Below are 72,089 nucleotides of genomic sequence, written 5' to 3'. Positions count from 1 at the left end.
GTTAGGAATATTCATATTTCATGAAGTGAACCTAAAGAAGAAGTACAGTTTAGTGGCTTTTCTTTGAAAACAGATGGATATGTGGACTTTGATGAACTCATCCAGATCAACAAGCAAATATTGCAAATCATCCCCTAGTATTTTAGGTTTAAATCATTGTTTGAAGCAATTGGTACAACCTATTGCGATATATTCAAGTCGTAATTCCACACCTGGTGACATATTGTCAAAAATAACAACCCAAGTTATCATTCAACTAGAAAATGCTGGGATTCACATTGTGACAGGAGTAAGAAAACAAAGTTTGGCAAAATCTTTATATTAGTGGAATACTAAATACAGCGTGACCTCCTACAGAAAGTTTTAGGCCTCTTCAGATGAACTTCATATCCTGAAATGCATTAGAAACTATTTTTTTCCTAAAGAAAATGATCTTTTCCCTCAAGTTTTTATAAGGATTTAAACAGACATAAGCATAAGTGTTTATACATTTCCGAATATGTTTGGGTGTGATTTGATAGAATCTGATGATGTTCTTTTAAGAACGAAATATGTAATTCAATTTGAATTCAGTGTTTCTTGTAAGTTCAGTCTTCAGCCCTAAGGCTGGTTGGATCCTCAACAGCTCCACCATAAGCTGTCATAGATGGCCTAGGCATCACTGAAGAGGCGTCCTGGGGAAATGAGGAGTGAGGTAGCTTCCTGTTGCTTTCCTCACCGAGCTAGAAGTTGCGATTACATATCAGTCTGCCAAACCCACTGAAATGCATGCACCAACCAGTGTTGCCAACTTATATTTTCAAGATCCGCTAAATACTACTAAAAATCCGCCAAGAAATCCGATCTCAAATAATGGGCAATAATAATAATAATAATAATAATAATAATAATAATAATAATAATAATAATAATAATAATAATAATAATAATAATGTCCGCCTCTGTGGTGTAGTGGTTAGCGTGATTAGCTGCCACCCCCGGAGGCCCGGGTTCGATTCCCGGCTCTGCCACGAAATTTGAAAAGTGGTACGAGGGCTGGAACGGGGTCCACTCAGCCTCGGGAGGTCAACTGAGTAGAGGTGGGTTCGATTCCCACCTCAGCCATCCTGGAAGTGGTTTTCCGTGGTTTTCCACTTCTCCTCCAGGCGAATGCCGGGATGGTACCTAACTTAAGGCCACGGCCGCTTCCTTCCCTCTTCCTTGCCTATCCCTTCCAATCTTCCCATCCCTCCACAAGGCCCCTGTTCAGCATAGCAGGTGAGGCCGCCTGGGCGAGGTACTGGTCATACTCCCCAGTTGTATCCCCGACCAAGAGTCTGAAGCTCCAGGACACTGCCCTTGAGGCGGTAGAGGTGGGATCCCTCGCTCAGTCCGAGGGAAAAACCGAACCTGGAGGGTAAACAGATGATGATGATGATAATAATAATAATAATAATAATAATAATAATAATAATAATCTGAGTAAAATTCTCGGCCTCCGAAAAACAGAAGATGGATATAGACTGAGGTCACGCAAAGTGACAGAAGATCTTTCAAACATTGCAGCAGACATCCGAAAAAGGCGTCTGAAATTTTATGAACACGTCCGCAGACTGCCGGAAAGTAGACTGACACACAACATTTTCACCTACATAGAACATCTGAAAAATATTCCATGGGTACTAGACGTGAAGAAGGGTCTGGAAAAAGCCGAGATGTACTCAAATGACACCGCGGACAGAAACCTCTATAGGAAAAGAATTAATGGATGGAAAGTGCAACCAGAGAACGAAGTGAAAAAGAAGACTGGAGCAAAGTGGACAGAAGAACGAAAAAGGATCCACGAAGAAAGAATGAGAGCTGTTTGGAATTCAGAAAACAGAATCGTTAGATCTTTGCGTGATCCATTGGGTCCATACACACATAATAATAATAATAATAATAATAATAATAATAATAATAAATGTCTGTACTCACCTGATCTGTGAGTTTCACTGTGATTAACCCCCTGCATGCGAGCCGGCGAGCTAAAACTTGTAGGCGTTTTAGTGCCGTGTGCAAACTAGGTGAATCTCCTACCTCAAGGGACACACACAGAAAAGGCCAGTTCATTAAACTGTCTCCCTTCATAGCATAAATATAAATGCTACTCTCTCACAGTTTCATTAGCCGTCATTCGTCAACTAAGAGATAAGTACCTTTCCCCACGCATTACAAATTTATGATACCATGAACTCGTAACATCAAATCCAAATAACATGTTTTCCTCATGTGACTGCTAGCTCCGGACAAGAAATACGGAATAGTTCAGAGACAGACTGGAGTACACACTTTTTTAAAAAAAGTAATATAGATAAAACGCTAAATTCCGCTATAATAAATCTAGAATTCCGCCAAAAAAATCCGCTGTCCGCTAAATGATATATTTCTCCGCCGACAGTCTTCTAATTCCGCTAAATCTAGCGGAAAATCTGCTAAGTTGGCAACACTGGCACCAACTGTCCCTATGAGCAACATTTTCACACCATTCGTAGCAGGGACTGTCTGCAGAAGGAATGGCATTACTAGCATCGCTCATACTTTAGTCACTTTCATATTGTCAAAGCCAAGGATGAGACTGAGATAGATCAATGAAAGTAAGAAAATTGCTCTAACCCACACCAGGAGACACAGCGCACTGAAAGCACTAGGTCCTGTCAGCAAAGTCAGAAGTGTTTCTTTTCTAGGTATAATTCTGCTACCATATGTTTTCTTTTTTCAATTAGTTTATGAATTTATTCATTTAAAATTAGTTTCAGCAGATCCAAGAGCCTAATAGTTATAAAAGAAAATTCAACCTGTCAAGGCCACAGTGTCAGCTTCAACTATTACAGGCAATTTTATCAAATTGATACCCTTGAGGGAGCATACAGGTACGGTATGTCCGAACTGTCTCACTTGTCTGCGAGCATGGCTGTCGGTTTGTTTAGGGTGCCCTATTAACCTTCAAAGTTTTCGACCAGGTTACGTTCCTCTGCAGGGTTGTCCACATTCTGTTGTCCATATGCTCGTATCGTCGGCAGTACTGACCTGTCATAAACCAAGGTTTATTTAGAGGAATAAGGGGTTGCAGTTGATAGTACGATCTTCCTGGATTCAGTGATCAAAATCGCCTTGATTTAACTCCTCCTGTTGTTCCAGAAACATATCCAAGTACACATTATGGCCCATATACATATATTGGTCATTTGCACCCGATGGCTTTGGGGCGCATATTGCATGAAAATAATTTAAGTGCGAAATCCATTACCCGAAAAGGACGTAACCGACTTCAGGCTGAATTCCCATATGCTGTGCAAGCCAATGACTTCTTAAATAATCCTATTCTAACTACTATTAAAGCCAAAGCATTTATACCAAGTTCAAATATCAAGCGTTGTGTGGATTTGACCGGGTATCATGCGTGATGTTGAAAAAACTCTCACAGACTCCGAAATTCTAAAAAAACTTAAAATCACTTTATAAATATATAAACTAGTGATCTTTCAATTATTCGTGTTTGTACGCTTTTTACTCCCTTTTGTGTATACAACATAATTGTTTATTGTTTTTTATATTTCTGGTGACTATCCACCAATTATGATATGTTTCACACTAGCTTTTGGAGCTACCAACTACGCTTCTCTTACCCATCGTATCACATACAGTTGCAATCTTTTATCAAGTCAATAGTTCGTATCCGTATACACAGACACCATTATTTTGTGCATAAAGCAGTGATACCCTTGGATATACCGGGTGGTACAGCTGCCCCTATTTTTTCCCGAATATATGCAACCAGCTAGGACGTAAATGCCTCTTAGTCCCATCTTGCGCAACACGTTACAGCAATGTTATGTGCAGTTAACCCGATGTAGACTTCTCCGCACAATGGAAAAACGATACAAGAGGCAGTAAGTGAGGTCCATCTCAAAAACACTGTACCATTTTATGTAGAGCGGTGTCCAATACTCTACTAATTTTTACGAAATGTTACTATACTGTACAAACCATAAACACGCCTATAGCTGTCGGTAGAGAATTGCGCACCTGATTGGTCCAAGAGGCCATTTTCTTTTGATAGAAAGGGCGGTCGTGGTATCATAGAAAACGTGATAGGGTAAGACCAATTACAGACATGTCAATGCACCACCATTTTGTACAGTCTCATCACATCGAAATTGATAGAAACGTGTTTTGCACTGTAGTTTATAATCTGTGGCACGCAAATGCTGTACAGCAGATGTGATAGCTTACGCCATGTAATTACTACCGTTAGAGCGATCAAAAAAGGCATAAAACGGGACCATAAGGCTGTAACTCATCAGTAACTTGTCGAAGCTGGAACTACAGCTCTCCTCGTGAATACAGAGTTACAAGGACGGCGCTTGTACGTTGCAAATAGCTGCGCGGAATTACGTATGGAAGACGTACCTCGATAGGTTACCTGAAGCAGGAAGGGTTCCAACCGTTCTTGAGTCATGCATTTTTTAATGTCATTTCGTATTCGCCTAGGCATCGTTTACGAAGACCTTTCTGAAGTCTCCGATATTCTTCTACGGAAGTTATAAAAAACAGGTATCATAAATATCGCCACATACGCACCGATTGTGAATACCACCTGAAACATAACGCTGGACTCATTCAACCAAGTAACGCGTAGAAAATGGTTGCAACTATCTGGGCGTAAGAGAGACGCGATTCTTTAGTTCACTGTGGTGTTTGCACATTCGAGTTCAGAACTTTTAACATCAACGATCAGTATCGAAGCGATAGCCTAGGTAATTCCATTAGTATAGAGCTACGAGACCAATTCTTTGTCGCCTGCAGTGGCTGCATGGCACCAATCGCAGCGAGCATACGATATGTTAGCAGGCATTTAGAGTTCGAATCTAGTTACGAGCTTTTCAATTTTATTTTTATATTATACTTGTAAGGCCATTCGTAATAAATATTTAACGTTCTTAAGTCTCAAAAGTAATTTGCCACCTTTACAAAGAAAGCATACATACGAAAGGAATAATAACATGCGACTTCCATATGGCAAACGACTACAGGGAATGAAGCGCAGTGCACGTGTTGTCAACATTCTGACCCACCCATTCAACCAAGCAACTGCGCACGTTCGACTCGAAGACCAACTACCAGCGGTCTACACTTCATGCGTAGGGCACATGAAACAGCATATCGTAATCCTAGCAGCAACGTGTGAGCACGTACTGTACGGTTAGCACGAAAGCAAACATTATGTATTCACGGGATGATTATGTGAATATGGTACTACTTTATGGAGAAGCAAGGCAAAATGCACGGGAAGCCAGACGCTTGTATCAAGAACGATTTCCTGGACGAAGGCTGCCAACTGCAGATGCACTTCGACGTGTTGAAAGACGGTTGCGTGCAACGGGGTCATTTCATACATTACCCCCCGTTCGGGATGCTCCAGTGACGTCTGGAAATAACGACGAAGCTGTTCAAAATGCAATTGCATACAACCCGCACACAAGCTCACGGGCCATAGGAAATGAACTGAACATCAGTCATGTATCTGTACTGCGAATATTGCACCGCCATAAATTCCACCCTTTCCATCAACAGCTGCACCAGGAACTTCACGGAGATGACTTTCCAAAACGGATAGAATTTTCGCAATGGATATTACAAAGAGTTGAAGCTGATGCGAATTTCTTAATGGACATTCTCCTTAGTGATGAATCCAGATTTCACAACAACGGAACTGTTAATCGTCACAACTTCCATTACTGGAGCGTTGAAAATCATCACTGGATCAGGTTAGCTAGATTTCAGGTACAATGGGGCGTCAACGTGTGGTGCGGGATACTAGGTGACAAGATAATTGGACCATATTTCTTCGAAGGAAACCTCACGGGACGACGCTATCTAGAGTTTCTTCGTGAGTACCTCCCACTCTTATTGGAGGATGTGCCCCTTATGGCACGGTTACGGATGTGGTTCCAGCAGGATGGAGCTCCCCCACACTGGTCGTTGGCAGTACGGAACCACTTGCATAGGACATATCCTTGACGATGGATTGGACGAGGGGGTCCGGTCACATGGCCGGCTAGATCACCTGACCTTACTCCACTCGATTTTTTCCTCTGGGGTTATTTAAAGGAAAGAGTCTATGAGCAGAAGCCTGAGAGCCCGAATCATTTACGGCGGCTCATCACGGAAGCCTGCAGGCAGATTCCACCACATATGTTGCAGCAAGCAAGAATGTCCCTCCTCCACCGTGCTCAGATGTGCATTAACGAAGCAGGTGGTCATTTTGAACATTTGCTTCATTAATAGAATGGCCATGCATAAGCCCATCGCACCGCTGTCGGTACAATCTCGCTTTATTGCACATAGCTCTTTTAAGAGCTCCTATAACAAACAAACATAGCTGAGTACCTGCAATATGAGAACTGATCATGATTTCGATTTGTCGTCAAGAACACGACTCTCACGAACATCAACAACGCAATAAAAATATTCGTCGTACACAGGACTCGAACCGCCTACTAACGAACACCGGTACTCTCCTCTAACTTTTAGCAAGCTCGGCTATCACGGGTTGCTGTTAAGCGCTGTTGTGTTGCTGCTACTTCTAGTCATTCACCAATAATATTCTCTGTACAGGACGTTTCTGCGACACATAATTTTCACGATTTTTTACCATCAATCGGTATTTTATCATTATTGCTGATTTGCTTGACACGAATAAACGAATTATGGAAAGCGTTGTAAGAGCAGACATTGTAGTGAGTAGTAAAGGTCAATATTTTTAGGTTCGACTATAATCTGTGGGTTGCATAAAACTGCGTGAATAGGGGCAGCTGTACCACCCGGTATATATAAAGTGATCTACATTATCACAAGGTATCTGACTGGACAAAAATTGAAGGGAGCCCAGAAAACCTTTCACGAAGAAGAAATAGTGGACTCTATACTCTTTGGCATGAACCTCTTGACTGGCACTAATTATGATGTAAACATAAACTAATAAAGCGAATAATATGTTCGGATATAATTAATTTCCCCTTGCAGACTCTGACTTAAAATTATTTATATAAGGATAAATGACATTTTATTATTTTGCGCGTTACCAGTAGATAATCACGTTATAGTTTTTTTTAAATACTTTCCATGTACTTAGCATGAACCTCTGATTGAACATTAACCTTAACTGAATGGAATGATTTTTAAATTAATATACGCACTATTACTTGCCAACGGCCGTAGCCGTGTTGAAACACCGGATCCCGTGAGATCTCCGAAGTTAAGCAACATTGGGCGTGGTCAGGAGTTGGATGGGTTGGCACGCGCTGTTGGTGGGGGGTAAGGGAATGGAGGAGCGGAAAGGAACTGGCCACCCTACCGCACGTAAACTCCGGCTCAGGAACACCTCTGCGTAGGTTCGGACCTGCTTTCGGGCAGAATAACCCTTATTACTTGGTCCTAGAAAATGTTGTTTTTACATTTAGTTTAGTTTGTTGCATTCACATTACTTTAATGTGTGGTGTCATTACAATAAGGTGTAAACCTAACCTTCGTCTGAAATAACCTAGTATTTGTTATTTTATGAACAGACGATCATACATTCATTAACTTTTGGTTAGGGGCACAAAAATACAATGTATTTAAAATTTAAATTTAATAGAGAAATGTACACTCAAGTTTGAGCATTAAATCAATTTCACATTACAGTCCTTGCTATAGTCTGTAATTGTCCTGGTCCTTTTCGTGCATGTTATGATGTGGTATCTACTACACTTCTGCCCACACAAAGTGCACTTACAATCTTCGTCTGGCTCATGGAACTTCTGGTTTACGCATATCTTGTGGTGAAACCCATGTATGGAGAGTCGTGTTATCACGTGGCGCTGTGTGTTGCACTCTCTAGTCCATCTATCGTCCGTCATCGCTGGTGAGGTGTAGAAGTCTAGGTCAATTTCACTTTTCTTCCTTTCCCTGATGTTTACTAGTGCCCTGCTTGCTTCCGTTGATTGTAGGTAGAATTGTGATCGTATGTCTTCTATGAAATACGTCTTCCGCATCATTTCGTATACCATCCGGGATGGCGCTGTCTTTCCGACTCGGGTAATCCTCTTCATGAACATTGCTTTTATTCTTTCTAATCTCATCAGGTCTCCGATCTTCAGCTTTTCCCACACGATCTTAATTCCATATGTTATCATTGGCGCTACTGTCGTCTTGAAAAGTCTCACCGCCGTGCTGATTGATAGGTTTGAAATGTTTTGGATGCTGTATGAGGCTCTGATTGCTGCTGCCGTTCTTTCTTGAATATGTATACCAAATGAAACATAATGACCACAATTACTTGAATCGAGATTCTTTCTTATTATATAGACCAACGTATTTCAGTTTCCAGTCACTTCACTCGAACACTGTGTAATATTTGTTACTAGTCTCTATAATTCCGCTTATATCACTACCAATAAAACAAACATGCTATACAAATCGGTAGTACAATCCACATTTCAACATTCGATCTTTGTAGTTACTAGCAAATGGCTTATTAGCAGTTACTAGCAGTCGAGCAAAACAGTACAAAACGCATTTTACTACTTTCTAACCAATTTCAAACCAAGATCGATTCCAATACTCAGACCGTAATATTAAAAAATATGGCGTCCGAAGTAGCCGGACTGCTGGTATTGGCTAACACGAAAATATCACGTGCATATTATACAAACGGCTGTAATTTAACATGATAAATGTAACATCATAGGGCAAATCACTTTTTCACGTATGAAAACGCTTCGCCAAAAATTATGCACCACATATAATCAACTAGAATCACGAACATTCTACTAGAAAAGGGAACAACCAGCGGATTATTTAGAAATTTCAATTAGACGAATAACGTTTTCTCTTATATTATCATCGCTGGATAGATGAAAATACATGATGAAACTGTTAACATGATATTTATAATATCATTTTGAATGTTTCAAAATAAATTAAGGGGCGAAATTCCTCAATAATTTATCCACTTTCATAAGAATTATGAAACACAATTTGTTGCCACAGTTTTGAAGTGGTGGACAATTTCTTACATGCAACACCCAATGAAAGGGAAGTGCAGCCGAATTAATAATATTATTGGATTTACGTCCCACTAACTACTGATTTACGGTTTTCGGAGACGCCGAAGTGCCGGAATGTAGTTCTGCAGTAGTTCTTTTACATGCCTGTAAATATAGCGGCACGAGGCTGACGTATATGAACACCTTCAAATACTACCGCACTGAGCCAGAATCAAACATGCCAACTTGGGGCCAGAAGACCAGCGCCTTAACCGTTTGAGCCACTCAGCCCAAACACACCTGAAATGATTATGTTAACCCATTGAACTGCCTTGGCAATGCTAACATAATGTTGACAGATGGCATAGCAACACTTCACACAATGATGGTAACATTAATAATGAAACGTTCAGGCACTATAGATATAATAGGGTTTTTACCCGTTAAAGAACATGAGTGCAAAAACTCTGTGGAATCTAAATATAGATTTTTAACCACATGGACGAGCTTCAGTTCGGAGTATTCTGTTTGATAACAGATAACCACAGCATGAATCGGAAGGTGTTGGTAGTGTAAAACCCTGCGTTACAAACCCAACTAATCCCTCCAAATCACTATTTGTTCTGTGTAACAGTGTACAGATTGCTCCATCTGTCACACTTATAAGTTTTGTTATACTCCAAGACCCAGCCAAACATTTCCGCTGACAAGCACAGATTATTGTAAAATACACTTGCATCTAAATCATTCGACACTTTGAAGCACATAGACACTGACGGAATAACATAATATCAATTATATTCTATCTAAATTAATATTTTTCGATAAACACGAATAGGTTCACCGTTTGGAATTAGAGAAAAGTCTTCCCTAACCTCAGACTTATTCTCAAAATAACAGTTTTGTTATCGACTTCAAAATAATCACGATGCATATTCCTAATCTATTTCACTCTTAATGTTTTATTTCGAAGGAAACCTAAGAATAGTTGTATGAGAGGCATTGCCATAGTTAGACTTAAACCTGGTTCAAAACACGATCAAAACAAACAGATTCCCATATTACTGCGTATAATTACAGCCCATAAATAGACTCGCACACTTATATTCTACAAAGAAACTGACATTTATCGTCAACTTTCATGAAATTACGCCGATTACATACTATAACGACAAACCAAAATAAACCCACATTTCCAACATTTCCGACTACTCGATTGGCCATCTTTGAGCCATCGAGAGTAGCATTAAGGTCTGAGGATTGGAGTCGGTCTTGTTCAAACCGAATGAGAACTATCGAATGTTTTCTTTCGATAGTCACGCTTCACAATCGGTAGTCTACCGATAGTTTAAAACATTCGATGTTCCCATCACTACTGTACAGCGTATATAACTATCTTCAAACCGTACATTTATACAGTCCATTACAGTGACACCTCAGTCACGTGTATAGTATCAAAGCCATATCAGGCTGGTTGATGAAATGGAAAAAATTGCACTTCTGGACTTTCAAATATCACGATTTAAATTTTCCATGGCAGAGTGTACAATCGAACCTGTTCCAACCAGACAGGACTACCCCAAAAATTCGCCCGTGACATGTGCAGAAGTCCGCGTCTGTGGTGTAGTGGTTAGTGTGATTAGCTGCCACCCCCGGGGGCCCGGGTTCGATTCCCGGCTGTGTCACGAAATTTCAAAAGTGGTTCGAAGGCTGGAACGGGATCCACTCATCCACTCAGCCTTGGCAGGTCAACTGAATAGAGGTAGGTTCGATTCCCACCTCAACCATCCTCGAAGTGGTTTTCCATGTTTTCCCACTTCTCCACCAGGCAAATGCCGGGATGGTACCTAACTTAAAACCACGGCCGCTTCCTTCCCTTTTACTTATCTGTCCCTTCCAGTCTTCCATTCCCCCTACAAGACCCCTGTTCAGCATAGCAGGTGAGGACGCCTGGGCGAGGAACTGGCTCTCCTCGCCAGTTGTATCCCCGACCTAATGTCTCACGCTCCTTGAGACGATAGAGGTGGGATCCCTCGCTGAGTCCGAGGGAAAACCAACCCTGAAAGGTAAACGGATTACGAAAGAAAGAAAGAAAGAAAGAAAGAAAAAAAGAAAAAAGACATGTAGTTAACCCCGGGTACGTTATACAGCATTATGACACATAATATGGCGGTAAGAGTTAGTGTGAGTTGATTATTCGATGAGCGGATAATTTCTCTGAAGAAAAAGCTCGACAAAACTCTTCAGCATTTTTAATGATGTAAAAAAGAGGTATACGTTTTATTTCTCCCGTTACCTCAGCGGCCTGTTTTGTTCTGTCATTAAAACCAGCGTGTGAGTGACATTGATGAGGGTCTACCAGCCCAGCTGGTACCACGCTGTCTGGCTAAGGGATGTGTTGTGAATGAAATGTAACCTCATATGCGTACGTTTCCTTCAACACTGGAGGAGAAAGGTCACATTGTATTTGGAGCGATCCCTAGGCTTCCGTTTTCTCCGTTAACTCACAGCAACGAATTATCAGGTGTATTCGTCTAGATACAGCACTCCTTGAGGTGTCAAGTCTCTGATTGTGGTGGTGATTATTATTATTATTATTATTATTATTATTATTATTATTATTATTATTATTATTATTATTATTATTATTATTATTTTAGAATTTGTTTTGCGTCGCACCGACACAGATAGGTCATATGGTGACGATGGAATAGGAACGGCCTAGGAGTGGGAAGAAAGTAGCCGTGGCCTTATTTAACGTACAGCCCCAGCATTTGCCTGCTATGAAAATGGGAAACCACGGAAAACCATATTCTGGGCTGCTGACAGTGGGGTTCGAACCCACTATCTCCGGATGCAAGCTCAGAGCTGCGCACCCCTAACCGCACGGCCAACTCGCTCGGTGATTATTGTTTTAAGAGGAAGTACAACTAGGCAAGCAAGCATCCTCTGTATAACACTGATAAGAAAAAATGGAAGGGCTCGGGGACTTTGCAAAATGAAGGTATCGGCCAAAGAAAGACAAGGGCCACGATAGGCGTGAAAATGAAAGACTCCCTAGGTCTCAGAAACCTACTACCGTCGTGGTCGGAAAAGAATAAGTGTTGACCAAGGGAGGTCGGATAGGACAGGTGAAAGTGAGGAGCCTGGCGCAAGTAAGTGGAAGCAATGTCAGGACTCAGCTCAGGCCCCGTGGTCGCCAACCCACGCTCCCAAGTTGAAAGCCCCTGGGGGCCCTTTTAGTCGTCTCTTACTACAGGCGGGGGATACCGTGGGTGTTATGCAACCACCCCCACTCACCGTCGTTAGTTGGTTCGAGTCCCGTTGATGGAAAAGGCGTTCACTATCAGAATATTGCCCGGTAGAGAAGGTAGTATACAATTTCTAATCACTAGATTGAGTGCCAAAAACCTGGAACTCTCCACAGTGTTCATGTGGCGCTGTTAATGGTGAAACATCAGTCGGATGGAGACATTAAGCATTGAGCACACCCCTCGGTGTTATTCGACAGTAGTAGGTTATGTATTGCTCCCGTTTTACCGGGCAGCTCAGCCAGAGAGCGAGAGTCCCAGAGGCGGAACGTTCGCTTTCAGGCAACGCAAAGATTTTAAGGGCAGGGTAACCTAAGGACTGACGACAAATGAAAAACAATAAAAATGGGATTTAACATTTATTAAAAAAATATTAGCACTTTCCACAATCATCTAGTATTCTCAGAATCTTGAAATAAAAGAATTGTTTCTTCCCAGCCGGAGTTCATTGGAAATTCTTCACCAAAATTATATTCTGCAAAGATATGAAACTAAATTTTACTTAATCGCATTAATAAATTAATCCTCTTATTATTCGAGAAAATCCTATCTTAAATTTCCAAAATCTGAATTTTAATCAATTAATTAAATTGACAATATTTCTGTTATTTACTCTTAATTCAATGAAATTTTCATCTTATCGTGTTCGTCCAATTAATTATTTATACTTCAAATTATTTAATTAAAATAGTTTGAATGATTTCATTTAACACACTATATTTTTAATCTTGCGTAACCTAACGCAATGTTGTGCACAACTCACAATTAAATGCTTTAAAATCTCGATATGCAAGGTTACTCTTTCACATTCGGTGAACTTAATCCATTGACGTGATCCTAGCTTAGATATTTTCCTCCGAAGCAATAGATCCTAATCTATCTTATTTCACCATAAAATCGCTTAAAGATTCATAACTGAGTCAAATATGATCGCCACAAAACAGCAAGAAATCGAAGAAATTTTACGCGGATAACGTACACATTTCGTGACGAAATGTCAATATAACAAATCATATTTACAAAATATTATCCACTTCGAGAATGGGTGAAGTGGGAATAGAACCACCGTCTATTCAGCTGACCTCCCGAGGCTGAGTGAACCCCGTTCGAACCCTCGTACCACTTTTCAAATTTTTTGGCATAGCTTGGAATCGAACCCGAGCCTCCGGAGGTTGCAGCTTATCACGTTAACCACTACATCACAGAGGCGGACACGAAATCACTTATATGCTACATAATAATGTGTTATTGTCCTAAATCTCTTCTACTATTTTCCAATCTTTTTTTTTTTTTTTTCAGCAATTGTACCACTGTAGTTTGCCTTTGTTATTTTTTGTCCTTCTGGCAGCCTTGAATTATCAGGAAGCTAATACTTCTTTTTAAAAAAATGTATGACAGAATAGTTTAGATATTTAGTGGAATGGACCACGAAACTGAGAAGGAAAGCGCTTTATTCTTATACGCTTAAGGATGTTGCTGGCGCTGGACATGTGTGTCCCAGCTGACCGATGAAGATCCTACAGATGCTTCGACAAGAATTCTGCTAATGAAGAGGGGAATGGGTGCCAAGCAGTCTGCTGAAACTCGGAAATGAAACTGTAGCGCATCCGTCGAGACATCTTGTTTTACGACACCTTTTAACTCCTGTTCCGTGCCATTAACTGGCTAAAGGATGGCTGCCACACATTTAGAAATACAACCATATGTTTAACTGCTTCCCTAACAAGCCGCTTTTCAGCTACACATTGGCCTGTGATGGATTGTGATCGCAAGTCACTCCTTTTCATTGTAACACTGATTGTGAGAAGAGAGAACGTCAAAGTTCGGCAAAAATGAGTTACGATTGAATTTACACTATTCCTCTACATTTTACATGAAAAAGAAGCAGATCCTTTGTCTGATCAGTCCAGCCTTCAATACCTTATACTATATAACATAATAATACTTCGATATAATCACTAGCGAGTTGGCCGTGCGGTTAGGGACGCGCAGCTGTGAACTTGCATTACGTATCGAAATTTTATAGTAGACTAGACCTACGTCTAGAGCGACAGTCGAAATTTGATGGGAACAAGTATAATGGAACTACTAGCTGAGTCTGGCATGGCTTCCACTTGTGCCAGACTGCTCGCTTTCATGTTTCTTATCTGACCTTCCTTGACCAACTCTTGTTCTCTTCTGACCTCGACTGTCATTAGGTTTACGAGTGTTTCAACTCCACGTCTTTCGTGACCCTTGTCTTTCTTTTGCCGATATGATACCTTCATTTTTCGAAGTGCCGGACCTCTTCCATTCTTGCTCTCTGATTAGTGTTACGAGAGTACGTCGCCAATGTGTATCTTCTCTTAAGATAATAATAATTACTACTAGTAATCTCTCGCAGCTTATGCTGCATGTGGCTCAACGGGCTCTCAAATTGGGGGCGTTGGTTGGCGAGCTCTGGCATTGCTTCCACTTACTTGTGCCGGGCTCCTTACTTTCATCTATCCTGTCCGACCTCCCTTGGTCAACTCTTGTTATTTTCCGACCCTGACACTATTAGAGCCTTCGAGGGCTAGAACATGTTTCATTTTCACGCCCTTCGTGGCCCTTGTCTTTCTTTGCCCGATTACTTCATTTATAGAAGTGTAGGATATCTTCCACATTTTCACTGTGTTTAGTGTTACGGGAGTATGGTTACCCACTTTTATTCTCCTCTTAAAGTAGTAATAATTACAACAACAATAACTACTACTATTACCACTAAAAAGCAGAGTCATCTCCGTACAGGCCATGAAGGCCCTTGGAGGGGTGGAAGGTAAAGGCTTCCACTATCCGTAACCTTGGTACTTGGTGTGGTAGAGTGGTTAGTTCTACGCCCGGCCGCCTTTTCCCCCCGGAATTAACCTGGTACTCATTTTTGGTGTAGGCTGAGCGAACCTCAGGGCCATGTGCACCTCCGGAAGTGGAAATCTCGTTTCTTAAAGTTTACGACTTCCTGACGGGGATTCGAACCCGCGTCCTGACGGGTGAACCGAGCACGCCCTTACAACTTCGGCCAGGCAGCCCCTACTACTACTACTACTACTACTACTACTACTACTACTCATCATCATCATCATCATTTTTGTAGCAGCTTATCCCGCTTGCTCAGGATCTCTGCACGCACTGAAGCGCGAGAGAGTTGTGGCCGGGGATTTAAGGTCTCATGCCTTTCGTGACACCATGGGATTATCAACTGAAAATACGACCATCCCAGCAACACCAGGAATCAAACGACGGTCGCCGGGTTGACAGGCAAGCAGCTAAGCCGCTACACCATTCCGTTCCCCAATAACAACAATAATGTATCCTCGCTGGGCAAAGGAAATTTCGTAACTCTTTCAGAACAAAGTTTACAGAAGAAGTCCAAAACGGAGCGGTCAGCAATGGCCGGAGAACTGTTCCTGGGCTTTTCATTCCTTAACGATAGTCCAATTATTCGACCATTGGAGTCTTGTGTTCTCTTCCCAGGCAACGCGGGAAGCCTTCACAAGGGAGATGGAGAAACGTGGTTTTCTCGTGAGTGGAATTACGAGGTGTTCATTGCCTAGCAAAGATTTATACCGAATAGTATTAATGCAACAATTATTATTGTACTCTAAACACCGCTACTGAAAAAACTGAAGTGAATGAGTAGATTTCGAAACAAAAAATTTTTAAGTCCGCCTCTGTGGTGTAGTGGTTAGTGTGATTGGCTGCCACCGCCGGAGACCCGGATTCGATTCCCGGCTCGGCCACGAAATTTGAAAAGTTGTACGAGGGCTGGAACGGGGTCCACTCAGCCTCGGGAGGTCAACTGAGTCAACCTCAACCATCCTGGAAGTGGTTTTCCGTGGTTTCCCACTTATCCTCCAGGAAAATGCCAGGATGGTGTCTAAGTTAAGGCCACGGCCGCTTCCTTCCCTCTTCCTTGTCTATCCCTTTTAATCTTCCTATCCCCCGCCAAGGCCCCTGTTCAGCATAGCGGGTGACGTCACCTGGGCGAGGTACTGGTCATTCTCCCCAGTTGTAACCCCCGACCCAATGTCTCACGCTCCAGGCGGCCCCTCGATATTAGATGTATGAACACTTAATACCGGCAATAGTGTATAATACTTCTTTGCATACAATGATTTACGATTTTCGTGGTTCTTTCCGTTTCTTATTCAATACCGTAGTTCAACCAGAAATCACATTCCTCCTCTTCAAACAAGGTATTAATGAGCTTCATTTTAATGCTCCTTGAACCAATCATTATCATTATATGGAAATCAGTTAATAATAAGATGTACCTCGATACCTTTACACTACCGGGCGAGTTGGCCGTGCGGTTAGGGTTGCGCAGCTGTGAGCTTGCATCCGGGAGACAGTGGGCACGAACCCCACTCTCTGAAGCCCTGAAGATGGTTTTCCATGGTTTCCCATTTTCACACCAGACAAATGCTGGGACTGTATCTTAATTAAGGCCACGGCCGCTTCCTTCCCACTCTTAGGCCTTTCCAGTCCCATCGTCGCCATAAGATCTATCTGTGTCGCTGCGACGTAAAGCAAATAGCAAAAAAGAAAAATAAACATACCTCTACATCAGACCCTAAAGAGAATTCAAATAAGAATGGGAATATGCAGAGAATAAGTAAGTTCTCTCCAATGGAGTAATGAGACTGGGAATTCTAAATAATTAAAAATGGTCACTTTTCAGTCGGGTGCCATGAACATCGTTCTTGTACACCCATCTTTTTTCGATGCTGCATCATGGAAGATACACTGACTGACAGAGCAAATGCAACACCAAGGAGGAGTGGTTCGAAGGGGATGAAAGTTGGGGAAAAAACAGAGACGGCACAGAAGAATAATAGATGTTTATTTCAAACCGATATGCAGGTTACACAATGCGCACGGCATCGACTCAGAAGGATGTAGGACCACCGCGAGCGGCGATGCACGCAGAAACACGTCGAGGTACAGAGTCAATAAGAGTGCGGATGGTGTCCTGAGGGATGGTTCTCCATTCTCTGTCAACCATTTGCCACAGTTGGTCGTCCGTACGAGGCTGGGGCAGAGTTTGCAAACGGCGTCCAATGAGATCCCACACGTGTTCGATTGGTGAGAGATCCGGAGAGTACGCTGGCCACGGAAGCATCTGTACACCTCGTAGAGTCTGTTGGGAGATGCGAGCAGTGTGTGGGCGGGCATTATCCTGCTGAAACAGAGCATTGGGCAGCCCCTGAAGGTACGGGAGTGCCACCGGCCGCAACACATGCTGCACGTAGCGGTGGGCATTTAACGTGCCTTGAATACGCACTAGAGGTGACGTGGAATCATACGCAATAGCGCCCCAAACCATGATGTCGCGTTGTCTAGCGGTAGGGCGCTCCACAGTTACTGCCGGATTTGACCTTTCTCCACGTCGACGCCACACTCGTCTGCGGTGACTATCACTGACAGAACAGAAGCGTGACTCATCGGAGAACACGACGTTCCGCCATTCCCTCATCCAAGTCGCTCTAGCCCGGCACCATGCCAGGCGTGCACGTCTATGCTGTGGAGTCAATGGTAGTCTTCTGAGCGGACGCCGGGAGTGCAGGCCTTCTTCAACCAATCGACGGGAAATTGTTCTGGTCGATATTGGAACAGCCAGGGTGTCTTGCACATGCTGAAGAATGGCGGTTGACGTGGCGTGCGGGGCTGCCACCGCTTGGCGGCGGATGCGCCGATCCTCGCGTGTTGACGTCACTCGGGCTGCGCCTGGACCCCTCGCACGTGCCACATGTCCCTGCGCCAACCATCTTCGCCACAGGCGCTGCACCGTGGACACATCCCTATGGGTATCGGCTGCGATTTGACGAAGCGACCAACCTGCCCTTCTCAGCCCGATCACCATACCCCTCGTAAAGTCGTCTGTCTGCTGGAAATGCCTCCGTTGACGGCGGCCTGGCATTCTTAGCTATACACGTGTCCTGTGGCACACGACAACACGTTCTACAATGACTGTCGGCTGAGAAATCACGGTAAGAAGTGGGCCATTCGCCAACGCCGTGTTCCATTTATCGTTCGCTACGTGCGCAGCACAGCGGCGCATTTCACATCATGAGCATACCTCAGTGACGTCAGTCTACCCTGCAATTGGCATAAAGTTCTGACCACTCCTTCTTGGTGTTGCATTTGCTCTGTCAGTCAGTGTACATTTGTCCAGCGGTATTCTCACGCCTGAACAGGATCGTTGACCTGAGATAAGGATGCAATGGAATTAAATATACAGTATGCCCATTATCTTATATTTACAACAGTCTCCGTATTATTGTAACTAACATTTCTCACGTTGTATCGTCTTATTCATTGTGTACTTCTTAGGGCCGTATTCACCAAAGCGAGTGAAAGCTAATAATGGCGTATGGCCTCCGGAGAGGCCTGGTGCGGGTCTTTCCTCGTAGACGGCCTTTTAGGCGACCTGCATGTCTGAAGATGAGGGCCCTACCTAGGATGATTTCTAATGCTGAATACGCCACACACACCCAGTCCTCGAACCATTGGAAGTAACCAATTAAGGTTAAAATCTCCGACTCGACCGGGAATCGAACCCGGGACCCTCTAAACCGAAGGCCAGTACGCTGACTGTACCGGGAGGTACACCTCAACGCCGCGCATTCAAAATCAGAGCCTTAGAACTCCCCTATCGATCATAAAGTGAAACTAATAACACAATAAGTTGAAACTTTAATCAGAAGATGTCACCACTGAAATGTTAAGTAATTTTGTTATTGTGAAGTTGCCCAAACTGACTGAATTTCTCCTTGATTTGTTTTGCTATACATCAAGAAGTTTGGACATTTTCCTACAGATGACACCACTAAAAATTATGATCATGCGCTCTGGTGCAAAGTGAAAATACTTATAGTTTAAAGAAGTTTTGTATTCCTAGGTTTTCCATAACTGATCTATGTTCATTTATTTTTGGTTTGGCAATACTTCCTTTTCTTTCCGCCAGTTTTGAACCTAGCTAATCACTAATTTTTGTAATAAATTTTCAACCAATCCCGCATTTCTTGTTCACTTTGTGTTAATCAATAAAAATTAAGAGGGTGTGTCCTGATTAGTCTTGAATGATCTCGAACCTTCCCTGAGGGTTTATAAACTGCGGCTTTTCACGTTTCCTTGTCAATTGATCGTCGTCTTTCTAAGTGTGTGTGTTTAAGCAGGAGGCGGGCGGCCTCTTTCGTTGGCAGCAGTACATCTATAAGGTAATGGCCACATAACTTCATTCTTTCTCGCTACCTCCGAAAATTATTCCGAGGGGAAGGTCCGAATCTTTACTATGTAATCTACTTTTCTAAAATGTAACTTTTCTTTTGGCTAATGTAAAATTTTTATAAAATCTTTAATTGTAAATTGGGGATAGAGAGTGAGTTACCCTCTCGAGCTCCCCTTCATCTTAGCTTGAGGTGTCTGCGATTTAGCAACCTATTTTTCTGTAATGTATTACCGTTATTTCCATGCAAGCCACCTCGAGTAGCTTGGGATTAGCCCCTGTTTCATTGGCCTAGAGCCCTGTAGGTTTTAATTTTCAATATCTGGGAGTGCAGTGTACGCCTCCATTCAGTTTGTATTTCGGGCCGTTTACTTAACCCGTTCTTTTTCGCAATGGCCCTGTAGGTTGGGTACTGGATACCCCTGTATAAAATTATTTTCTATTTGTAAGTGGTGCCGGGCCCAGAGATTGAAAGTTTTGATGTTGCCTTGAGTAGGCTGGAATAAACTGAGAGTCTGTAAGCTCTTTTCAAAGTTTTGTAACAGTAAAGTGTGCCTTTGGGAGGCTATATGTATTGTAATTTAGGGAGCAAGTGCTCTTGAATTAGGGGATTTCTGCCCTTAACTAAATAATACCACTTCCATTTGTAAAATTGTAAAACTAGGGACTTGAAGCCCAGAATCTGTAAAAATCACTAATCTTGGACTTTCCCAGTCTTGTTTCAAGATTGCTCTTGTACCTGACATATTGTTATTTGTTGAGTTTTTGTTTTTTGAAGAAATATAACCTTCCGTTCAAGTTTTAAATTAATTTTGATATCGTAGATAGACCCATTCACCCCGGCACCTTCCTTCACCTCTTTCTTCTCCACGGGTAACCCCGTAACACTGACCATTCAGCCAACGAGTTTAAAACTACGTTCACCGAGATGACATTTATGTTTGTATTACAATATTACCTGGGACAACGGGTATCGTCTCGGTTTAAAATTTTACCGGAGATTGGTTGACCGGTAAAATCGGAAATCTGAGATAATAGCCTTCCAACATGGCAGCTCGTAGACGGCTGGAATATCTAATTGAAAGAGAAAATCACAGCGACGAGTAATATGATCACGATTATGCAAGTAACACACGTCCTAGGTAGCTGAAAGAACGTGCGGCATATTTCGAAGACTACGACGACACTGATTTTCAGACCCATTTTAGGTTATCTAAAGCTTCGACACTTACCACGTTTCCATGGGGAATTCAAATCGATTTTATACGCTTTCCGTATAGAATACCTCATGGAAACGGAGACTCAGTTCGTATTGAGTCTCAAAGACGATCCTACTAGAAAGTGGGATCGAATCGTACTCAATATGGATATAGTATCATGGAAACGTGGAACGTATTGAAATCGATTTGAAAATGCTACGGATGCTCGTTTGTGGTTTGTTTCAATGCGCTTCCTGTGATTTCGTTCGTGTTCAGTTGATTTCAGCTTACTGCTCCTTATATATTTTACCGTTTGTATTATTAGTAGGCTGTGCATAATAAAAGTTTGTATCACTGATTTTAAATTCCTGTGGTGATAATGCACGAGGGATTATTTATTTACTCTACTTTGGTTAGGGTTGGCCGTCGCTATCAAGCGCTACATGTCGGATTATTCTCGTACGGCCTCGCGCGATCTCGTACTTTACGAGTGTCGAGACTATCGTATTCAAATTGATTTGCTTACGGATTGAATCTTAGATGGAAACAGGTAACGTATTGAATACGGATAGCGTATTCAAATCGATTTCAATCCCCATGGAAACGTGGTAACTGTCAGTGTTATCCATGATCGAACATAACCTGGAATTCCCAACACATAGGTGGGCCTAAGATGAGTTCTCGATTATAGCTTGTACGATACACGAACTGAGTGACTTTTTGACGAAGAATTAAGGAATACCGGTACTCAGAGGGGTCTCTTCCCGCATCGCGCTCACTTGTTTTTCTCCCTGTCCGCCTTCTGCGTGACGTCATGTGGTATGAAACAGCGGTCGCCCGTCCTGCTGACACGTATTACCACTACAGTCTAAAATGGTCATAACTTCTGAACCATTCATGCAAATAATGTCTTGACAAGGTTATTGTAATCCTTATAAAATACTGGAGGAGGTCAAACAATTTATTTTGATGAGGAACTCGAGGATAATATCTAAATATTTATTTAATTTTAAGGAGTTATATTTTTTACCGCGGTCTGTAGTATAAAATCGCTTCTAGAGGGCAGCCGGTTGGAAGTAGGTATGTGCCATCGCGGACTTTTTTGTAGAGGATTCTATGCTCTACATTTCGTACGCTTACACTTGGGGTCTATCGTTGATGGTTCACGCAGCGTAAGCCAAGAAAGCAAGTGACCGACCGACCGACATTTTTGTCTCTTTCTATGTATTTACTGTATATCGGATCACGGATACATAATAATTTTATAGTGGTTCACTACGTGAACAGTGTTCGTGTTGTCAGTATCTGAAGTAGAACCACTGTACTGATTAAAATGCTGTCAACATATTATGGAAACGTGTGTGGTGCTATAAATTGTCGGCACGTAAAAGAACTCCCGTGGGACAAAATTACGGCACCTCGAGTCTCAGAAAACCCTAAATGTTGTTAGTGAGACGTAACACAAATATCATTATTATTATTTCGCATATTATAAAGACAATAATGACAACAACCATCATAGATAGTTAGTTTGCTACTGTGATGCCATAACAATACTTCCTCGTCAGCAATGCTTGGGTATTGAAACACTTTGTAATAAACTCTTGAATATCTCCACTATTACAGCTCGTACGGTAAAAAGGTGTCAGATATAAATGACTGAATGAAAATCATATTTTCTATAATTATTGTAATGTGCTAATAGCCAGGCTGAGTAACAACTCAAATGGTAGATCGCTGGCCTTCTTACCCCAACTTGGCAGGTTCGATCCTGTCTCAGTCCGGTGGTGAAGGTGCTCAAATACATAGTTAGTGGGACGTAAAATCCAATAACATTAACATTATTATGTGCTAATAACTAATATTTCTGAATATATTTCGAAGCTCGTGAAATACAGTATCCGTGATCCGATATACAGTAAATACGAAGAAAGAGACAAAAATGTCGTGCGAGAAGAGACCTGTTACTGGATCTCGGTTATTTCAAAAGGGGGCCTCACACATCCCAGTCATGAGTGGTTAAAAATACAGCCCAGTTCGAAATTTCATTTGGTGTGTTTCACGGTAAGACCGTATCCAGATGCAAAAAAGTGAAAACTCTCATTTCTATTTTTAAGTCAAAATTTAGAGTATTCCATGACAAAATAATTTGTCTCTACGTAAGGACCAGGACATTTATTAGGATATGGCATTTTAATGCAAAGAGTAAGGAGCTAGCACTGAGAAAATATGCCAATAAGAAGGCTAAGCTTTGGGCTGGTTCATCAAGTAATTAAGTCTCCTGACACGTACGTTTTAATAATTTAATATAATTCCATAAAGATGTCGATATGATGCATATTTTCCTATGCCATTTGATCTAAATATTTACTTCATCAGGAAATAAATTAATTATTTTGAGTTGCATGGCAATATTTTATTTCTTATCATAATATATGTCATGGTTTTGATAGTTGATGTTCTACCTGCTCAGCATGTGACGAAATTTAACGCATTTTCACGTTTTTAAATCTATTGGAAGTGCCGTTACTTAACGAATCGGACTAAACCAGACTATTATTTGATGAAAGATTGAGAAGATGTTTCACAGGCACGAGAACTCACAGGCTTGCTGTACTGCGACTGTGTACCTTACTCGCTATCGTTCATACCGCGTGACGTCAGAGCGCTCCAGCCAATGGAAGCTTCAACCGCCGGAGTAGCCTACCTTATATTCTAGTTACCTTGACCGGTACTGCCTAATTTTTGAATGAAATATAGCCTACAATGTGTAGGTTATAATTTGTTAATGCTTTCTGACACCAAATTCAATAACAATTCACTCTCTTCGAAAATCATATTAGGCTCCTTTCTTCGTTTCTCATATCTGTGCAAATTATTTGCAAACTCCGAATGGAATCAGAAACTAGTTTACATTTCGATAGTGGCGACAGCACGTAGTCATTTGTTTTTCACGCGTCAGTATGACAAATTTAAGATTCATATTCAGACTGAAGCGAAAACTTAGTTTTGGTAAACCGAGATAATAAATTCTGTGGTGAATACGGAAGTGAGCGTTATCCGAGATAATGACATTATCCGAGTTTTAGAAATCTAAGATAATAAATGTAAGTGAATAGGGGTCTTAGTCAATATTGCGATATTCATCAGACAAATATAATGGAATCAAGACTGTACAGAAATGTATTGGTTAACTAAATGCTCGTATTGGTGTTATTCATGATAATGTCAGTCAGAACATTTCACTGCGATTTTCCAAATGGACACAAAATACTTTCTTGAATGTCTAACAGATGTCTTCTGCAGTACATGGAGTAGACGATACATTTCATATTTACACACTTCACTTCACTTGACGCCGATAATAGACTCCACCGAGAAGGAGATCTTTGGTTTGGTGAGAGTTGGTTCTTTGGTCTTAGGAGTCACAGCTGTGAATGCAGACCGAGATGACGGTGGTGGCCAGAATAGAGGGGGAGGCGGGGGCGGGATAGCACCGCTTGGAGGCAGTAGGGCCATCAGTCCCATTCGAGCAGGTAGAAGTGGAGGAGTAAGTGCTGCTTCCAGCTCTCGGTCCGCGAATGCTCGACGCTTCCTAAGACGATCGCTGAGTAGCGAAGGCAGCAAGGTACCGGCAGGAAAGCGGGACAGCCGCTGTCTATATCCTGGAATATGAAGAAAATATTGTAATAAATAATTTACGTAGAACAGGCGACAAAGGAAATGGAAGAAGAACTTGGAAAGGGAATCAAAATCCAAGGAGAAGCAATCAAAACCCTGATGATACTGTTATTTTATCTGACTCTGCAAAAAATTTGGAGAAATTGCTTAATGGCATGGACACAGTCTTGGGGAAGGAGTCCAAGATGAAAACAATTAAGTCCAAAATGCATTGCGGTCGAACAAAGGCAGGTGATGCAGGAAATATTAGATTAGGAAACGAAGTCTTAAAGGAAATGAATGTTGTTACTAGGGTAGTGAAATAACCAACGAAGGCAGAAGTAAGGAGGACATAAAATGAACACGAGCACAAGCAAAGGAAGGCCTTTCTTAAGAAAATAAATCTACTCACCTCGAACATGTATGTCGACCAAAGGGCCACGTAGAATCCACGTGACTCTTCGTGGACAGATATTACCGGTACTACTACCATCACACTGTAGCTCAATTGGTAGAGCAACCGACGCGAAATCGGGAGGTTGTGGGTTCGGATCCCACTGGTGTCTGGTTGGCCATTTTTGTTCTGTACTTAACATCTCTTCACAGTCCGCCTCTGTGGTGTAGTGGTTAGCGTGATTAGCTGCCACCCCCGGAGGCCCGGGCTCGATTCCCGGCTCTGCCACGAAATTTGAAAAGTGGTATGAGGGCTGGAACGGGGTCCACTCAGCCTCGGGAGGTCAACTGAGTAGAGGTAGGTTCGATTCCCACCTCAGCCATCCTCGAAGTGGTTTTCCGTGGTTTCCCACTTCTCCTCCAGGCGAATGCCGGGATGGTACCTAACATAAGGCCACGGCCGCTTCCTTCCCTCTTCCTTGCCTATCCCTTCCAATCTTCCCATCCCTCCACAAGGCCCCTGTCCAGCATAGTAGGTGAGGCCGCCTGGGCGAGGTACTGGTCATTCTCCCCAGTTGTATCCCCGACCAAGAGTCTGAAGCTCCAGGACACTGCCCTTGAGGCGGTAGAGGTGGGATCCCTCGCTGTGTCCGAGGGAAAAGCCGACCCTGGAGGGTAAACAGATGATGATGATGATGATGACTTAACATCTCTTCAACGCGTAGGCCTATTGAATGTACGTAACACGACCTAATAGGTTGAATGTCGGTTTCGATTAATGATCCTTGTTATTTAGAAACGCAGTTACCTTCGAATATTTATAATTGTAATAGAGCAACAGGTCCGCCTCTGTGGTGTAGTGGTTAGTGTGATTAGCTGCCACCTTCGGAGGCCCTGGTTCGATTCCCGGCTCCGCCACAAAATTTGAAAAGTGGTACGAGCCCTGGAACGGGGTCCACTCAGCCTCGGGAGGTCAACTGAGTAAAGGTGGGTTCGATTCCCACCTCAGCGATCCTGGAAGTGGTTTTCCGTGGTTTCCCACTTCTCCTCCAGGCAAATGCCGGGATGGTTTCTAACTTAAAGCGACGGCCACTTACTTCCCTCTTCCTGGTCTATCCCTTCCAATCTTCCCATACTCCCGCAAGGCCCCTGTTCAGCATAGCAGGTGAGGCCGCCTGGGTGAAGCACTGGTCATACTCCCCAGTTGTATCCTGACCCAGAATCTGAAGTTTCAGGAGACTGCCCTTTAGGTGGTAGAGGTGGGATCCGTCGCTGAGTCCGAGGGAAAAACCAACCCTGGAGGGTAAACAGATGAAGAAGAAGAAGAAGAAGTAATAGAGCAGCAGAATATGTTTCCATAAAAATACCTCTCGTGTTATAGCTCGCCATATAACCACATAACCGAGCTCGATAGCTGCAGTCGCTTAAGTGCGGCCAGTATCCAGTATTCGGGGGATAGTGGGTTCGAATCCCACTGTCGGCAGCCCTGAAAATGGTTTTCCGTGGTTTCCCGTTTTCACACCAGGCAAATGCTGGGGCTGTACCCTAATTAAGGCCACGGCCGCTTCCTTCCCACTCCTGGCCCTTTCCTGTCCCATCGTCGCCATAAGACCTATCTGTGTCGGTGCGACGTAAAGCAACTAGCAAAAAAAAAAAAAAAAAAAGAAAGAAAGAAAGAACCACATAACGTGGTAAAAAAAGAGAAATTCCTTGCCCTCGGCTGGACAGGAGACCCCTGAAGCTGCCGAGATCATTTGTGTGTTAAGTTTGATACAGGAATCATGTTCATGAAATATGCAGGTGTCCTTAAACTTTTGGTACGGCCTGTATATCTCCTGTTTGTCGTAAGAGGCAATTAAAAGGGAACTGCAGGCGCTGCCAATTTTCGAACGTGGATTGGCAACCACAGGACCCTAGCTGAGTATGGTATTATTCCCACTTGTGCCTTAACTTCATCTTTCGTTTCTGACCTCCCTTGGTCAATACTTGTTCTCTTCTGAGCCCGACGGTATTACCTTTGCGAGGCCTAGGGAGTCTTTCATTTTCATGCCATTCGCTCTCCTCCTCCGTAACGTAACGGTTAATGTTAATACCTACCGTCCTCGCGGGCCCGGGCTCGATTCTCGGTACTACCAGAAATGAAGATTGTCAGGAGGGCTGATATGTGGTTGAAATTGTACATGCAGCTCACCTCCATTGGGGGTGTGCCTGAAAAGAGCATTACCACCTCGGGGCAAAGACACGAGTTTACTTACTTGTCGTTCCTAACCCTACCCTTTCTGTTGCCGATACACTCATCCTTCGAAGTATTGACCTCTTCCATTTCCTTTATTCTTATTCGTATTCTTATTCTTCTTTTTCTACCGCTTTTCCCACACCTGTGGGATTGCGAGTGCGCACTGTGTCGCACATGTGGATCTGGCCCTGTTTTACGGCCTAATGCCCTTCCTGACGCCAACCCTATATGCTGGTATGCTATTGCGTGTTTCTGTGGTGGTTGGTAGTGTAGTGTGTTGTGTGAATGTGAAGAGGAAAGTGTTAGGACAAACACAAACACCCAATCCTCGAGCCAGAAGAATTAATCAGAGGCGATTAAAATCCCCGACCCGGCCGGGAATCGAACCCGGGACCCTCTGATTAGTCTTAATAGAGAACAGCTGCCCTGTTCTTCCTCTTGAAAAAAAAAATACTCACCATGAACTCTGCTAGCAGTCGTGGCCTTAATTAAGATACAGTCCGAGCATTCTCCTGGCGTGAAAGTCGAAAACCATGGGAAATTATTTTCAAGCCTGCCGAGTGGGGTTTGAACCCTCCCGAATACAATTTACAGTTACAAAGCTGTAGCACGTAGTCAGCTCTCTTGATGATTTAAATTATCTATCTATCTATCTATCTATCTATCTATCTATCTATCTATCGCCGAGCTGAGTGGCTTAGACGGTTCAGGCGCTGGCCTTCTGACCTCAATTTGGCAGGTTCGATCCTGTTTCATCCCGGTGGTATTTGAAGGTGCTCAAATACGTCAGCCTTGTGTCGGTAAATTTACTGGCACGTAAAAGAACTCCTGCGGGGCTAAATTGCGGCACCTCGGCGTCTCCGAAAACCTTAAAAGTAGTTAGTGGAACGTAAAGCAAATATTATTATTATTATTATTATTATTATTATTATTATTATTATTATTATTATTATTATTATTATTATTATTATACATTCGTTCTAACTTTCTATGGACCACGCTTAGATTATGCTCCTGCTCCTCGGCTTCCTGTCTCTTCTGCTCCCAAAACTCCTTCATATTTTGACTTCTATCCTCCCTCTGTTGATCTGTTAAAGTTCGTTGTTGCCTCTCTGGTTTCACAATTTTCCTGTCTGTCAACTATTTTCAGGAATTTGTTTCTATCCAATATGCTTTCGGTGTTTATACCTAGTTCAGGTAGACCTTTGATAACTTCTTTCGTCCAGGTTGTGGTGCTCTTGCATTTCCTGGTGTACTCCCATATCCTCTTAGCCAGTCTGTCGTTACTCATCCGATGAATGTGTCCGAGTCATCTCTTTCTCATTCCATCAGTCAGTTCATTAATCTGTTTTTACAGTTCTTCATTCCTTCTTTTCTCCCAAATCTTACTTGTCTTCGTAGGACCTAACATCTTACGTAAAATTTTCGTTTCGATCTTCCTCATCTCCTTACGTTCTGTTTTTCTATTATGGGTTAGACATTCCGATGTATACAGTGATTCTGGCCTTATTGCTGTAGTGTCTTAATTTTGTTGTTATCGACAGTGATTTTTGTTTTATACGTTTTATGTGAGTTTGTAAGCTAATTCCATTTTCCTGATCCTACTCTTATTCGCTTCATTATCAAGACCATTGAACTGTATCTACTCACCGAGATACTTTCTTTATCTTCCCGTATTCCAGTTCCCTGTCTGCCAGTGTGTCCATTACTCGAGTCTTAAAATATTACATTTCAGTCCTGCCTTTCTTGGAATTTCTTCGAGCTTGTGTAACATCTTCTTACCTTGATCTTCTGTTTCTCTTAAGATCACTATATCAACGGCAAAGGCCAAACAATCCACGTTCAGGTTGTCTTTCTTGTAACTTAGCTGTACACCACTCATGCCTTCCTTTTGACATTCTGTTTGCCATACTCTAATTATTTTCTCTAAGACCAGTATTAAACAGTATCGTTGAAAGGCCATCAAATGGTTCTGACACTTCTCCTTGGAACCTTACTTTAGCTGTAGTGTGGGTGAGTGTTTCTTTGATCAGAGATCTGATCTTGTGATCAATACCGAATTATTATTATTATTATTATTATTATTATTATTATTATTATTATTATTATTATTATTATTATTATTATTATCTATCAAACAAATTAACTGTTAAGTATCAACAACTACTACACTTGACTATGGAGTGTGGTTTCGCAAGAAGAGAAAACTTGTATATCTTCAAAGACAGTCACAGGATATTTGCGGGAACTTGTTTGAGTAAATCATTTCTAAGTAGGTGAAGAGACGTGTTAAAGAGCTATTTGTAATGTATAACCCGATACCCGAGATAAACACTTATGTAGCAATGGTTGCCTATTGGCAGGCGGGGAGTTAAGAATGGAGTGGGTGGGCCCATTAAAGTGCAGTGTGTTTGTCTTGAAAGAAAGACCGAGTAGTTTATGAATGGCTTGGAATAGGACGAGCACCAGCTGGGAACAGCCGGCGAGCCGAAACAAGAGAGGAAGTGCCCTGGAAAATAAACTGTCGGTCTTCAACGAGGAGGAAATGGCTCGTTTACCATTAGCTAGTAAACCAACACTCCATGCAACAAATATATTGAGAGTTAAAGGGAAGTTCAGTTCGGGCACGAGGAATATTTGTTTAACACGAAAGAGATCAAGCGAGGGTGGCAAGTCACATGAGTTATGACGTGGAAGTCATCAAATCAGACACACGTGGGGTTACCAAGCGTATGGCTTTATCCTGACAACCATACTTTTTTATTTGTTTAAGTAGGCTCAATAATTCCAGGTGTTAAGGTATAGATAGGATAGACCTAAAAGAACAATCATACAATATTTTGTATTGTGAGGAAAAATATTACTTTAAAAATTATTATTATTATTATTATTATTATTATTATTATTATTATTATTATTATTATTATTATCATGATGATAATCGAAATCCGGGCTGAGCGGCTCAGACGGCTGAGGCGCTGGTATTCTGACCCCAACTTAGCAGGTTCGATCCTGGCTCAGTCCGGTGGTATTTGAAGGTGCTCAAATACGTCAGCCCCATGTCGGTAAATTTACTGGCACGTAAAAGAGCTCATGCGGGACTAACTTTCGGCACCTCGGCGTCCCCGAAAACCGTAAAAGTAGTTAGTGGGATGTAAAGCAAATATTATTATTATTATTATTATTATTATTATTATTATTATTATTATTATTATTATTATTATTATTTATAATCGTAAGATTTGACAAACATAATATCTGAAGCTATAACAGGGAAGTTCTCTACAATGTATGTCTTGGTTTGTATTCTTTGGAGCTCCACTTTTCCATCATAAAACTACATCTTCCATGACCTGTTCTAATTCGGTAATCCAGCTCGTGGCGAGTATTATTATTATTATTATTATTATTATTATTATTATTATTATTATTATTATTATTATTATTATTATTGCAGGTGTGACCGTTGGCATTATGAGGGTCAGTGGCATAGGTAAGCGGGGAGGGGGGAGGATAAGGGTGTATATCCCCCATGAGGCGCTTGTACTCCTTATTAAAAATATATACTAAAATACAATAAAATAACAAAAACATCCATTAGCAAAAAAGTTTAAAATGTGTATTATTATTATTATTATTATTATTATTATTATTATTATTATTTCGTTTCATCCTCTTTGGTGTATGTTGAATCAATCATTTCTCTGTGAGTTGTTCTTTTCTTTGTGTCCAGTATTTCTTCATTCTTTCAGATGTTCGTTTCTTCTCGTCTTCCGCGATAATAGGTTTGGCTTTTAATGTAGAATTGTTTTAGAACCTTATATTTTCGTCTTTATTTATTACTTCAGCTATTCGATCGAATAGTGAATTTTCTGTAATGTTTAACTCTACTAGGTCTTTTTCATTTTCTTGAAACCGGTGGATCCGTGGTAGAGTGTCGGCCTCCGGATCCCAAGATAGCGGGTTCAAACCCGGCAGAGGTAGTCGGATTTTTGAAGGGCGGAAAAAAGTCCAATCGACACTCCATGTCGTACGATGTCGGCATGTAAAAGATCTCTGGTGATACATTTGGTATTTACCAGACAAAATTAATTAAAATCTCAGCCATAGACGCCCAAGAGAGATCCGGTTTACTCTAGGTCCGCTAGATGGCAGACAGAGTAAACCGGAACGTCGAAATTGACGAGCAGACAGCCAGATGGCGTCAAATCGAAATGTCTGCAAACGGTAGCTGAGGCCATACGATATTATTATTATTATTATTATTATTATTTATTATTATTATTATTATTATTATTATTATTATCCCCTCACCTCGGGTCACTCCAAGTCAAATTTGTGCTGGACAAAGCGGAGGCGAGGCAGGTTTTTCTCCGGGTACTCCGGTTTTCCTTTTCATCTTTCATTCCAGCAACACTGTCCAATATCATTTAATTTCATCTGTCAATCATTAATCATTGCCCCAGAAGAGTGTGACAGGTATCGGCAGCCGGCGCAATTCCTATCCTCGCCGCTAGATGGGGGCTTCATTCATTACATTCCTGACCTGGCTGCAACTGGAAGCAGGCTGTTGATTTTCATTTTCATTTTTCATCTCCCCTCCAACGTAAATTGTGTTTAAATTTACCCCCCGCGCATTTAAAGTGTGTTTTAATTATTATTATTATTATTATTATTATTATTATTATTATTATTCACATCCCATCAAGGAAAATTCGTATCTACGCTACTACTACTGGAAAATTCTCTCCACTTGGTATCTCCATTGATAGTTGAAGATTAGACCATGGTGATTTTCGTGATTTCAATTGCATCTCTGGGTCATCTTGTGAAGCTCTGTACAAGAGTGAATTTTTGTGAGACTATCAGTATTCTTGAAGAGAAGTGCCTTGGATGGAATCTGCCACCTGGGCAGATGCAGATAAATGGTGATTGAAGGTGGAGTTACATATCCTCCTCAGATATATGGGATCTCAACCTCAATCGAACTCGATATATTTAAGAGAAGACGAGCAATGGCTAACGGACTCTGCTGTTAAGATCAGCTGGGCAGCGTTCAAATAACAATGTGAAATATAAATAGGATCACTTCTTAGTTTGTCTCGTAACATTTTACATTATCACATATACAAAAATCAGCTTCCAAGTCAGGAAAGATAACATTAATGTGGACATTCTCAAGCACAACAGAACATTTGTACAGCTACCAAACGTTAAGTGCACACTAACAACAATGAGGATGTGTTGGTCAGATAATTTATGAGGAAGCGGCTGCGAGGTAGGAGGAAAACATCACCGCCCGATTCTGAGTCAGTGAAATGAAAATCTACTGATAATCTCTTTCGAATACGACCCACGGTGGGATTAGAATCTACAAGTATATTAATTTCTTTTAATTAATTTATCTCCATGATTCATGGGTTGAAATACACATGTTCTAGGTAGGGTTTGTAGCTTCTTTTCCGGTTAGCTCGGATTCGAGTTTAAGACTTGTTTCGGAGCTTGGAGCGGGACAAACTCAGCCTCGTTTAACACAACAGAGAAATGAATAAAATCCTATGCTCGTTCAGCTCATGAGTATTTTTCCATGCATTTCCTCACATCAACTCTTGACAAATGCTTGGGTGGTACTGTACCAAACATACATAGGCTACGGCTCCTCATTCCTAAGTTTGTCCTCAAGTAATTACGTAACACCGGTACTGTATGGGTACTTAACGGAACGACATTTATAGTCATCTACAGGCTCGTGCATTACTCAGTAGATTGTGTGAAACTATTCTGTTTCTGTGGCACAATAAATGTATGCTTACCTTGCAGAATATCTCGTGCCAACGTGCTCTGCTGTAAACTACGCAAATGTTTTTGGTATAACTTCTTCTGCGCCAGGAGAGCTTCTGCAGACTTCACTCGGGAGTTTACATCCTGCTGGTTCTCCTCGCTGGACTGCTGCCTGTAACATAAATATAATGGAAAAATTATTGTAACATCGTGACTGACTTTCCCTTGCAAATTTGTTTCGGGTCTGAAGACGTCTAAGATCTTCATGTACTAGGCTTACGTGTTGTGAAAGTTTCAAACAGTTTTGTCATGCAGAGCAGAGGTGCTCACGCTGGTCATTTCGTTCCGCGGGCGGGCGGGCAGGCGAAGAGCGCATGCTACCGGCCATAGTGACACTGTGGTGACGTCACAGGCCGTGAAGGTCGGGTGAAGTTCTCCAAGTCACTCTCGAATACTGTGGCGATACTCGAGTTTGAAGAGGAGGCAGAAAATAATGAAAGAAAGAGGGCAGAAATAAGTTATTTATGTTCATTGCGATTTATGTATTTTGACCGGATACAACTGTACGTAATGAATTACGATTTTCACTATTATATTGTAAAACTTGCTTTAGAAGCATTTCCAGTATAATACAGAGTTTAAGTGGATAAGCTGTGGCTTGTGGTTGCTTTGGTTTAAATTATCTGATAAACTCACCAAGAATCCAACGAGGAAAGCTCAACAAATGTTGATTCCGCGTCTAACAAGGAAACATCGGCAATGGTTAAATCGCCGATCGCGATGAAACTTGGAAAACACATTGAGGTACACGTAAAAACGATGTCGGCATCAAGTTTGGGTGCCAACATTCATTAGGCCGTTAACTACGGGGCCTAAAATTTGCGACATTTCAAATTCCGCGCGATCAGCGATGAATACTTGCTGGCCAACGCTAAGCCTGCACACTGCGTGCTTGGAGACACGCCTCTGCCCCTCCTCCCCTCCATGCTCCAATTGGTTCGCCACCGCACGTTTCCCTTCACCCCTCGCCAGCCCGTTTTCTTAGCTGTCGAAGAGAACCGGTGCTACACTTTGGGTACTCTATCAACCTTCCTCATATCTGTCCTTTGTAATTTCCACATTGTATTAGTCAGTTTACGTTTTCTCAAATGTTTATGAAAACGTGCGGTTAGAGGTGCACGACTGTGAGCTTGCATCCGGGAGGTTGTGGGTTCGAATTCCACTGTCGGCAACCCTGAAGATGGTTTTCCGTGGTTTCCCATTTTCACACCAGAAAAATGCTGGGGTTGTACCTTAATTAAGGCCACGACCGCTTCCTTCCGACTCCTAGGCCATTCCTATCCCATCGTCGCCATAAAACCTATCTGTGTCGGTGCGATGTAAAGCAATTAGCAAAAAATAAAATAAAGAAGTATGGTGCCTGTTGTTAATTGTGTTTTGTTTCGGTTTTCTTTTCACTATTTTTTAATGTTTCGAATAGACCAAAGATTGTTTTTGTTTACTATCAGTTACTGGCGGGGAGTTTGCCCGATGTAATGTATACGGAGTCATTTATCGTCTTACCTTGTAATTGTTTGTTGTTATACCAGTTCGTACAATAGCCATTTAACTTTTTTGCGTATATAACTGCCATTATACCCAGAAGACTGTAGTGTGATACTTTAATATCGGTACTCGTTGAATACATAGACCTTCGTCACCTATAATGCAAAAGTACCGGTACAGTAAGACTACAGGCCTGCCTGTGATTACTGTATATCTACTGCATATATAAATGCACATCTTTTTTATTTTTCAAGGTTTTTCTTATTACGTCAAACTTTACTACATTCCATGTCATACTCATATCAAAGTTGCCTATGCATTAAATTTATTTATATTCGACGACCATTGCTGCAATTGAAATGTGTTGTGCCTGTCACTGCAAAACATAAATAAATCGTTCAGTACAAGCACAAATAAAAACATTCTACCTATAGGCTTATTCCTTATACCAGAGTACGCAATCGGAAAATACCAGTAGTTTCAAACTCGGAGTTTATAATTGTTGTTGTTGTCGTCCGCGATGTCGTTTCGTTATGACACAACTGATAGTGTACACAAAGTGGGCGGGGGGGATGGGACATAAAAAGATCTGGACCTATAACCAGGTTTTGATATCCCGAGGTACCGAATCTCATTACATTCAATGAGATCCTCTACCCGGGCACGTAATTTCTTTACATAAAAAGGTATTTAACGTTGTTTAAAGGTGGGAGATTTATTTAGTGGTGGGCGATTTAATTTAATTAATGCCATATGTATGTCAAATCTAAAGGACACTACCGACAGCTTTAAGGCGTTTTAGAAGTAAATAATAATTTAAGCGTAGGTAGGACGCAGTACCCCATTCCACGTTTGACCACGCCCGGTGGTACTTAACTCGGAGTTGTACCCACGAATGTGACAACTCACCGGAATTAGCAGGAATGAAAATATGACATTTGAATAAAATACGGGTATATTAGTGTAGGTTATTCATTATCATTATGTGTGAAACGGAACGTTATTTAAAGGATTTCAATAATTATTATAGTACGAAAAGAAGCAAAGTATAGAGCCAGTCCCGTCGAACAGCTAAGCAGCCGGCAAGCGCGGGGAGAAGGGAAACGTGCGGTGGCGAACCAATTGGAGCGTGGAGGGGGGAGGGGCAGAGGCGTGTCTCCAAGCACGCAGTGTGCAGGCTTAGCATTGGCCAGCAGGTATACATCGCTGATCGCGCGGAGTTTGAAATGCCGCAACTTTTACTCCCCGTAGTTAACGCCCTAATGAATGTTGGCACCCAAAATTGACGCCGACATCGTTTTTACGTGTACCTCAATGTGTTTTCCAAGTTTCATTGCGATCGGCGACTTGACCATTGTCGATGTTCCCTTGTAAATGTTCCCTTTTACTGAAGAAGGCAATAAGAAGAAAACCCAAAATATTCAATTTACAGTCGGCAACACGACCATGAACAGAACTTGTAAAGATGATGGTGGTCATCGTTATTTTAAGGAACAAAGTAGTGGGATTAGCAGTCCCTTTTGGCGGGTAATATTATAAGAAAGTGGAAAAAGGTTTGGTCTTTCAAGGAATGGAAGAAAAGTGAAAAGAAGAGAAAAGCGGTAAACTGAAAGGCTTCCTCAGTCACGATCGCAAGGGGAGAAGAGTCGACCATGACAGATAGGTATTATAATAATAATAATAATAATAATAATAATAATAATAATAATAATAATAATAATACCCGTGTGGGGATTTACCGGTTACCTCCATCGGGCGCGTCCCATTGGAATTGGGGAAGCTCGCTGGCTCAAAACTGAAAAGAAGAGAAAAGCGGTAAACTGAAAGGCTTCCTCAGTCACGATCGTAAGGGGAGAAGAGTCGACCATGACAGATAGGTATAATAATAATAATAATAATAATAATAATAATAATAATAATAATAATAATAATAATAATAATAATAATAATAATAATACCCGTGTGGGGATTTACCGGTTACCTCCATCGGGCGCGTCCGATTGGAATTGGGGAAGCTCGCTGGCTCTGCCGCCAGCAGAGTCAGAGGGTAGTAGGGAAATAAAATACCACCGTGAAAAAAAAACTGGTCCCTTGCCAGGGTTACGGCGAAGACTGGTAAATGACCAGAAGCCAGAAAACATCTTGAGGCAACCTCTAGGGCTAACAACCCTAGTTGTAAAGGGATGGGTACCCGTCCAAAGCAAAGTCAAGTCAAAAAGCATGATGGCACAACATTTCAAGAAACATACCCCAGGGGGTAAATCTTCGGATAAATCCCTCGTCGTAAACGCCACGGCGCACGAGTCTCGTTCGGATTCTGGGGGAGACTCGACATCATGCAAGAGACGAGTCGGAGCGTCTCGGTGTACCCCGAAGAGTCAAAAACTCAGGCCAAAATCCAAAACCTTTCTAGCAACTTTCAACATAAATTCACTTACACAAACTGGCAAGCTGAAAACCCTCACCAAAGCTCTTCACGAAAATCAGATATCCATAATGGCCCTACAGGAAACAAGGTACCCAGATGAAGAGATTTTTGAATCCGAAGGCTACCGATTTTTCAAGAGCAAAGCTCAAAGAGGAATCCTCAATGGAGCTGTGATGCTTGGAACCGCGTTTGCTGTTAGAACCAAGATCCTTAAATCGGTTGCAAATTTCGAACCTGTGAATGACAGATTGTCTATACTCACAATTAAATGCGCGAACAAAACCTACGCCCTAGTTAACGCACATGCTCCTACAAACGATAAGAACAAGTCTGATCCAGACGAAGTTGATAATTTCTGGGACCTACTGGATGAAAAATTAAACAAAATCCCCAAACACCATGTCAAGCTTCTTTTGGGTGACTTCAATGTCCAACTAGGTCGTGAACAGAAGTACAAGAGATTTATAGGAAATTACCCTGCTCACAAAAGAACCAATTCCAACGGCAAAAGACTGATGTCCATTTGCGAAAATCACAACCTGCAGGTCATGTCGACCCACTTTCGCCATCTACCTAGAAAGCAAATGACTTGGCGTTCTCCCGTCCAAGCTCTCGGAGAGTTCCAAATTGATCATGTTGCAATCTCCAGGAGAAACAGCCCTGAGATTATGAATGTCAAGGTAAAGAAAGGCATCAATGTGGCCTCAGATCATTATATGTCTCATCAAATTCAAACCAATTCCCGCAAACACAAGGAAGACAACCAAACAGATCACACGCTTCGACAATGATAAACTTCGGCAAAGGGTCGAGGAGTTCCAGGAGAAGGCTAGACCAAATGACACTGACTTTAACAACGCCAAAAGTCTCCTTGTTGAGGCCGCCAAAGACGTTGCAGAAATCAAGAGAGGCAAAAAGTATGCCTGGTGGAATGGTACCTGCGAATCAGTCCTCCAAGAAAGACTCAATGCGTGGAAACAGTACTACTCTACGAAATCAGAAAAACCCAACGTGTCCAAGCAGTTAGGGTGTTCAGAACTGAGAAACGTAAATACGAAAAATCTCTCATTGAAAAGATAGAACAAAACTTTAGGAAGAATGAAAGCAGAGAGTACTACAGAGCCTTCAAATGCAAACTCACTGGCTATAAACCACCATCTCTATGCTTTGAGCGAAAGGACGGCACACTGGCGACATCAAATGAAGAAAATTGCAGCATTCTGGCAGATTACTTCAAGAATTTACTTAATTGCTCTAAACCTCAAAGCGCCATTGAGACCAGGGAACCCTTACTCAGGTACCCAGATTCCAGACCACCCGACAGAGATGAAATCAAGCGCCACATTGCCCGTCTCAAAAATAACAAAGCGCCGGGGGAAGACTCAGTAGTAGCAGAACTATGGAAATATGCCCCAGAAGAATCACTTGATATCTTGCTAAAGCAAATAGAAGGAATTTGGAGCAAGGAGACCCTACCCGAAGATTGGAAAATAGCTTTGATCCATCCATTACACAAAAAAGGCAGCATGAAGAACATCAACAACTACAGAGGAATATCTTTGCTACCCGTGACTTACAAGATTCTATCACTTACCATCCTGGAGCGTTTGGAAGCACAAGTCGAACATCAAATAGGTGAATACCAAGGAGAGTTCAGAAAAGGTCGCTCAACAGCTGAACAGATCCAAAATCTGAAAACGATCATCAGATATTGTACACTAAGGTCCAAGCAGTATGTGTCTGTCTTTGTGGACTTTAAGAAAGCGTACGACTCCATTGACCGGGAAGTCCTCCTAAACATCTTAAATGAATTTGGAGTTGATTTGAAACTGCTGGCATTAATTAGAGCCACCCTGACCGATACAAAATCCAAGGTGAAGTTCCACGGATGTCTCTCGCATTCCTTTAACATCAAAACAGGAGTCCGACAAGGTGATGGGCTATCCCCGATACTCTTCAACTGTGTTCTTGAAAAGATCATCAGAACCTGGCGGGTGAGATTACAGGAAACCAACTACAGTCCATTGAGAATAGGAACCAAATCCAAAGGGATCGCAATAGACTGCTTAGCATTTGCCGATGATATTGCTGTTCTCTCAAACGACATAGAAACCGCTAGAGCTCAAGTTGAAATTTTAAAGGAAATTGCCGAACAAACTGGTTTGCAGATATCGTTTGAGAAAACAGAAGTAATGACTAACATCGAAGAGGCTCCACCAAAACTCCATACAAAATACGGGGACATCACCCGAGTAGACAAATTCAAATACCTGGGTGAGATCATCATGAAAAATGGACTGGACAAAGAAGCACTTCAGGAGCGAGTACGCAAACTGGAAATAGCCTACCAAACATCCCGCACAATCTACAACAAAAAATGCCTTTCCTAAAACACCAAGATACGTCACTATGAAACAGTTCTGAAGCCAGTAGTTCTATATGCAGCCGAAACCCTGTCTCTAAATGCCAACAAAGGACTCCTTGAAGAACTGGAGAAAAGAGAACGCAAAATTGTGAGAGGAATCTTCGGATCAAAGTACAGAAATGGAATCCATCAAAAGAGATCCAACAAGGAAGTCTACAGCAAAATAGAGAAAATTACCGACACAATCAGAAAAAGACGGGCACGATTTTACGGTCATCTGAAAAGAATGGACGGAAGAAAGTTAACTAAAGAAATCTTTCACTTTTTTTATTCAAAGCCCAAAACCACAATTCCCTGGTTTAGATATACCACAGAAGACCTGCAAATGCTACATATCTCAGCTGAAGACGCCCTTAACAGAGATCTCTTCCGCAAGAAAATATTGACGAACGGGCTAAACCGAGACGAGCAGCCGAAGAGAAGACACGGTGTCCCTTGGACAGAGGAGCGTAAGCAGGCCCACTCGCAAAGAATGAGGGAAATTTGGGCTCTAAAGAAGGCCAAGTTCAGTGTCAAATGCAACAAGACTTAACGTGGTCCTTGATGGCCCCAACGAATTATATAATAATAATAATAATAATAATAATAATAATAATAATAATAATAATAATAATAATAATAATAATAATAATAATAATAATAATAATAATAATATCAAGTTATATTGCAAGTAACTCAGTTTTGTTCGTTGCCATCAGGCCAGAAAAACTGCTCATTTTTTGTTAGTTATACTATAGGTCTTACGTCCCATTTACGGTTTACGGTGACGCCGAAAATGTCGCTTCGCATGAGTTCTTTTAGGTGCCGGTAAATCTAATGACATGAGGCTAGTGTATTCGAGCACCTTCAAACACTGAACCACCGAGCGTTTGGGCCGCGTAGCTGAGTTCGAACTGTTAGCAGATATGAAGATGGTTTTTCCGTGGTTTCCCATTTTCACACGACGAAAATGCTGGGGCTGTGCCTTAATTAAAGCCACGGACGCTTTCTTCTTACTGCTAGCCCTTTCCTATCCCAGCGTTGCCATCAAGACTGATCTTTGACGTAGGTCTGGTAACCTTATTTTTGCGTAATGGTTCAGTCTAACCTCAGGAATGGGTACATGTGTCGTCAATAATTGTGTGTATATGTTATAGTGGAAGTGGATGGTTAGGGAAGGTAAACGTTCCCTAGTACATGTATACACTCACTAAAATGACCAGTGAAAGCTTACCATAAAATGAATAAAACACATCACTGGCCCCGGTTAGGGATGTGTACAGTAGCAGATTGTTAATGAACATGACCTCCTGTTAGTGTCCAACAATGGTAGCAAACATCGGCATGAATGTAATTGTCGTCACTTGGTTGTTTATGTTATACAGCAGTGCAGCTATGGTTGAATCAGTGAAGTTTTACGAACATCTTAGAGCGGAACGGGGAAACCCCAATTATAATAACTGTCTTTATGGACAGAGAAAAGTACGAGTCACTTATCAGAAAGGTTAACTTACTCAAATCTGGACGAAGGAGGGACGGCACGTTATTGAAGAGATATGAAGTGCTCGAGGTAAATTGAATAACGCAATTAATACAACCTTTTACTGAAGAAGGCAAGATTAATTGCTGTAATAAATGAATGTTCAATTCTGTTTTCAATTCTGTATTTTTTGGAATTTACGATAGATTTAGAAAAATGTAACACAGAAATCTCAGTTAAGTAAATTTACCTCCGTAAAGCCACCTGCGCTGCCATTACTCGTTGTCGTTCCACCACCAGTTGGCAATTAGGACACTGGCACTCACGCCACCTGCACAGCCGTTTATGTCCCTTGAGGCAGGATATGACGCCGTGGTTCCGGCAGCGCGCGCACTTCGGCGTCCTCAGTAGACGGCGTCCTCTCCCAGGACGTACCCGCTCCCTCTCGCCCTCACTCATCGTGCTGTTGGGAACACAGGCAACAAGAATGAGCAACAGATCTACCAAAATATGAACACTGAAATGAAAACTTTGTGCCAAAAGAATACTACTACTACTATTACTAAACGTTTTCGTTCCTCCCCTGAAGGGTGAGGCGGGCCTCTTAGACGGTGACGCCGTCTCTCAGGCCGGGAGATTTGTTACGGTGAAGGAGTTGTGCGGAGAAGGTGAGGGGGTGGGCGGCCGTGGCCTATACTACGAACTGTCCCGGCATTCGCCTTAATGGAGGAGAATAGAAAACCACGGAAAACCATTCTCAGGACAGCCGACGGGTGGGGCCAGGCATGAAGTCCGGCACTGTGTCCCAGGCCCGTCTCCCGAATGCAGAGGCGTAGAGCCACGGTAGAGCCGTGACCAACTTTCCTCTGCTCGGCTGGCCGGTCAGAGTACAGAGCTGTTGTACCACGGGCAAGCCGTGACCTCTTAAGGGCCGAAACTCACTCTGCATCCACCGATCAGAATGAATACAGGGAGACCTAACATTAATAGCAGTGAAGCGCTGATTTGTTAATCACTGTTACCGATAGAATAAAATGTCCTTTTACGCAATACATTTTTTGGAAACTCACACGAACATCACCCAGAAAACATTCTCTGCATTGCACATGCTCCGCGGGTATAAATACTTATTTCTTGAAAAACTCAAAAAAATGCTGGTATAAGCTCTGGTTTTCCCTCATTTCGACTAGTGTGACGCGATCTATAGAGACGCTGGGTCCAAGTTATTGAGCAGATTACAATGTGTTCTAAATGCATGTGTGAGATACGTCTGTAACCTACGGTACCATGACCATGTAACTCCTTCATATAACCACCTATCTTGGCACCGACTGGAAACCCGTCGCACTGTGCATACCCTATACCAGGGCCTCTCAGGGTGCATGCGCGTGGTGCATGCACTGTGCACGGTGCAAAAGACGACTTGGCTTGGTTGACCAGAGTGCAGACCCCCCACTCCTCGATTTGGAGCAATAGCGCTGTCTCTCTCCTTCCTCACGCCTGTCTCGCTCGCTCCGCCTGTCTCCCTCTCCCCCATTTGCGCCGTAGCGCTCCAAATCCGGGCTGAGTTGAGCCGAGTATAGCCGAGTAGAGCCGAGCATAGCCGAGTAGCCCAGAGACGAAGCGTTGATCCGAGCCATACCGAGCGGCACCGAGCGGCACCGATGCACAGTGCACGGAGCTCTTGCGCCTCGCTCTGCACGCGTGAGATTTTGGGCGTTTGAGAGGCCCTGCCCTATACCATCTCCACAAAATCCTTCATTCTTCATAGCCATTTTACCTACTTCATATTTCAAATACCCCTCATCCTATCACAGTCTTAACACCAGATCTACTAATAATTCCATTCCACCGAGCTCGATAGCTGCAGTCGCTTAAGTGCGGCCAGTATCCACTATTCGGGAGATAGTGGGTTCAAACCCCACTGTTGGTAGCCTTAAAGATGGTTTTCCGTGGTTTTCCATTTTCACACCAGACAAATGCTGGAGCTGTACCTTAGTTAAGGCCACGGCCGCTTTCTTCCCACTCCTAGCCCCTTCCTTCCCATCGTCGCCATAAGACCTATCTGTGTCGGTGCGACGTAAAGCACCTTGTAAAAAAAATATTAAAAAAACTGTTCCATCGTTGCGTTACCTACCCATAGAACTGATATTTACGATAATCCGTTCACAGGAATTGCCTGTCGTGAGTGGAACATCCTTCCCGAAAGTATGGGAGGGTTAAGCGATATTCGCACATTCAAAGAAGCACTTTCGAGACATTTTATGCACCAATAAGGATCACATATAAACTTGATGCTGCTACTCACAACCATTCTATTGTCATGGATGGCCTGGCAGAAGATTGGTTTTACATTCTTAATCGTTTCATTTTTATGCACTAGGCCCTACCTCGTTTTAATATATAGGGCATTACTTATAAGAAATTTTTCTTTTATTATATCTAATTTATTTCATCTTAATTTAATCCCATCACTCATAATTCTTGTATTATTAATTTAATTTGCATTATTTTAATCTAACTATTGTAATGTAATATGCGTATATTTCAGTGCCTGGTTAGATTGAAGAGAAGGCCTGAAGGCCTTAATCTTGCCAAGTACAATAAACATTACTAAACTAAACTAAACTTTCACTACCATGCTTCAACCTGAATGAGCCAAGGTGGCTACAGTGACCCCAGAAATGACTGGGATAAGCTGAAGAAAAGTATTGTAATGTTTATATTTCGTATTTATGTCACTTGAAATTTAAACTGAGCAAGTTGGCTATGCGGATTGGGTCACGTAGTTGTAAGCTTGCATTTGGGAGATAGTGGGTTCGAATTCCACTCTCGAAAGCCATGAAGATGGTTTTCCATTTTCACACCAACAAAATGCTGGGGTAGTATCTTAATTAAGGCCACGGACGCTTCCTTCCCAGTCCTAGGCCTATTTTAACCCATCGTCATCATTAGACCTGTCTTGAGTCCGTGGAATGTAAAACCGACAGCAAAAAATAAATAAAAATATATGTAAAACATCACCCCTACACAATAATAATGTAAATATTATTAATACTATTTATTTAACGTCTCGTCAACTATCATCGGTACTAAATGACGCCGGAGTTGTGTATTTTTGTCTTGAGGAGAGTTTATTTAATGTGCTAGTAAATGTAGTGATACGGATATCTCATATTACAGTACTTTTAAAAGCCAAGCTATTACATCACGAGAGGCAAGCGCCTAACCATTAGGGATGTAGCCTATCGATAGATGTCTCACGAGTAGTAGACGGTATGCGCTTGTCGATCGTAATTTGTTCCTCAAAGGAAGTTGCCAGGTTAATTGATGAAGTTAAAGTTCCAATATATCGCAATGACAGAAAAAAAAACCACAAGAAAAGTGTGGTTCCTAACTACTGGAGTGTTCTAATGTTCCAAAATCAAGACCAATCGTATTCATACCATCAATTTTCTAAGCAGGAGGCCTTTCATAAAAAGTGGTTGGATGCGCTTCGTAGGTAGGACCTAAGAAATAAACGTGTAGCTCGTAATATCAAGGTCTACTCGAAGCATTTTTCAGCTGCAGACTTTGTCATTACTGAAATGGGTAAATAAGCTAATTAGTTATAACTAAGAAATACTTTTACAATAAGTCAATGACGTTCTGACATTTTACAATAATTTTAGGTGAAAGACGAAGACTTAAGGAGAACGCTGTACCTTCGACATTTTCATGGAGTGGCACTGGCACCTTCGAAATAACTCCGAGAGCAAGAAGACTTAGAATTAGGGTAGCAGCCATAACACCGTGTGCAGTGACCTATAATTTGACACTGAAGCAACATCAGTTTCAGACTTCCTGAACACGAATTTTTTTACAAGTTGCTGCCGACAGTACGGTTCGAACCCACTATCTCCAGAATACTGGATACTGGCCGCACTTCAGCGACTGCAGCTATCGAGCTCGGTACGAAATAATTCATCAGTTCCAAATTTGAAATATTTATATCTGCTTTATGACCTGAAACAAGGTCTTGAAACTCGTGCGCTGAAGGGAAAGTGAATTCAGTAGTAGTGGATGTAGTCCGGCCCTGCGGTGTAGGGAGCAACGCGTCCGGGTCAGGAGTTTTTAATTGTAAATGATTAATATCCCTGGCCTGGAGACTGGGGTTTGTGTCGACCTTAACGTTCCTCATATTCAGCGCATTCAGCGCACTTCCACTTACACGCAGGTTCCTAGCATATGGTGAAAGTAGTGGTAAAAGTCCTACAGAGGTCGACGCCACGAACAAATACTATTGCTATAGTCCATGTGCCGGCCCCGTGGTGTAGGGGTAGCGCGCCTGCCTCTTATCCGCGAGCCTCGGGTTCGATTCCCGGCCAGGCCAGGGATTTTTACCTCGACCTGAGGGCTGCTTCGAGGTCCACTCAGCCTACGTGATTAGAATTGAGGAGCTATCTGACGGTGAGATAGACATCTAGAAAGATGAGAATAATGGCCGAGAGGATTCGTCGTGCTGACCACATGACACCTCGCAATCTGCAGGCCTTGCAGGGCTGTGCAGCGGTCACTTGGTAGGCCAAGGCCCGTCATGGGCTGTAGTGCCATGGGGTTTGGTTGGTACTGGATGTAGCCTCTGGCACTGCAGTCCTGTTTTCAAAAGGCTATTTGCACTTATAGAATTCGATCTTAACAAAAATACTAAAATAAAAGGCTGCTACTTTTAGTCCTTCCTTTCAGACAACTCTTACTTTTTTCTGGATTTTTTCCGACCTTTTCCTTCAACTCCATTTCAAATATGCAGTCGTCATTGCCTCTATATTAATTCCCATCTCTTCCAAAAGATCAGTAGAAAATGGTCGTTTCATTTTCGTGCATTTAAAGTAACAGTTTCGTTTCGATTTAGAAATGCTCCGTGTAAGTTTCATGCAAAACAACCGAGAAGCGCAAAGCGCATACCGTACATAACCATTGCGCTGCCTAGCGGACAAGTTTTGAGTGCGCCCTCCTATGTGATATACTTGGACCATATGAGCTGGAGAGTATTATGGCCGACAGGTTTCATACACCCTATATTTTACAGAATATGTTGATCTGTGTGTGTAAACAGTAGTTTGCTGGACTTAATCAATGAAAAAGAAAAATCAATGAGTTTTATATAAAACTAAGAAAGTTTCAAACTGTGACAAGATGAGGGTTGCCATAATACAAAAGTCCAAAATCAAGATATTGTCGCAATTTTAGAGTCCAAAACCAGGACATATTCACCTATTAATTCAGCAAATATAAGGAGGCATATGTCGTAAGGAAATAACAATAGCATGTTTATATCAACTTCATTTAATTAGAGAAACATGCTTCAGTACAAAGAAAAATATTTGAATACCACTTGTACTTCTCAGAGTCAATAACAGAAGGAAGGAACTTGGTATCATTTCGAATTATTCAATGAAATTACAACTTACATGTTTCATATCGTATTGTACTTATATACAATCAGTAACCCTTGATCTGTATTTACCGAGCTTGATAGCTGCAGTCGCTTAAGTGCGGCCTGTACCCAGTATTCGGGAGATAGTAGGTTAGAACCCCGCTGTCGGCAGCCCTGAAAATGGTTTTCCGTGGTTTCCCATTTTCACACCAGGAAAATGCTGGGGCTGTACCTTAATTAAGGCCACGGCCGCTTCCTTCCCACTCCTAGCCCTTCCCTGTCCCATCGTCGCCATAAGACCTATCTGTGTCGGTGCGACGTAAAACAACTAGCAAAAAAAGAAAAAAAAAAGAAAAAGAAAAATGATCTGTATTTAGAACTGTCGCCCAGGTGGTAGATTTCCTATCAACTACATACCTGGTATTTTCTTAAATGATTTCAAAGAACCTGAAAATATATTGAACATATCCATTGGTAAATTATTTCAATCCGTAACTCATCTTCCTACAAACGAATAGTTGCCTCAGTTTGTTCTTTTGAATTTCAACGGTATCTTCTGTTAACCTGTTCATTGGGCAAACATATGAGGGAGTGCCATTTCTATATTCGAACTATGCTCAGGAACAGAGTTTGAGCAGTTCTGAAGAATTACCCGGAACTGACTTTCAACATTTCTAAATAACTACAATAAAATGTCGCGGACTTTTGTCTTTTCAGCCCGGACGTTCTCCTTACTCTACAAGATAGCAAACTGTCCGTGAAACCCGCGGTATATAGCAACCCTGACGAAGAGACTGTGATAGGATAAGAACAACTGAATGCTTGTTCAAAAGGTTCTATTTCGACTTCCAAAAAATAAAAGAGTCCACATGCATTACGGTAGTTGAATATTATCGATTGCCTAAGGCGACGCTTGATACAGAGGACTTTAACAAGTTACTGAGAGTCAAACCAAGAGTAATCCTCGCGAGAGACCTCAACAGCAAGAATACCAGATGGAAGAGCCGAATGAGTACTTGTAGAGGAGAAGCCCTTGCCAAGTACTGCGATAGTAACAACGTCCTAGTTCACTCCACCGACAAACCCAAACATTCTACCTGAATACCTAGATATAGCTCTGTACCCTAGCCTGCTCACTCAAGACTTTCTAGACCCTGATCACTAACGTCCTACTCACTCTCGATGCAGCTCCTACTCACGAACCTGACGTCATCCCACTCCACCTTCGTTCTATGGACTGGCAATTCTATCACAATACCCGCAGCAATAACATCAACGGCAATACCAGCATTCGCTCTAAGGAGGATATCGACATGCTTGCTAAACATTTCACAAACTCAGTACGGAATGCAGCTAACTCTTCCACCGCGGTAACAACAGTCAGAAAACCCAAGACTAGAACTCTCCCACTAGAGATCCTACAACAATTTAAAATTAAAAACAGGAAAATTAAGGATGTGGAAAGAAACCAGGCATCTTCGTCTGAAGGCATTGCCATGGACAGCAGGGACTAGCTTTCACAGACAAGGAGAAGGATGAAGCATTGGCAGACACGTTGGACAATCTGATCTGACGTTCCCACAGAACTATCTCACTCCTATCAACCATCTCAAAACATTTTGAAATTATTCTCCTATCCCAACTCCAGGCGATTATTGACGAGCTTAATCTTGAGCCAGATGAAGAATTTGGCTACGGGAAAAAGCACGCCACTACTCACAAGCTCCTAAGACTATATCTCACGAGCCTTTATTTATTTATTTATTTATTTATTGACTTGTTTTATATGGCGTGGCTCAGGCTATGAAGCCTGCTGTTATGCCAAACCATCTTATATGTGTTACATTGTACAAACTACAGAGTATTAAGATTTCTAATTACACATAATTAATTATAAAATTAAACTTAAATAATAGTTATAAACAAGTACATTTCTGAGAGTTAATATAAAAAACATTAAATACTAATTTCTTGGTCTATGTACGTTTGACAAGGTCTGGCATGATGGTCTCATTTTTTAAATGAAGAAATTCGGCTTCCCTCCCTATCTTACAGCTCTCATCGAGAGCTACCTCTTTGAAAGGAAATTTCACATTTCTGTAAGGAAGGCGCTATCTATTGCCAGAGAGTGCGGCAGTGCCCCAAGGTAGCGTGATCGCTCCGACCCTATCCAAAATTTATATATCCGACATGCCTAAACCTCCAAAGGCTAAGCTCTCTCTCTCTCAATCTCTCTCTCTCTCTCTCTCTCTCTCTATATATATATATATATATATATATGCTGACGACACGGCTCTCTCTTCGATCTCATGGCAGGCACCTAGAGTCGAACACTAGAACGGTACCTTCAGGAAAGCCTCTCCACTCTCGATCGTGGCTGAAAAAGTGGAGAATCAAAATTAAACGTATGGGCCGGTTCGAGGGCGGTCTAAACATCTTTGGAGAAGTAATCAGATTGTCTTTCAGTGCGAATTACCTAGGTGTCACCCTAGACCGAGGACTAACCTTTCGGCAGCAGATATCACAAATTGCGGCCATGAGCCACAGTAGGGTCTCTACATTATTTCCTTAAGCTGCCTCTGTGGATCCGTGGTAGAGTGTCGGCCTCCGGATCCCAAGTTAGCGGGTTCAAACCCGGCAGAGGTAGTCGGGTTTTTGAAGGGCGGAAAAGAGTCCATTCGATACTCCATGTCGTACGATGTCGGCATGTAAAAGATCTCTGGTGATACATTTGGTATTTACCCGACAAAATTCATTAATAATAATATATGTATTGCAGCTAATTGCCATATACAAAGAATAAACAAAATCATTCAATGCAGAACTTAATTAGAGGAATTTTTCCTTCCTCCACACCTTAGTACGTGATAGCGATCACACTACTTCCCGCACAAAGCACACGTGCATCCCTCATTTGGCGAGTGATACTTCGTCGTGGAGCATAGTTTGAAGTGAAAACCATGCACAGCAAGCCTTGTTGATAGGCGCCGTAACTCGTAGTTGGCTTCCTTCCATCTGTCATTCATCATCGCTTCCGTACTATAGAAGTCCAACCATATTTCCGATTTCTTTCTCTGATGTTCGCGAAATAAACTTTGGTACACTGGAGTTGATGGGAGAGAGAATTTGCCCCGTATTTCCTCCAAAAACATCATTTCCCAAGAGAGATCCGGTTTACTCGGTCTGCCATCTAGTGGGCCTAGAGTAAAACGGAACGTCGAAATTGACGAGCAGACAGCCAGATGGCGTCAAGTCGAAATGTCTGCACACGGTAGCTGAGGCCATACGAGTATTATTATTATTATTATTATTATTATTATTATTATTATTATTATTATTATTATTATTATTATTTCCTTTATTGAAAGCTGAGAACCGCCTATCACCAGAAAGCAAACTCATACTGTACACTTCACTAGTGTCACAGCTACTGGAGTATGCCTGCCCTATATGGGGCATTGCCACCGATTAGCAAGCCGTACAGAACCCGGCACTTCACCATATTAAGGGTGCCGATTGCTACGTGTGTAATGTCGACATTCACGAGGAGTGTCACATTGCAACCCTTAGGGATAGAAGACGGAACATGGCAGAGACATTTTAAGAAAGCTACCCGTAGCGGGTAACCCGCTAGTAAACACACTAGGAAACTACGAAACCAAAGGCCTCAAATACAGGAGGCCGAAGGTTATCCCGGACTAAGCAGCGCCTAGCGCTAGGCCACACACTTGTCAGTCATGATTTAAAATTCCGTTTTCTAACCCGCAACTAAAACCATTCAGTCAGGGGATAAATTCTAAGGTACCGGTACCGGCCGACAAGCTATAATGTCACGGCCCTGTGGCGGAGTCATTGACTGCATTGAACAGCAGGTGAGCACGAAATAGAAAATTGTAAGAGGCGCGCATCTTAGCGATAAGTATGCATGGCACTCATTTTTCATCTTTGTTCGCATGAATTCTCGCTGCGTTAAAGCCCGTGTATCGTCAGAGCGTTCTTTCATTGCGATTTACGGCTATTTGTCTTGTGCTATCCACTGCAATTTGTTCATTAGGAGTTGGAATGGCATATGGCTTTTAGTGCCATGTTCGGCTCGCCAGGTGCAGGTCTTTTGATATGACATCCGTAGGCGACCTGCGCGTCATGACGAGGATGATACACCCAGCCCCCGTGCCAGAGAAATTAACCATTTATGGTTAAAATTCCCGACCCTGCCGGGAATCGAACCCGGGACCCCTGTGACCAAAGGCCAGCATGCTAACAACTTAGCCATGGAGCCGGACTTCATTAGGAGTGTTAGACATATATTATATAGCCTATATACTGATATATAAAAACATGGCAATGTCAATATACCAAATGTTATTGAACTAGGCCTACATGTTTCATATTTTCCAATACTTGCCTTCTTAGTGTTAGGTTCCTTCCGTCTGTCGAAACTAATATTTATGATTAAATAAAATTTAAAAATACCTGCAAAATAACATTTAACAAAGGAAATTAAAATAAGGTGTTTCTTTTTCAGATTTCATTAATACCCAATTTGTTAGGACAATACCTTGCTTTAGCGTTTTCTAGAGACTTTGAATTAACGCATGAAACTAGCAGTAAGGAGACAACTTTCGAATTAACATTTATGAGGTTCGTTGATATTTTCTAATTCCCTCTGCCTAAATCTTTGATTGCTATTTTGGAACTGTTATTCGGAACATAGTGTTATTTCGGAACAGGAACAACCGGAACTGTTCCAGAAAAAAGAACAACACCGAACATCTCTATTTGCCATGGAAGTATGAGTAAATTACTGTAGATTATTTACTTGTCTTGTAGAAAATGGAAGAGAATTGCGTTTTATTTTATTATTCTGTACAAACAGTGCCAAAATCATTAATATCTTGTTTGGCGTAAGTTGTCATAGGTGGTCCCTTCATTTTTTATTTAATGCGGAGTCACATTCCTTTGATAATTCCACTGTACATTATTTCTACGCTTATGTGGCATATTGCTTTGTCTGCTAATTTATGCTATAATTAGCAGCCAGTGACTTGAAATTGGCATTTGCAATGAATATCTAGGAAATCTTAGTCTAGAATGTGATCAAGAATTGCTTCGGACGGTACGGTGCTCAAATATGTTTATTTACTGGCGCATGAAATAACTTCTGTGGGACCAACTTTCGACACCTCAGCTTCTCCAAGAACCGCAAAAGTAATAGTGGGACGTAAATTACATCATCATCATCATCATCATGATCGAGAATCGACGAAGTCAGTTTTAAGTTATGATTTTACGCCTTTGGGGACATTTTTGAATGTTAGTAACTATTAAGCCTACTACTAAGATGGATACCACAAAGTGTGAATGTTATATGAGCACAAAAGTGTGTTAAATTTGAAGGAAATGAGGTAAAAATGGTTATGCAGAGAGTATTGTGGTTTCTAGAAGAAGTCTGTTTCTTCTGCATTAAAGTTAATTTCTGCTTCAGAATTAGGATGAATAAAGATAAGTGCTTCATATCATCGTTTCGCAACGAACGCTTTCGTTTATTTTACCTTTTCTGCCCGGATAAATCTTTCGCCGATTATAACTAGAATGCATGTTAGTTAGATTATAGGCTTAAACGTAGTACACAATTTTTCAGAATCTTCGGGCGTGCTTTAAACATCTCCCTAGGCCCTTTACAAATGTCCACACATGAAAGAAGGCAGATATCATCAGTTGCCTTAAGGTCTGGAGTATCTACCAAAATCTGATTTTCGCTTTTGTTTTTTCTGGGCCAATATTTTAGTAGCAACCTCCCCCCCCCTCCCCCCCGCTACCTGAGAAGCTATCATATAAATTTCAATAAAATAACAGTTTAGGATCATTTTTGTAAACTCTGAATCATTATAAGTTGTCGTCAGCCCGAAGGCTGCTTGGATCCTCAACAGCTCCACCATTAGCTCTCAGAGATAACATATGCATCACTGACGAGGCGTACTAGGGAAATGGGGAGTGAGGTAGTTTCCCGTTGCTTTCCTCACCGAGCCAGAATTTGCTAACCCCACTGAATACTCCTTGTGGGTGTAGGCGGTAGAATAACACTCACCGCATCCCTTGCCCATAGTATTAGGGAGTGTGCGTTGGCGATCACCGGGCCCTTAACTGAGTCCTGGTATTGCTTCCACATACTTGTGCCAGGCTCCTCGCTTTAATTTATTCTATCCGACTTCCCTTGGTCAACTGTTGCTCTTTTCCGGCCCCGACGGTTTTAGATCACTCGAGGCCTGGGAAGTTTTTCATTTTTACACTCTTCGTGGCCCTTGTCTTCCTTTGGCCGATACCTTCATTTTTCATTACCTCCCTTTCATGTTTTCTCTTCTCTCTGACTATTGTTAATAGAGGTTGGTTGCCTAGTTGTATTTCCTATTAAAACAATAATCACCAGCCCACTGAAATGCATGCATCAACCGACCCTATGAGCAACATTTTCACAGCAGGAACTGACAGTGACTAGCATCGCTCATACCTCAGTCTTTTTCATATTTTCGAAGCGAAGAAGGATAAGACTGAGACAGATCAATGAAAGTAACAGAATTGCTCTGCTCACCAGAAGTGGTGAGGAAAGTGAAGGCCCTTGTCTCAGGTGGTAACCCTGACCCTCAAAGGACTATGGCACGTAAGTTGAGGGTGTCTGTTTCAGAAGATATAGTGCAATGTAAACACTAGATCTCGCCGGCAATGATTTTTAAATCTTGTGTAAGCCAACCTTAAAATACCTATCCACGGAGTAACAATAAGCTAGGCCAAACTTTCAGGAAACATTTCTCACACGGAGAAGAAGACTATACGTTGAATGGACATGGGTCTGGAAACGCTTTTTTTTTTTCATGTTAGAACTAGTGTTCAACAACTCTACATAGCACACTAATCATGGGAAACACACTGGAGTATTGAAGGTCGTTCGGGATCTCTGGTGACGAGTTTGGAGACCGCTGGCGCCGCTGTTATCAACTTGAGCACGTCAAAACGGCGAGTGATGATTCACGTCAGTACCGAGAACGTGAGTATAGAGTTTCGTGACAGTTGTAACGATACCTAAGCGGATTGCTCCTTACTGGGAGGGCCTTTCCTATGTTAAGTATCGCTATTTTGCAGTCCAAGGAATATGCAAGAAGCGTGATTTCTTGATATCGAAGAACGGGATCAGTGCTGTATTGAATTTTAAGAAAAGGCAAAGACCGACTGGGCTTAATTCCAGAGGAGGGAGAAAAACGACTTGCCACGAGCCGTCACCAGAAGTGGTGAGGAAAGTGAAGGCCCTTGTCTCAGGTGGTAACCCTGACCCTCAAAGGACTATGGCACGTAAGTTGAGGGTGTCTGTTTCAGTAGTTAACACCATAATCAACAAGGGTCTGCGATTAGAAAAGCGGCATAAGCGCCGAGTTCACAAGCTGTAGTCTTCATCACATTTCGGAACGTCGCACTAACGCAAGAAAGCTGTATGAGGGCTCTGTGGTAGGGTGCAGTTGGAAAAATGTGGTGACATTAGACGAAGCATATGTAGTGACTGTAACAAACCCTGCTCGATTTACTACCGCCCTAGAGAAAAACATGTATGGAAGGGCGAGAAATTAGGTATGAATACATCAAGGTACAGCATCGAGCCACACCTCTCGTTCGACTCATCTATTCTTACAAGGGGGCATTCCCTACTCGTCACCACCGATTTCGCTCACATTTACAGAACATGCAGGGCTTGGCTAGAAAGGAAAGTACCCGAAGTGGGAACTCCAGATGGCCAAGCTTATAGAAAATAAAAATAAAAATGTCGACGCGGCTCTCGCACCGTATGAGCCGCTTACGTTAACACGCGCGCCGAGCAGTAGTTGGCGTAGTGGTAAGAGCTGGGACTAGTAATTCGATGGTTGTGGGTTCGACACCCCGTGTGGAGACTTTTTTTCTATGGAAACGTTGAAACAACGATGTGATTGTAAAAATGCGGCGTTTATGACTTGTGCTAGATGCAGAAATTATTGTTTCCCCTCTTTCTACGATAAATATCATCCCGACACATGTAAAGCATCGAATGTCAATGAATAAAGTTTTGAATTTTCATGTACAAAGTCCTTTCGTACGCGCTTTAATTACAATCCCTATTTGAAAAATCTGACAATGAAATCCCGATTTATTACCTTTTTTTATGCCTTTTGAGTATAAATCATCATCATCATCATCTGTTTACCCTCCAGGTTCGGTTTTTCCCTCGGACTCAGCGAGGGATCCCACCTCTACCGCCTCAAGGGTAGTGTCCTGGAGCTTCAGACTCTTGGTCGGGGGATACAACTGGGGAGAATGACCAGTACCTCGCCCAGGCGGCCTCACCTGCTATGCTGAACAGGGGCCTGTGGAGGGATGGGAAGATTGGAAGGGATAGGCAAGGAAGAGGGAAGGAAGCGGCCGTGGCCTTATGTAGGTACCATCCCGGCATTCACCTGGAGGAGAAGTGGGAAACCACGGAAAACCACTTCCAGGATGGCTGAGATGGGAATCGAACCCACCTCTACTCAGTTGATCTCCCGAGGCTCAGTGGACCCCGTTCCAGCCCTCGTACCCCTTTTCAAATTTCGTGGCAGAGCCGGGAATCGAACCCGGGCCTCCGGGGGTGGCAGCTAATCACGCTAACCTTGAGTATAAATAAATAAATTATTCACCTCTTTGCTTAATTGGAAAATAAATAATATAAAAGTTGAGAGGAAAAAAAAAGAAGTCTCCACACGAGGAGTCGAACCCACAACCACCGAATTACCAGTCCCAGCTCTTACCGCTACGCCAACAACTGCTCGACGTCTGTGTTAACTTAAGTGGCTTATACGGTGCGAGAGCCGCGTCAATATTTTTGTTTTTATTTTTATTTTCTATAAGCTTGGCAATCTGGAGTTCCCACTTCGGGTACTTTCCTTTCTAGCCAAGCCCTGCATGTTCTATAAATTTGAGCTAAATCGGTGGTGACGAGTAGGGAATGCCCCCTTGTTAGAGAAAATGGAGATGGCAACTGAAATCCGTGCAATTCCTTTCACTGACATTCCGGTGAAGGCACCCGATGCGTCACCCATGGACTTTTGTGCATTTGGACTCCTAAAAAGGACTTTAGGAAATAGACGTCCACGCACTATTAAAAGCCTCTGGAAAGCCTGTCAGGAGTGGGATAAGATAGACATGCTATAGTTAATTCCATGTTAAGAAAACAGTATTGCTCTTATGACACAGTGTTGCCATATCGAACGGCTCTGCTGAACACCATCACGGGTAAACGGTGGCACATACATTTGTGAAGTTCAAGATAAAAATCGGAAGAAATTAAGCTGCAAATTACTTTTATGAACTAAACGAGACGAGGGGTTTACAGAGGCTATTTTTGCTTTGTAAAGAATCAGAGGTAAACTACGGAAGAAACGTTCTATTTCCACGTTATAACTCATTTTCTATGCATCAGTCCGGCGTCGCATTGTATCCCTGGAGCATTGTGTGTGCATGTATCAATGCTAAGAGAGAGTGTTTTGAACAATTCGCACCAGGAAGAGTTTCATGTGGTATATTGGTACGTTCTGGGAAAAAGCGAACATATTGGTGGAATGATGAAGTGAGAGCAGCTTTTAAACGTAAAAAGAAGGCGTATCAGAAATTACTCCAGACAGGGAATTGTGTGTAGATGAAAGAAACAGAGGGAAACAAATAATTGCTCGATCCAAGAAGTCGTGGGAAGATTTCGGTAATAACCTGGAAAGGCTAGGTCAAACGGCAGAGAAGCCTTTCCAGACAATAAGAAAAAATCCCAGAAAGGAAAGAAAACAATAAATTAATAGTGTTTTGGGTAAATCATGTGAACTCACAATAGATCCCAGGGAATCACTGGACAGGTGAAAGGAATATTTGGAATGTCTTTGCGAGCATTTACAGTACCTTATTTATAAATCGGTGCTTTATTGGCTTGGATAGGTCACTGAAGTTTTAAAACTTTCCTATTGAGGGGCACTAATCCGCTTTCAAAACTCTCACTCTTCTACTTGAATGGCTCAAAGCTATGTTGTCTAATAGAGGTCTCAACATTTTCGGAGTAGAAAAAGAAAAAGAGGTAGTTTGTCGTCTTTACACTTTCTACACTTAATTTCACTGATGGACATGTTTTTCAGAAAAAAAAACGTAGGCCTACATATGTTTAGTGACTGTCTTCAGGGTAAGTACTGCACAGCAGAGGGGACAAATTCCATCGTGCACTGCAGAAGTGCCACAGACGATGACTTCGGGTATCTGAGGTCTTCTCGATCTAGAAAACGAATAAGACACAATGCTGGTATTTGGGTAGCTGCAGAAGAGATATGCTCCAAACCGCCTTCACAGTCTGTTTGTTCTTCTGCTACACGCACTAAGTATCCTGCAACCATAGCTGTTGATCATCAAACAAATCAGTCATATTTATATACTAGCCAACACTTTACAATCAAGTATTGTTCAAACAGATTTGATGTAATTTACCTTGCAGGGTTTTTGTAATGATAGACATTATGTGCTCAGGAGGTATTTTACGCCAGCCACAGTGGATTAGGTAGTCAAGACCAATGCCTGATACGTTTCCCTCGTGAACCTTTTCCCTTTTTCTGAATGCACTTGAATTTTCTTAATATATGACCGGAAATCGTTAATTAACCAACTGAGGCGTTCATCTTCAAAGCTGAAAAATGCCAGTTTGTTCTCGTTCCTAGAATATGTCCCATGTGAGGTATTGAAAACGTCATGCGCATCGAACAATTTCATACAATGCTCCATAAAACAAATGGTTCATTTTAAATAGTCTCTGTCTTCAATGCTCTCGGGACAAACTACCTTCATGCTTTCCAAACCAGAGGTTGTTTCAGGAGAAAACATAATTTTAGCTCTTGCTACACTCATTTCCTCCGAATTTGTCGAGCAAGTTACTTTTGTGGTTAGTTTCCTTTACCGGCTTCAAAATTGAAGGTTTGTGAAGTTTGAAAAGACATCTCAAATGATCGCCATTCACGGTACCATTGTTTAAAGTCCAGTGACAAATATTGGGATTGCACGATTTTTATGACGTGACTGGAATCAGAACTTAGGAACAGAGCCTTAATATCATCAGCTGGATGTCGTACACACATTCACAACCAACTCACTTAATAAACACGTTTAAAGGCGCGACCCTAGTAGACAGCGGTAGACAATGGACTAGAAAGCGATCCTAGCGGCCCGGCATCGAACTTCAGTGTGACCACTTCCATAGCGTCTTAAGGTGCGTCCACACCAAGATGTTTTCATTAACTTTGTTAATAAACATTGTTAATGAACAATGTTCATGAACATTTCTGTCTGTTAATAAACAAAATATCGTGTTCATTAACTTTTCGAGCATGTTGATAAACAAAATTTCTATAACTTTTGTGAATGAAACTTTTCATTAACTTTTCGTGTTTTCGTTAACATTTCGGTTCGCACATGCGCAGAGACGCAATTAGAACACTTAAATTCGTAGCGCGGAATACAAAACTTTTTTAAAAATTTTTTCGAAATCGAATGTCGAATGGCAAGCAACTCGTATACACCATACAAATACATAAGTGAAGTGTAGGAGTATTTCTCTTACATGATCCTTGGTAGGAGTCACCAGTCACTAGGAATCTTAAAGTTATACTTAGCCTAACATTATTGGAGATGACATTCCGATAATTTGTATCATTTCTTCAATTTCAGACCCAATTGCTGTCAACAAGAACGAAAAGTCTTGTAGGGACATTCTCAGAAAGTTTTGAAAGCCTGTTGCATCATGAATTAAAAGTTCTGACATAGGCCTAAGTGTCCTCTCCAAACTTAATTCTAAACGCTTTTCCAATATTTTTCTTTGCCACACTTTGCGTCTGAATTTTTTCTAATTGCACTCATAAAAATAATGAAAGCTGCAGCTGTAAGTATTTTCTTCTTCCTGGCCCTATCCATTGTAACCTCACAAACAGATATTTTGGTGTGGACACAATGTTAAAGAGATTTGTTAACAAAAGCTTATTAACATCTTGAGAAATGTTTTCGTTAACATTGTTTATTAACTTTGGTGTGAACTAACCATTACGGGCTCTATTTCAAGGCCTTGTATTATAACGTAGGCAACGCTATGTACGTACAGACGGGAAGGTATCAAGTCGGCTAGCCATCTGTATGACCATTAATAAAGGGACAAACGCTTAAAAAGTAAGTGTCTACTAACTTACCCGAACCAGTATTATTGTATGTTGCACTATCTCGGGCAAGATCGTTTGAAAATGTTAAGATACGGCCGGATGGTCGAAGCACAGAGTATATTGTATGGAAATAAGTGTTATAAACTATATTAACTAACTAAAAAACTAACCCCATGGCACTACAGTCCCGGAAGGGCCTTGGCCTGCCAAACGGCCGCTGCTCAGCCCGAAGGCCTGCAGATTACGAGATGTCGTGTGGTCAGCACACCGAATCCTCTAGGCCGTTGTTTTTGGCTTTCTAGATCGGGGCCGCTATGTCACCGCCAGATAGCTCCTCAATTGTAATCACGTAGGCTGAGTGGACCTCGAACCAGCCCTCAGGTCCAGGTAAAAATTCCTGACGTGCCGGGAATCGAACCCGGGGCCTCCGCGTATTAAATGTCCATAAAACTACTGAAAAAGGGCAGGCAAACAATGTAAGACAGCGAAAAGCATATCAAGACGACTTATCTGACCTATTTGTAAGGAATGCTGTACGGGTCCACTAGTATATTTTAAAATTGAGGAAATGACCTTTCCACTTCACATGGGGTCAGAAACAGTATGTAGCAGCAAGCTCTGCTGGGGTGAAATTTGGAGGCGGTGCTACGTCTTTCCCTTCGAGAACAGCAGCAATGGTCAATCACGTTTAAAGTTAGTAATACTTGCTGCCTGTCTCTCAAATTCTTAAGTCATAATTTAATTTTTTTAGGTCACATTTACCTAGTTTTAGGGCATATTTGCTTGCATATTTCGTACTTCTTGAGGTCATAAACTTCCGAACGGTATTCCTCTGCATTATACTGTGAAATTTGGCACTGATCTCATCTCCTATCGCTCCATTAAGGTGAGCAATGGTCACCTATACCTCACGAACAATACCTACAGCCTTCACAAGGCGCAATTAATTCTTTCTCTTCCAACTGCTTTATTTCAAACTTGGACGAAATGTACGCGAGACCACTGAACATCTTGAGGTTGGCCAGTGAGGGGTGTATATTCGCTCCAAGCAGAATCAGAGGACAGAAAGAACACTCTTGTCATTTAAACACATTTAAATGTCTGGTAGCTACCTGCAAAGGATGCCTGCTTTCAGCAGCAATCTGATAAAGAAAAGTAACAGAGTAGAGACGGGTGGAAAAATACGATTTAAAAACTTAATTTGCCGTTTGAGGCACTTAACATGCAAATATCATCAAAATATGCATTAAATGGCACTATAAAACCCATGTATTTCCTTCACAAATCGACTGAATCGACTTATGAGCCTACAGTTTTAGGTCGAGGATAAAAATATGCATTTATGACGAAATACTCGTCTTATTTATTACGAGAGACCCTAGTACAGGACAAAAAGTTTGACACTGATTTCTGCTTGCATGAATCTGATTTGTCACGAAACGTACCACAACCCTTCTCTGTTATGATAGAAACAAAACTTTTCTGTCTTTACTATGGCAGTCTATAAGGTGTTTTAATTCTCTACTGTGTCCTGTGTTCAAAGTTGCATAATTCAGTTCTGGTTCCGTCGGTTTACTTTTTTAAGAGCGCTTAAGTCTTCGTGTTGGTGGATTACTGCAGCATAAGAGAACTCCTGCTGGACAAAATTCTGGCACCTTGACGTCTACGAAAACCGTAAGGGTAGTTAGTGAGATGTAAAGTCAATAACATTGTTCATTCACCGCACAATTCCCATCCGGCTCCTGTGACAACGTAACGGGTTTCAATTTAAAAGGGCCCCGGGTTCGATTCCCAGCCGGGTCAGGGATTTTAACTACGTTTGATTAATTTCCCTATCTCGGGGACTAGGTGTTTGTGTTCGTCTTAATATCAAAACCTCAATCACATAACACTACCAACAATGACAAAAAACGCGCAATAGTGAATAGGCCCACGTTCATCACTATAGAGTTAGGTCAGGAAAGGCATCCTGCCGCAAAAGTGGATTAAATCCATTCACAGTGTAGTTGGGAAAAGGCTAGGAAGAAGATTCACCGCACTATTCCTTGTGCCTGTCACAAGATAAATGTGCATACTATTGCTTCATTTTAGAGGTTCAGGGCATGTTCTACAACCCTATAAACTTTTTACAAGTGAAGTCTACGTTAGATACCATAATCGCACAGTAATAAAAGTGAGAATGGCAAAGACCTTTCCACACTTTATATAGGGTGTCGCAGAAGTCACTCATGGTTTGAGATAGATATGCCATCATTAGGGTTCGGGAGTTTATGACCTAAAGAAGTACGAAATATGCCCTGAAAACTAGCTACGGTAAATGTAAACTAAAAAGGGTCAAATAAGACTTAAGCATTTTAGGAACAGGTAGCAAGTATTACTTACATTAAGGGGGGACCAACAACTTTGACCGACCAAAAATGCGATTTTTCAGTTTATTTTTTCTTTTAAAACTGAACTTTTCTCTTTAATTTTTTGTCAATATCTCCAATGCGTTCGGATTTACGACGAACAATGTGTATGTCTGTCACCCAAGCAAGCCCTTTATCGGTAAGTTTGCTGCTTGTTTCCCGTTACTTCTGTTTTTCAGAACCGTTCCTTGATATTTTTTTAAGATATTAATATGAAATTTTGCATTCATGAATATTTCATAGAGAAGAAGATATACTAAAATTATTGAGCTAGCTTTATTGGTAAAGTTTAAAAACCGTATTTTCCAACGAAAATTAATGAAAAATTGACTACTTGAAAGTAACTTAATGAAAAAATGTTTATTATTTCTGGACTTCACTGATTCTAGTACGGAAAGTAGATATAACATTACTAATCATCATAAAAAATAATAATATAAAAATATTCATGCGTATGCTAATTATCAGGGAAGTGGCCGTGATACACCGCCATTTTGAACAATCTATACAAATGAACTGTCGTAATTGTTGTATGTCCGGCGCTCCCTTCTCGCTCCGCCAGCCAGCTACACGCGCGCCAAGTGTCATTCTTCTAGCCTCGACGCGCAGCCCTCAGTGCGCGTGCCTGAACCATCGTGTGTGTACTATAAAGAGGAACTCCCAGCCTGTCCAGATGCCCACTTGCCCCGGTGTCCAGCTCCAGAATACACCCTACGTCGAGCACGGAGGCTACTCCTCTTGAAAATGTGCTTCGACCAGGTGGACTGAATTTCTGGCAGTACGAGGTCTCACCTCTGGTCACCGCTCCTCTTCCGCTGCCCATATCCAGTCATACTATTACATACCGTTATATTTCCCTAATTAATGCAAACTCCCTTGGTTTCGCCAAGTAAGAATTCTTCCTACATTGAACTTGCTTTTATGAACTCAGCAAGGAAGGACTTTCCAAAACATTTATGTCAGTACTTCTGATAGTTTTCGACTATCGACGTTTCATATATCAAGGACTATCTTTTCACGATAGAAGTGGATGTAAATACTGCAAACTTGTATATAGTGTACAAAAGATAGACTCTTTCTCAAGATTCCTAATTCATTTTGCTTCAAGTTAAATTTCAGTTTTATTTGTGTAAATAGTGTATTTTGCATTTGAAGCGAATAATAAAGTTGTGTTTTGTAAATCTCAACCTTGGTTACAACAGTAATCATGGCAATGTCAGCTCCAGGATTCTACAGCAGCGAGATATGCATGTACGTTTGGGCATAGCTACCAACCAAAATTGGCACACATATGACTTACTATCTGAAAAAAAAACCAGACACTGTTGAGTAAGACACTCATAGGAATCCTTTGAACGGGGATGGAAAGTATAACTATAATAGAAAACGACCTATATTAATGTGGAATCCATAGTTTTTGTGGTCGCTGAGGTGAACAGTCACACTTCAGATATAATTTAAGTCCAAGATCAGCCCCACTGGCACAGCGGTGAGAAGTGGAAAAGGATATGTCCAAAATGATCGAGATTACGGATGAAAGTATGAATGTTCCAGCATAGCTCTCAACCAAACTTCGTACAAATACGACTTAATATCTGGAAAGAAGAATAAACTACTGTGGGGGTAAGGCACTCCTAGCACCCAGATATTAATGTCAAATCCATAGTTTTCAAGGTCTCCGAGAACAACTGTGACAATCTGGATGCCGTTTAAGTCATAGTTCAGCCCCAGTCGGAATATGACCAAGATTATGAATGTATGTGTGTACCGACTATGATAATAGAATTCATGAATTTAGACCAGGGCCTCTCAGGGTGCATGCGCGTGGTGCATGCACTGTGCACGGTGCAAAAGACGACTTGCCTTGGTTGACCAGAGTGCAGACCCCCCACTCCTCGATTTGGAGCAATAGCGCTGTCTCTCTCTTTCCTCACGCCTGTCTCGCTCGCTCCGCCTGTCTCCCTCTCCCCCTTTTGCGCCGTAGCGCTCCAAATCCGGGCTGAGTTGAGCCGAGTATAGCCGAGTAGAGCCGAGCATAGCCGAGTAGCCCAGAGACGAAACGTTGATCCGAGCCATACCGAGCGGCACCGATGCACAGTGCACGGAGCTCTTGCGCCTCGCTCTGCACGCATGAGAGTTTGGGCGTTTGAGAGGCCCTGATTTAGACTTCTGTTGCTTAGTCCACATGAACGGCGAGCATCACCAACATGGAAATATGGTTCTGTCGTGTCAGTGGTTTTCGTCATGGTTGTTTTAAGGTGTAAAAATTGCATGGTCATTGGTCCATATCGACAAGGAATATTGTGAAGATAATTTTTAAAAATAAAAAAAAAATCGTAAAGGAATTATCTCTTGAAGAAGAAGACTGCGGAGAATTTAATGAAAATCGGTATGTTAAGTCGGGGAATGAGGAACTACAATCTAGGCTATAAATAATTTTATTCACGCTGAGTGAAAGAATAATTTAGGGGAAAGCCTAATGTTTAATTCTTAAATATCTATGTAATTACCTACCAAGTTGGACTCAGAAGGCCAACACATATCTTGATGCCAGAAAATAATATAACATCAAACATTGTCTACAGAGAAGCGTTCTTATTATATACTTATTATTGTTGAGAAATTTAAGCCCATCGAAATTGTTTAATGCCACTCTTTGTTCATGTCTCCAGTGATACTTTATCAAACATTGTATGCAAAGAAGCTTAATAAGTCACAAATAAATTACACGCGTACGAAGTCACAGGCACTGCTAGCTAATTATATATAATCGCATAGGTGTATGTTATTTCTAAATATGTAGGCATATTATTAAGGAATGATGTTGTTGTCATGCGAAGTTTCCTTTTAATATTCATTTCGATTACTGCGGGAACAAATACCCTATTTTTCTACGTTCAAAGGTATAGGTTCCTCCTTAAACGTACCAAAAAGTGATTAGCGGTAATACAGCAGACACATTTAATCATACAAGCAGACAGAGCTGTAGAAGGTAAATTAACACTTTATACAGTTATTGAGTATCATAGCCCTGAGGTGCAGTTCTCATTATGTTTTCCTAAAAATAACGAAAAACGAAGTAATAGCATGATTTTTGGTATCCGTCGGCGTACGTTCGCACAACATCTCTTTGTCACAGTCACGTCTTCGAAACTTTCTACCTATCTCTTTCGGGAAAAGAAAGAAGAAATACATCTACTAGAGTATTTTGAAATCCTGTGTTTGAAAATCGGCGCATATAACATGTGCCTTGTTAAAAGCGACACCTCAGTTTAAACGAAAGTGCTCAAAATATAAACAAATATGATCTTATATCACTGAAATGAACAAAATATGGCCAAAACATTAAAAATGGCCAAATATTCATTTAATTTTTTTTAATTTTTTTTTTTTGCAGGTTGCTTTACGTCGCACTGACACAGATAGGTCTTATGGCGACGATGGGACAAGGAAGGGCTAGGAGTGGGAAGGAAGCGTCCGTGGCCTTAATTAAGGTACAGCCCCAGCATTTGCCTGGTGTGAAAATGGGAAACCACGGAAAACCATTTTCAGTGCTGCCGACAGTGGGGTTCGAACCTACTATCTCCCGAATACTGGATACTGACCGCACTTAAGCTGCTGCAGCTATCGAGCTCGGTAATATGCATTTATATACGCAACCTAAAGTTGCTTTAAATTGGGCCAGGGAACTATCATTCACAGTTATATTTTAGATTTCGGGTAAAATGATCTCAGGAATCAAATATGACTTGTCTACAGAGAAGCGTTCTTATGATATACTTATTATTCTGTTGAGACATTTAAGCCCATCAAAATTGTTTAATATGCCACTCTTTGTTCATGTCTCCAATGATACTACATCAAACATTGTATGCAAAGAAGCTTAGTAAGTCACAAATAAATTATACGCGTACGAAGTCGCAGGCACTGCTAGCTAATTATATATAATCGCATATATCCGATTCTTAGTCATAATATTTGCCTTTATAACGACATTCTATTTTCCTTTCTCGGTCTTCAAAAGGACACTTGGGAAAGAAACTATAGATAGGGTAGAGTGGTACAATTTCGATATAAGTACAATTCCGATCAAACTTAGAAAACCCGATGTATTTCATTCTTCGGCTGTGGGAAGAGTGAAACAGCTCCTTTGTGAACGTGAAAAGTAATTAATCTCTTTCTATTAGTTTGCAAGAAACTGCCGATTTTACTATTTCAAGGTAAGCGATGCTTCATTGCATTTCACATTGGCATAAATTTGAAGCTGTTTTAGTTAAGCTCTGGGACCTTTTCTTAAAGTGTAAAGTACTATTTATAATCTCTACAAACCTCAAGACGGGAATATGATACTGCAAACATTATCTCTTGTATTTCTCGTAACTAGTTTAAGGATCCATTCTTGAAGTGCATGCGGTATATTTTCGATCGTATGGAATGGTACAATTTCGATCATAGATGTTTTGTCACTGCAGACGTCGCACAGAATGTCAGAGAAGAAAGTTATATGAAATAGTCGATTATGCACATTCCTCTTGGTCATCGAAGAAACAATACCCTTGCCTTACATTATTCCTTACATTCCCTTAAAAAACTCAGAGATTTACTCCCCCAAAATGTAAGAAAACTGCTTATCCAAAGTATGGTAATGCCAATATTCGACTACTGTGACGTAGTATACAGTAACCTGAACGCCTCACTTTCCGTCAAGCTCCAAAAGGCACATAACGCATGCGTTCGATTTATTTCAGATATACCAAGGTTTAGCCATATTTCTCCCGCATTTGGTAGGCTTTCATGGCTACGCTTAAGAGAGCGACGAAATTTACACACTCTTTCCCTGTTACATCGTATACTGAACCTTAACACACCTGAATACCTTGCCACACAATTCCATTACCTAGCATCACCTTCTAGTATTCCTACTAGATCATCATCCACCGCAGTACTAAGCATTCCCATTCACCGCTCAAGTGGCTACAGTAGATCATTTATAGTCGCCGCCAGCCGAATTTGGAATTGCCTACCTGCTGAAATTAGGAGCGTGTCAAACCACCTCCGCTTTAAGAAACTCTGTCAAACCTGGTTAATAAATAATAATAATTTCTTATAACATTATATCTTAGATCATAGCTAAGTATTAGATTAATTAAAACATTTAATTGATACCTTAAGATATTAAACTCTAGATAATTTAGTGTATATTTAACTCTTTATGTAGGTGTATGTATGGTCGGACAGAATAGCAGGCTTCATAGCCTGAGTCCCGCCATATAAAACAAGACAATAAATAAATAAAAAATTTCTGAGACTCCTTCAAACATGAATCATCATCCTATCGCCGAATGTAATGAATGACTGCAATTCAGTAGTAATTCAACACCAGATAATTCAACCAGCATGGAAAATGCTTCGACGTCAATGTTTAATGTTACAAGCACTGTATCACCCGACAAATTTATGAAACATATCTTACATCGCCTGAAAAATAATCCACGCCAAAAATATGAAAGGTAATATCTTCATCTCATTTAATATCAGGGCAGCATTTTCAGATTGTTAAGTTCCAAAACACCTAGCTTTAACAATGACAGTAGCGCAAACATAAATCAAATGCCAAGCACAACAAATCTTCAAGATGATATATCTCAACGAAAGCATTCGAAAGACAACCAGTGTGGATTTTGTCATCTGGTTTATAACTGTGAGAATTACGTGATAAAAGGACCATGGATTCAATGCCAGGCTGCAATGCGTGGTATCATAATATATGTGTTGGGAGAAACGGAAAGAGATAGGCCTACTTTGTGTATGGAAAATGTGTGTGATCCAAATTGTACTTTGTGTGATCAGAATTGTACCACCAGCGGCACAATTGCGACCAAAGACAGGCTTTTCTGTTTTGTACAATATTTACAACGAGGATTTATTTGAATACTGTTATGAATAATGTGTGCCATTTTTTAAGGTGGCTACTTCATTGTCAATGTAAAAGAATGCTGATAGTATCGAAAATGAAGTGTGAGTGCACGATTAATTAATTAAATGTTGACCGAAAATATACCACCTTACCATAAGTTGAGCTCCGTAGATCAGACGAAAATTAACTGAACTTCACTTTGCAAATCAGCAATTCAATATACTGACTTAGCTACAAATTTCACAGCTCAGTATTTTTTCTTTTGAAAAATCTGAAAGAAGGCGACTATATCAACAAAAGGGACAACCAGAAACAATATTAGAGAAATTGATACATTATAGCCAGCATCTCTTGACAAATTAATGAAAAATAATCTGAAAAAGAGCAGCCTGTTTTTATCAGGAAATAGGGCCTAGAGGTCATTTGAAGGACAATTTTTCTCAAGTAGTGTGCGTACATGTACTTGTATCAGAAACACTGACACTTATTTCAAAACAAAAACATAGTTATGAATGATTCAAAGTCGCGCGTGACTTATGCGCCACCCTGCAACTTAGAGGACACAAAACTAAGAGCTAAACTAGACAACCTTTTCGCATTCTTATTGTGTACCACTGGTCCTAGAATGGCTTCGAAACAATCCGTTGGAAAACTGGGACGGTGGAGAGTGAGATTCGAACTGACTTCTTTCTTGTTTCTAAGAGCCTAAATCCATCCCATTCCGATCCTCAACCATATGGGAATCTAATGTATTAACTCCTCGGTCCTAGGAACTTCGCAGTATCCAGATTCCTCCTTAAAATAGAGATACATTAAAATGACGCAATCAGATTATTCAAATGTACAGAAAGAATTACAGACTAATTAGAGTATTAATAGGAATATCAAATTTCATAGTTGCATTTTCACTATCAAATTTTCTTCGAAGAACGGCATTTTACCATTAAAGCTAAAAAAATATCTTAAAATAAGATCGACTTCGCGACTCGAACCTGGGTTCTCTGCAGTCCAGATGGGTCCATTAGAACGGTACAGAGACGAGGAAATCACATTAATTTCTTATTTTACGTTAAAATAATTGTCTGTTTAGCCAATAACTTAACCAGCAACAAAGTATAATAATAATAATAATAATAATAATAATAATAATAATAATAATAATAAATTCTTTCAGCTTGCCTTTTAAAGAGAAAGCAAGAACAATTGAACAAAGTATTGGCGAATATCAAGCAGGCTTCCGCACTGGTCGCTCGTGTGCAGAACAAATATTCAACTTGAAGGCAACTCTTAAATACAAAGCATTGAGGAACAAACCGGTCATCTGCATTTTTGTTGACTTCAGGAAAGCGTACGACTCGGTTGATCGACAGTCTCTCTTCGTTATTCTTGAGGAACTGGGACTTGACTCCAAGACCTTCAACCTCATCATGGCAACACTCACTGACATTATCTCCAAAGTTAAATTCATGGGGGAGATCTCTGAACCATTCCCGATTAAAACTGGAGTCCGACAAGGTGACGGCCTATCTCCGCTGCTTTTCAACCTCGTCCTAGACAAAGTCATCCACGAGTGGGAGAAGACATTGAAAGACATGGGATACTGGCGCCCCATACGACTAGGACGACACAAAGACGGTATTGGGATATCCTGCCTCGCTTTTGCAGATGACCTGACCATACTGACAGATGATGTAGTCACAGCCGTCAAACAAATTGAAACCCTTAGCGAATGTGCTGGAAAGGTTGGCCTACAAATTTCCTTTGAAAACACCAAGTTCTTCTGCTCAACACTTGACATCCAAAATTTGAACACGACATATGGGCAAATCAACCAAGTACCACACTTCAAGTACTTGAGAGAAATACTTGAATCAACGGGAGGCGAGAAGGCTGCCCAGAAAATTCGCCTACAAAAACTTCGGAAAGTCTACGGTAGGGTTCACAAAATATACAATAAAAAGTGCTTGTCCCGCCATGCAAAGATCAGACACTATAATACAGTAATCAAGCCCGAAGTCTTATATGCCAGCGGGACCCTTACACTGAATGGGAAAGGTGACCTAGAAAACATTTTAAAAGAAGAAAGAAGAATCCTGAGGAAAATTCTCGGTCCCCGAAAAACAGAAGATGGTTATAGACTGAGATCACGCAAAGTGACAGGAGAGTTTTCCAACATTGCATCGGACATCCACAAAAGTCCGGCAAGTAGACTGAAACACAAGATTCTCACCTATATAGAATATCTAAAAAAATACTCATGGGTACTGGAAGTGAAGAAGGATCTGGAAAAATCTCAGATGAACTCAACTGACACCGCGGACAGAAACCTCTATAGGAAACAAATTAACGGGTGGAAAGTGCAACTAGAGAACGAAGTGAAAAAGAAGACTGGAGCAAAGTACACTGAAGAACGAATAAGGATCCAAGGAGAAAGGATGAGACAACTCTGAAAACAGAATCGTTAGAGCTTTGCGTGATCCATTGGGTCCATACGCACATAATAATAATAATAATAATAATAATAATAATAATAATAATAATAATAATAATAATAATAATAGTGGATGTAATCAAACGGACTAGATACAGAGCAAAAAAAATGGAGGTAGCTTTTAAAACCACCCGGAACATATATAAAAAAAGGTGGTTTTCTATAAATACTAAACACCATTATAACACTGTCGTCGAACTGATACCTCTCTATGCGTCAGAATGTCTTATCCTCTCTCAGAAACGTGCGCTCGCTAAGTTAGAGAAAAAAGAGAGAAGGATTCTCCACAACATTCTTGGCCCAAACTACAAAAACGGTACGTACATAGACTAAGAAAATCCTGACAAGAAATCTACTCTAAGATAGAGAAGATCACGGGCACAATGCGCGAGCGCATTGCTCGCTTCTACGGCCACCTACGACGGATGGACGACTCTCGATGGAAAAAAAAAAAAAAGACTCATATTTAGTAATTTTGACTCAAAACCAAAAACAATTTCCTGGTACGTTAATGTCAAGAAAGACCTCGAAGAAATGGACCTACGACTAGAAGCCGCGCACAAACGGGACCTTTTCAGAACAGCAACGTGACTTTTGGGACTTTCCGGGATGTGGGGTGGACAACTGGTGCAAAGTGACAGCTCGACACAGCGAGCTCATGAATACGTGGATCAATTGAAAAGTGAGTAAACGCCAGAATGTATCATGATCACCAAATAATGAATAAAGAAAGAAATGAATGAATTAATAATATTTCTTTTACGTCCATTAACGATTTTCGGAGACGCCGAGCTGCTGAAATTTCGTCCTGTACCGTAGGAGTTCATCACCGTGCCAGTAAATCTGCCAACACGAAGGTGACATACTTGAGCACCTTCAAATACCACACAACTGAGCCGGGAGCGAACCTACCAACTTGAGCTCAGAATGCTAGCCCAGAGATCTTTCAAATCCGACGTCACACGACATGGAGTGCCGAATGAACTTGATTTCCGTCCTTCAAAATCCGACTAGCCCTACCTGTGCCCGCTTTCAACCCGCTATCTTGGGATCCAGAGGGCTACACTGTATCACTGATTCACAGAGAATAATAATAATAATAATAATAATAATAATAATAATAATAATAATAATAATAATAATAATAATAATAATAATTCTGCTTCTTATACTGCTTTTCCCTCATCTGCGGGTCGCGGGTGCGAACAGTGTCGAACGGATGCATTTGGCCCTGTTTTTCGGCTGGATGCCCTTCCTGACGCAAACCCTAATGCGTGTTTCTGTGGTGGTTGGTAGTGTAGTGCGTTGACTGAATATGAGGAGGAAAGTATTGGGACAAACACAAACAACCAATCCGCGAGCCAGAAGAATTAATCAGATGCGATTAAAATTCCCGGCCCGTCCTGGAATCGAACCCGGGACCCTCCGAACCAAAGGCCTCAGCGCTGACCATTCAGCCAATGAATCGAATGATGATGATGATAATAATAATAATAATAATAATAATAATAATAATAATAATAATAATAATAATAATAATAATAAATCTGAGTTTCTGAGAAGGACACAAAAGTTATCTTACCCTTCATCAATCATAAAGACATGTCACAATGGCACTGACTGGTTGGCGAGTAAAGATCTCTCTGCCCCCTTGACACGGACCGTCAGCTGTAGAAACACTGTCACCTCAGACCGCAGCTGCATGAAAACTGATTTTCTTGTTCCCGACGGGCCAGAATTGGCCGTCAAGACTCTCAGCACTAAGCTGTGATTGGCTTCCTGAATACTCACTCGGGGGCGGAGTTACTTTCTGTATGGCTGTGTAGTCGGCGCGTGGGAAGAGTGCTTAATTCTTGACGTAATTTTACAAAGTCTCTTTTAGTGAACCAATACGAAACGAATTTCTACTTAGCACCCACTTCAAAGTAACGCAATAGCCTTAATAGTTTTCTCATTACAAATTTTTAAAAATTACGGAAATATGTTAGAACGATCTATATCTTCCTACAGCTTTTTCTCACACCTGTGGGGTCGCACATGTGGATTTGGCCCTGTTTTACGGCCGAATGCCCTTCCTGACGTCAATCTTATATGGAGGGATGTAATCACTATTGCGTGTTTCTGTGGTGGTTGATAGTGTGGTGTGTTGTCTGAATATAATGAGGAGAGTGTTGAGACAGACACAAAACCCAGTCCCCGAGGCAAAAGAATTAAAGAGAAGCTATTAAAATCCCCGACCCGGCCGTTAATCGAACCCGGGACCCTCTAAACCGAAGGCCAGTACGCTGACCATTCAGCCAACGAGTCGGACAGAACGATTTATATCTATATATACAAAATAAGAGTTTTGTCTGTACATTGCTCAGAATTTAAAAATAATGCTATTTCTGTATGAGTCGTATCCACAGTAACAAGGAAATGCACTTTTAATTTTCCGTCATCTCTGTATGTATGTATTGTATGTATGTATGTATGTATGTATGTATGTATGTATGTATGTATGTATGTATGTATGTATGTATGTATGTATGTATGTACGTACGCGTACCATGAGAGAATGGCTGAAAAGAATTTAATGAAAATCGGTACCTAAATTCGGGGAATGAGGCACTACAATCTAGGCTATAAATAATTTTATTCACGCTGAGTGAAATGGTAGTTTAGGGGAAGTCCTAAAATTTAATTCTCAAATATCTAGGTTATTAGTGGTCCTATCGATAAAGACTTCATAATAGTAAAGTTATATATTATATAATTAAATTTCTGATCATTTATATGTTATACATTCTACCTCAGCGGCAAAGATAACAGATATATTAATGAATTTCGATCTTTGTTACTAAGTCCATATCAACGCCGAACCATGAGGAAATGGGTGAACAGAATTTCATGAAAAT

General features: G+C 41.4%; 1 protein-coding gene across 1 annotated transcript; it reads right to left on the bottom strand.

The window, feature by feature from the left end:
* Nucleotides 1-23,963: 23,963 nt before the first annotated feature.
* Nucleotides 23,964-70,889, bottom strand: dmrt11E (doublesex-Mab related 11E). The gene is made up of 4 exons (XM_067146176.2): nt 70,775-70,889; nt 40,984-41,196; nt 32,909-33,048; nt 23,964-24,471 (listed from the first exon to the last, which is right to left on the bottom strand). The coding sequence occupies exons 1-4, from the start codon at nt 70,786-70,788 to the stop codon at nt 24,155-24,157; spliced, it is 684 nt and encodes a 227-aa protein (XP_067002277.2). The 5' UTR covers nt 70,789-70,889; the 3' UTR covers nt 23,964-24,154.
* Nucleotides 70,890-72,089: the final 1,200 nt, after the last annotated feature.

This window comes from Anabrus simplex, chromosome 4 (assembly GCF_040414725.1).
Source record: "Anabrus simplex isolate iqAnaSimp1 chromosome 4, ASM4041472v1, whole genome shotgun sequence".
Taxonomy (NCBI): domain Eukaryota; kingdom Metazoa; phylum Arthropoda; class Insecta; order Orthoptera; family Tettigoniidae; genus Anabrus; species Anabrus simplex.
The sequence above is the reverse complement of the archived record's forward strand: the minus strand, read 5'-3'. Positions and strand labels throughout refer to the sequence as shown.

What these genes read in the sequence shown, in the direction of transcription:
- dmrt11E (XM_067146176.2), bottom strand. An exon ending in GCGCAGGTGGCTTTACGGAG is followed by an intron (nt 33,049 to 40,983) that starts GTAAATTTACTT and finishes TTTATGTTACAG; the next exon opens with GCAGCAGTCCAGCGAGGAGA. An exon ending in GGCACGAGATATTCTGCAAG is followed by an intron (nt 24,472 to 32,908) that starts GTAAGCATACAT and finishes TTCATATTCCAG; the next exon opens with GATATAGACAGCGGCTGTCC.